This window comes from Rattus rattus, chromosome 17 (assembly GCF_011064425.1).
Source record: "Rattus rattus isolate New Zealand chromosome 17, Rrattus_CSIRO_v1, whole genome shotgun sequence".
NCBI lineage: Eukaryota > Metazoa > Chordata > Mammalia > Rodentia > Muridae > Rattus > Rattus rattus.
Genome location: NC_046170.1, coordinates 31040935 through 31112305, shown reverse-complemented (window position 1 = coordinate 31112305; position 71371 = coordinate 31040935). Strand labels below are relative to the sequence as shown.

The 71371-nt window shown below is 47.9% G+C and overlaps 1 protein-coding gene and 1 non-coding gene across 2 annotated transcripts; one reads left to right on the top strand and one right to left on the bottom strand.

Annotated features, from left to right (window-relative positions):
* Window positions 1–6807: 6807 nt before the first annotated feature.
* On the bottom strand, window positions 6808–6936 carry LOC116886731. The gene has a single exon (XR_004386141.1). It is a non-coding gene; the product is annotated as a small nucleolar RNA SNORA17 (small nucleolar RNA).
* Window positions 6937–18632: 11696 nt separating this feature from the next.
* Window positions 18633–69099, top strand: Fa2h (fatty acid 2-hydroxylase). Its single transcript, XM_032887777.1, has 7 exons — window positions 18633–18982; window positions 48787–48879; window positions 58333–58475; window positions 59018–59124; window positions 65055–65227; window positions 66133–66385; window positions 67719–69099. The coding sequence occupies exons 1-7, from the start codon at window positions 18713–18715 to the stop codon at window positions 67796–67798; spliced, it is 1119 nt and encodes a 372-aa protein (XP_032743668.1). The 5' UTR covers window positions 18633–18712; the 3' UTR covers window positions 67799–69099.
* The last annotated feature ends 2272 nt before the right edge of the window (window positions 69100–71371 follow it).

Genomic DNA, 71371 nt, shown 5'->3' with positions numbered 1-71371 from the left:
TAAATACTGTTGGGGCCGTAAAGTTCTTTGCAATAAAAAAAAAATGTCCTTACTAAGTCGAACCTGTCACCCGTGAGCTGGCAGCGAGACAGGAATACCTCTAGCTGTTTTGGATGGTGTTTGTGCAACTCGGTTCTTCAATAATTTCATATGATGTGCTTTGGTCACAATCACCCTTCCCCCAATTCCTCCCGGGTCTACCACCCCCCTATCCCAATTTTGTGACCTTTTTTTTTGGTTCTTTTTTTCGGAGCTGGGGACCGAACCCAGGGCCTTGCGCTTCCTAGGCAAGCACTCTACCACTGAGCTAAATCCCCAACCCCCCCCCTTTTTTTTAAACCCATAGAGTTTAATTTCTGTTGCCCAGATACTTTTGGATGTGTGGCTTTCCACTGGAGTATGGTGGTCTTCCGAGGGGCTACACGGTCAGAGAAAACTGCCTCTCTCTTCCAGTCATGACTGATTGCTAATCAGTCCTTGGCTAGAGGTGAGACTTCATACCCACCTCTCTCCGTGACAGGATTGGGTCCGGCGTGAGCCTGCACAGATTCAGTGCATGCTGTCCTAACTGCCATTCATTCTTCTGTGAAGTTACCTCCCTGGACCTGGAAGATGGCTATTCCCTTGTAGCCGTCCTCCCACTCAGGCTCTTACACCCTCTCTGCCCTCTCCTCAGCAATGATCCCTGGGTGTTGGGAAGAACAGGTGGCCTTAGTGTTCTTTGTTTTTTAAGCAGGATCTCTGTGGGAGAGGCTGGCCCCAAACTCCCGATTTTCCGGGCCCCTGGAAACCACATCCGGGCACGCACCACCACATCCACTTTTGCATCCTGTTTCCTACTCATCCATACAAGTGGCTTAGAGTATAAAATCTTGCTGTCATAATCATCGTAATACCCCTCGTGAAGCAAACTCAGTAGGCTCCGGTTGCTACTTCATCCCATTGCACCCCACATTGCAATAACTTCTTGCTCAAGCCACCTGAAGCAAGACGTGCTTTAAGTTAAGTGAAGCAATCTCATTGCTTACAGATCAGCGGAAAGTGGGAGCAGGAGCCTAAGACTCAAGGCCAGCCAAATCCCCAGTGCTCAGGCAAGCTGCTCAGGGCAGGTAGAATCTTGCCCCTCCGTTTGCCCTGCAGCTGAGGCCTTGAAAAGCAGCCCACCCTTGGTTTTATGCCCTGTCTGTCCAAACACCTACAGAATGGTCACATATTTTCCTCATCCAGTGGCTGTGTTGCCTTATCTGCAAAAATAGATGTTACAGATGCGATTGTGTTAAGAAGGTATCTAAAGGGCTGGAGAGATATCTGGCTGCTCTTCCAGAGGTCCTGGGTTCAATTCCCAGCAACCACATGGTTGCTCATAACCATCTGTAATGGGACCCGATGCCCTCTTCTGGTGTGTCTGAAGAGAGAGAGTGTATTCACATAAAATGAATAAATAAATCTATTAAAACAAAAGAAGACTCAAGAAGGATGACCAAAATGTGAATGCTTCACTCCTTCTTTAAAAGGGGAACAAGAATACCTTTGGGAGGGAATAGGGAGGCAAAGTTTAGAACAGAGGCAGAAGGAACACCCATTCAGAGCCTGCCCCACATGTGGCCCATACACATACAGCCACCAAACTAGATAAGATGGATGAAGCAAAGAGGTGCAGGCTGACAGGAACCGGATGTAGATCTCTCCTGAGAGACACAACCAGAATATGGCAAATACATAGGTGAATGCCATCATTAAATCACTGAACTGAGAACGGGATCCCTGTTGAAGGAATCAGAGAAAGGACTGAAAGAGCTTGAAGGGGCTTTAGACCCCATATGAACAACAATGCCAAGCAACCAGAGCTTCCAGGGACTAAGCCACTACCTAAAGACTATACTTGGACTGACCCTGGGCTCCAACCTCATAGGTAGCAATGAATAGCCTAGTAAGAGCACCAGTGGAAGGGGAAGCCCTTGGTCCTGACAAGACTGAACCCCCAGTGAACTAGATTGTTAGGGGGAGGGCAATAATGTGGGGAAGATGGGGAGGGGAACATCCATAGAGAAGGGGAGAGGGAGGGATTAGGGGGATGTTGGCCCGGAAACCGGGAAAGGGAATAACAATCGAAATGTAAATAAGAAATACTCAAGTTAATAAAGATGAGGGAAAAAAAACAAAAGAAGGTATCTAAGCTGGGCACAGTGGCAGATTCTTGGTATTGTGAAGGTGGGTGTCCCTGTGGAAGGTGTGTGTCATTGTGGTTGCCCAAGGTAAACAGTGTTCTTTCTTGTGGGTCAAATAATGCCTTGGTCTAACCTCATGGGCTCAGGCTTGTCCAAAAACCCCTTTCCCCACTGAACCACCTTTTCGGCTCTCTCTGATTCTCTGTATGGTACACCCAAGCGCTTTTGGAAGCCAACAAGTTAATCTAAGTAAAAAAAAAAAAATTAAGTCAGTCTACTGTATAAAACCATAAATGTACGTATATGCAATCCTGTGTGATTAAGGACAAACCCTAACACCATTCTCAGTGTGGAAGCAAACGGCTTCCATAGGGATAATTCAAATTAGCCACTTTGTTAGGCTGTACTTTATAGTGTGTGTGTGTGTGTGTGTGTGTGTGTGTGTGTGTGTGTGTGTGTGTGTGTGTGTGCTGGAGCACATAAATGGTGGCCAGAGGACAAGGTACAGGAATCAGTTCCAACCTTGTCTCAAGGAAGAAAAAAAAAAATCAGGAGAGGAAGGCAGGGAAAAGCTAGGGAAGAGTGGGGAGTGTGGCTAAGGCTTGTCCTACAGGTACATGAAAACGCTTTTGGGGAACGATGCACAACAAGTGTACGCTAAGAAGCTCACTTTATAAAAGAAGGTTTTGGCCGGTGAGATGACTCAGAGGCAAAGGTGCTGGCTACCAAGCCTGACAACTGAGTGGGAGGAGGAAGATCCTATGGGGTGGCGGTGCTCCTCCATAATCTCAGTACTCGGGAACTGAAGGCGGCTTAAGCCGGAGACATCATCTGTCTTTTGGAGCTTCTTTCCAACTCCTCTAGGGGGTCTCTTTTCACAACCACTTCAAGCATGGTGACCGTGTTGTCTCGCGGATTCCACTTATCCAGCTTGCAGGGCAATAGACTGGTAGGAACTTGCCCCCTGCGGTGGGCGCTTTGATGGAAGCCAAGGACTTAAGGAGCTTCGGCGTTTATGAAATCAGAAGAGGATCCAGGTTGGTCCATGTTGTCAGCAAGAAGCATTTTATAAACTTAAGCCTTGTAGACTCAGCTCTGTCACACGCAGCTATAGCAGCCTTCCCAGTGGAGAGCCCCTGCAAATACATGGGAAAGCCCTTTACAACCGGATGCCTTGTGGGCGGTTCAAGAGCCTCAGGTGATCTCCAGTCAGTTTTTGACCAGGAGTAGTGGCACCTGATTTTAATTCCAGTACCTGAGAGGCAGAGGCAAATGGATCTCTGTGAGTTCCAGGCCAGAGATACTTAGTGGAATTCTGCCTCAGAGAGAGAGAGAGAGAGAGAGAGAGAGAGAGAGAGAGAGAGAGAGAGAGAGAGAGAGAGAGAGAGGTCAGACATGGATGGCTATCCATGAGAGAAGACACACACGAGAGAGAGAGAGGGGGGAGGGGAAGAGGGAGAGGGAGGGAGAGGGAGAGGGAAAGACACAGAGACACAGAGACAGAGACACAGAGACAGAGACAGGGAGAGCACAGAACACTTGTGCCCTTGGACTAGATTCTGAACTTTCTACAACAGCTTACATGACTTTGTGTAAGCGCATTAGCTCCATGCCTATCAGCTCCCGTTTCATCCTCTCGGGTGGTTACACCACCGTCTGCCTCAAGAGTCCCTACAGTTTACTTCTTTTCAAACATGGCTCCCCCCACCATTGATGGCTTCATCTCTGTTAGGTAAATATTTTTTAAGATGTCCTTTAATTCTTCTGTCACTTGAATGTACATTTTAGTTGTTTTAGAGATTGTCCGGAGAATTACAAACAACGTCTTAGGAGATTGAGGTCTAATTAGCGTAGCCCAGTCTCAGGCTTGTGGAGGAACTTTCTTCTACATAACCTTCCCACCTTCCTCTCTGCTCTTATTCATAGATTGTATCTGCATGCACATTCAGGTTGATTTCTTTCTTATTGTGCATCTGTCTTTTAAATCATATGAGACATAAAAGAGAGTTACAAAATAACCCTCACACCCGTCTTGTATGCTAACCGGGATGCTTGCCCTTTGTAAATGTTCTCCGTCTCTTTATGAAGATTTAAGCTACAAGCTAGCACATTTTCATCCCGGGTCAAAGTGCTGTCTGTGGTTTGCATTGCTGTCAGTTTGCTGCCTATAGTGCTCGGGTTTTGTCTTCTCTAAGAACATCACATTTCTGTTTCTTCATCTTCTTTTTGAATGAAGGAGTGAAGCTAGGGCGTCACCCATGCTAAGCAAACACTCCGCAAACACTCCACCTCTCACCTGTGTTCTTGGTACTCTTTCCCTCCCTGCCTTCCTTTCTCTCCTTCCCTCCCCCTTCCCCCCCCCCTCCCCCTCCTCTCTTATGCCCTTTCCTCCCCCTTCCCTTCCCTTCCCTTCCTTCCCTTCCCTTCCCTTCCTTCCCTTCCTTCCCTTCCTTCCTTCCCTTTCCCTTCTCTCTTTTTTTCTTTATTCTGAAACAGTGACTTGCTATGCATCCCAGGCTGAAATGGTACTTGCCACATAACCTAGGCTGGTCTTGAACTTAAGATCTTTCTTCCTCAGCCCCCTGCCTAGCCTAATTTCTTTTTCCACTGTTTATTATTAGTATATAGTAACTATACTGAATAATGAATTTGATCACAACATTTTCCTAAAAGTATATTAATGCGTGCTTATGGCTGCTCATGTGTGTGTGTGTGTGTGTGTCTGTGTGTGTGTGTGTGTGCTCATAAACACACAGGAACACATGCAAGATCACACACACATATGTGCATATGTGTGCGTGTGCTCACAATCACTCAAGGAACCCCACCCCCACCCCCACACATAGAAACATAGCAAAATTAAAAATCAAAAAACATATTTAAAAAAAGAACAATTTATTTATTATATATGAGTACACCGTTGCTGTCCTCAGACTCACTAGAAAAGGACATCGGATCCCATTACAGATGGTTGTGAGCCACTATAGGGTTGCTGGGAATTGAACTCAGGATCTCTCTCCAGCTCCCCAAAGCATACTTTAATCCTCACTACTATTATCTTCCTCTCCTCTAAGCCCCCCTCTCTACCTTTGTGGTCATTATCCTACCTTTGTGGTCTCTGACATCACCACCACCCCCTTCCCTCCATAGTTTCACATATGAGAGAAAGCACTAGACATTTTCCTTTTTAACACTGGCTCCTTCTATTAGTGTATCTTTAGCTTCATCCATTTTCCTACAATGGCTTGATTTTGTTCCTCTTTATGGCTGAGTAATACTTCTTTGTGTGTATGTATACACACACACACACACACACACACACACACACACACACACATATATATATATATACATATATATATATTTCTTTCTTTATTCATTGGCCAGTCTCTATGCTGGTTTCCTAACTTAGCTACTTGGAGAGTGGAAAGTTTTGACAGATTTGGAATTCTTGGTTGGCCATATTTTTCATTCCACTCCTTGAATTTACTATTACACTGTCTTTCTGGCCCCATGGCTTCTGGTGGGAAATCAGCTGTTGTCTTACCGAGATGTCTTTGAAAGTGGCTAGTCTTTATTTTTGAGATCACCACTGTCATTCAACAGCTTGATTATCTGTCTTGCTATGGGTTACCTTCTGTTTATTCCACTTGTAATTCGTTGGGTTCTCTCTCTCTCTCTCTCTCTCTCTCTCTCTCTCTCTCTCTCTCTCTTTTCTTTTAAAGCAGAGTGAACTGATAGTAAGAGAGAGTGTGTGTGCACACATGTATATGTGTGTATATATGTGTGTACATGCATGGGTGTGTGTGCATGTGCACGTGTGTGTGCATGTACACATGTGTGTATGTATCTCTATGTATCTGTGTGCATGACCCCACACACATTACACATCACACATAGGGGTGTGACTGATAGCCAGAGGATAACCTTCAGAAGTTAATTCTCTCCTCATCTGTGACACCTCAGGGGAGACAAGTGTCTGGGCCAGTTCTCCCACACTCTACCCTAGAGGCTGGCTTGCCCTCTCCCCTGCTTCCAGAGTCATCTCTACTGTACTGCCCAGGCAAGGTGCAGGGCCTGCTCTCCCGAGTGCTGCAGCTGGCTAGGGTGAGGTCATCTCTCCTGTTCTCATGTCCCTGTGGCCAGATCTCTCATGATGCCCAGGCAAGGGATGAGGCTAGTTCTACACATCACTCAGACATCAACATATCCAAGATCAGAAACCCAGGCCAAGGATGTCCCCCTGGCCTTTGGTAGTAACAGACCCCTGTTGCTGCAGGGCCATGGACCCAGATGCGACACTCCCCCCCACCCCAGTGGCAGCACAGGCCAGGACCCTGCCATGGTTCCAGGTGGCATCCCCCGCTACTCAGACTGTTCCTCACTACCCTGAGTCTCCTGCTCTGTGCCTCTTCATGGTGCCCACATCCTTCTGTTTCTCTTTCTCTTCCATTTCTCCACCACTTACTTGCTCCTCTTAGCAGTGCCCGGGGCTCTGAGCATCTAGGTCTTCTCAGAAGTGGTCTCAGCAGTGTTATGACTCATCCATGCACTATAGACTGGGCAGGGGTCACCTCAAGCATGGAGTGCACCCTCCAGCCCGCACGGCACTGGACTGGAGGTCGCCTCAGGCTCACGATTTTCAAGGAATGTCATTCAGATGTTCACAGGTCAGAACACTGAGCACAGACCTAGCCTTTCTCCTCTCTGCCACCTACTGACGGAAATACGACACAGAAGCCACACCTGCGATGCCTGTAGGGGCAGACCTAGCTCATACTTTTTGATCAAAAGTTTGATGGTGTGTCTCATGAATATTAGGTAATATTTGGCCATTGTGGGTGGACGTTTTAAGAAATATGGCACTTAGAAGATCCTTATCCATCTTCCTCCGCCCCCAGATTTTGTTGCTGCTGTTTGTGGTAACTTGGCTTAGTGACACTTATGGGCTAATTCTATTAACATCTGCATTCCCTGGCTGCATTGGTCTGGTTTGTGGAGTAGCCAACTCGCGATTAAATGGCTACAAGGAATATCTCTTTGTCAGAGGGCCCGTGCACATAGTACGGCAACCAGCATGGTAGTTGAGAATTTGGCCTTACCCTCCTTTTTTCCCTTGTTTGGAGCCTTGAGGTGTGACCCACACCCATGCATATACATAAAAATAAAAATTAGGGGGAGATCACGATGGCAGTTTTTGTTACCAAGATTTGGTGACTTTTCTTGAATAAGTGTTTCCTGGGTCACGTCAACTGGTTAATTTCTAGAATTCTAAAAAAAAAAAAAAAGTTGATTCTAATGATTTTTGGTTTTTTGTTTGTTTTGTTTTGTTGAAACAGAGACTCACCATATAGTTCTGGCTGTCCTGAAACTCACTTTGGAGACCAGGCTGGCCTCAAACCTGCCTCTGCCTCTGAAGTGCTGGGCTTAAAGGCTAGGCCACTAGACCTAGCTGATTTTTTAAAATAGTTTTTTCATTGAATAATAAAAGGGAAAATATTTCCGGAATACCTGTAGTTTTCCAGGGCACACCCCAGTAGTTTTAAGGCTGCATCTTAAAGAACTAGACTAAGAGTCTGCATTTGTATGTGTCATAGGTAATTTTTGCTCAGCTCTGAAGAACTGTGAAATGGTTATTTCCCCATCCCGTTCTAAAGTCAGCCTTACTGGGCGGTCAAACCAGTGGGGTGTCTATGAAACCTCAGTGTTTATGGATGTGTAGCAAGCATTATAGCAATCTCTCTTGCTTCTACCACCCCTCTCCTGAGGCAAATAAGAAGCAACCTTGGTCTTAAAAATGCCACCGCCAGATAGTGTAGAAATTGAGATGCTTAATTCCTAACTACAGTTCTGAATGGCAGTCAGTCCCACAAGCTACTGGAGATTAAAAGGCAAGGGTAATGCAGAGTCTAGCCTTTGGGAGAACTATTTAAATCACACTGCAAAAACGTGCATAGAAGTCCCAACAGCCATTTCTTGTTCTGCTTGATCTCTGCCTGACAATTAGCAACCTGTATAGCCGGAAACCACAAGCAGCATAAGTGATGACGTAAATGGTGGCCTTTGACTTCTGAGGAGAGCTGGATGGATGGAGGGTCCGTCGCTCACACCCATTGTTTAATATTCGAAGCAGCTCTTCCTAGGTGGCACCTTGTAGATGGTTGGTTGAGCCAAGGTGAAGCTGAATTTCTCCTTCCCACCCACTGCTGTCAGAAACTCATTGATGTGGACAGTGAAGGCGGGCCTTGTACTTTCTGTGAGAAGCTTGTGGCAAGGTGCAACTGACATTGAGTGAGGGGGCGTTCTTGTTACAGACCAAGGAGAACTGGAAAAAGAGAGAAAGCAGTATACTCAATGATGCATTGTGGATGTCAACTTGAGTGTTCTCAACTTGGTTCTTGTTTTTTCCTGTTTTGTTTTTGCTTTTTAGATTCGTTTATTTATTTTATGTATGCGAGTACATTGCAACTGTCTTCAGACACACCGAAAGATCGCATGAGCCACCATGACCGTGAGCCACCATGTGGTTGCTGGGAATTGAACTCAGGACGTCTGAGTCAGTGCTCTTAACTGCTGAGCCATCTCTCCAGGCCTCCTCCCTGCTTTTTAAAGTGCTACAGAAGGATATTCCTGGACAGACAAATACTACAGTGTCTTGGCAGCTGATGCTCAAAAGAGCTGGCAGAATCTACGAGCTTTTTAATTACCCTAAAGATGCTCTCCACCCAGAGATGCTTGCGGGCAGGAAGAACGGAGCACATCCAGAAGGCTGGCGAGTACCACTACAAGGAGTAAGTATGTTGTGGAGAGATGGGAGAGAAAAACAAGCGGAAAGGTTTTTGCACTATGAAGAGAGGCAGAACTAGAAAGTCGAAGGTTGTTAAGGACCAGCCTGGTGTGAGTAGCCTGTTCTGCCACCCAAGGCCACGGTGATATCCAGCTCATGCTACCACCAAGGGCCATGTCTAGGTTTATGGCCCTGCAGCAGTGGGTGTCTGTGCCATGTCCATGGCCCGTGTTACCACCAATAGCCACGTGGATGTCCCTGCCTGAGGCTGTTGCCTAGGGCCATGTTGATGTCTAAGGGTTGCCCAGAACTGGCCCCACCCCTTGCCCGGGGAACATAATAGAGTTGGTCCTGGTCACATAGGTGGGGGAGTCCTGGCCCCAACCCCTTGCTGGGGTGGTGTGGGAGAGATGGCCCTGAGGGCTTGAGATGGGAGCATTGGCCCTACTCCTGGCTGGCTGCAACACTGGGGAGAGTGGATCATACCTTGCCTGGATGCATGGGCACAGGTGAGCTGGCCCTGAGGGTGTGAGGGAGAGCTGGGCCTGCTCCTCAGCCAGGCAGCATGGGAGAGTTGACCCTGCTGGCGTGGGTGCAGGAGAGCTGGTCTCACCCACGCCACCAGGGTTGTCAGGTCTGGGTGCCATGCACTTTTACCCACTGACTGAACCATCTTACTGTATTTGCAGTAGCTACCTCTCTATAGCTGCGATAAAACGCCATGACCAACAGCAAGTTGTGGAAGAGTTTTTTAGGGCTTACCGTTTCAGAGGGGGAGAGTCTTTTTTTTTTTTTTTTCCGGAGCTGGGGACCGAACCCAGGGTCTTGCGCTTGCTAGGCAAGCGCTCTACCAGGGGGAGAGTCTCTTAAGGCAGGTGAGGTGTGGCAGTGGGTGCAGGAAGTTGAAAGATCACATCTTCAACCACAAACAGGAACCAGAAAAGGGAACTAACTGTAAGTGGAGCAAGGCAATAAACTCTCAAGGACCGCCCACAGTGACATACTTCCAGTAAGTAGCCTACTAGCCGAGGACCAACTGTTAGCGTGCCCAAGCCTGTCAGGGACATTCTCATCCAAGCCATCACAGTTCCCCGTGGTTACTGCAGCTCTCAAACCTCACCAGAGGAGTGTCTCTGTGTAGTGGACAGCAGTTAGCACAGAAACTTACAACTGGCCATAGTCTAGGGATTAAGCGTTTGTGAAATGTTTGGCTGTAAGTGGGACATCTATATCATACCTCTTCCCTTCAAGATGCAGAGAGCATTGTAGAAGAGGGACCATACACATTATTAAGACCATGAGGCTGGGGAGGTTTCTGGATATATTAGGATGGATGATCTCAGAGCGGCTGGAGTTGTCTGCACAGGATCAAGTTAGTCAACAACATTCTAGCATAGCCCAGGACTAGGGTGATGAACCCACACCTACCTGAGGAGCCATTGACAGTTGATGGTGACTGTTAGGGAGAGAAGAGTCCGTTTTCTTTAGGTGTGTGGTCGCTGGTAGGTAAACCAGTGGCTGCCCCCCACACCCATGCATATTTGAGCAGCACAGATCAACTTCAGCGACTTACAATCTTTCTTTTATATGCCAAAGCTGTAAAGCTGTTAGGGTGGATCTGGGAGACGTTAGGGGGCAAATATGACCAAAAGGCATTGTATGTGTATGTCTGAAGTTCTCCGATTGTGAATGATAAAAATGGTTTTAACTTTTAAAAAAGAACCTGCGGGGTTGGGGATTTAGCTCAATGGTAGAGCGCTTGCCTAGGAAGCGCAAGGCCCTGGGTTCGGTCCCCAGCTCCGAAAAAAAGAACAACAAAAAAAATAAATAAATAAAAATAAAAAGAACCTGCTTTGCAATGGTTTCAGTGGGAGGTGGACTGTGCTGTGGAAGGCTGCTTCTAGGATCAGTTTCCATCCAAGGATCCCTGGATTGGCCCATTTGCTTAGTAGTTGTGTGACTGTTGGCTGGTTTCCTAAGATTTCTAATACTCTGTTGCCTCATGGGGACAGTAAGCATAATAATAGCGCCACGTCCACGGGGCTGTTAGAGTAGTAAACGCGGCAATCACATAAAGCCCCAGCATGTCACCCGATGTAACATAAGCAGGAAACATCCAATGCAAGCTGACAATTATGTACAGCAGGGTGGGGAGAAAGTGTTGAGTCTAGAGGCTGCTTACTGTACAGGACTGTCCTCTGGGCCAAACAACCCCCAAGCTTCCAGAGTTCAGCTGTGTCCCCTGCAAATCTCATCCCAGCTAGGATTGTTGACAGTTGACATCCCCTCATAGAAAGAAGATGGGAAAGGATCCTAGGACCCTGGGTGAGCCTGGGGGCATACCTCCCATACCTTCTGTTGTATCCAGTTCTGCCTTAATTGCATGTGGTGCTTCTCAAACTGGGTTTCCACCCTTTGCCTAAGACCATCTGTGTCAGATATATACATCATGATGTGTAACAGTAGCAAAATCACAGTTATAAGTAGCAACAAAAATAATTTTATGGTTGGGGGACACCACAACATGAAGAACTATATTAAAGGGTTGCAGCATTGGGAAGGTTGAGAGCCACTGGGGTAGCATACATAGGCAGAAAATAGTGGAGTAGGCGCCTGTCTGTGCATCTATGGGAAAGTCTGTGTTGGCTCAAGACTTTCTAGTGTATTCTGTTCTGGGCACAGCACCCACACTCTTTCTTGTATGTAACCTCTCACCTCTTCTCTGTAAGCGAACCCAGTAAAGTCACTGGTGCTCCAGGGTGAGCTCTGGTGGCAATGTACCTTGTTTTCCTATTGGAAAAGACTTTAGCAACACTTGGCATACCGGAAGAATTCAACCAAAATGTTGATGAGTTTGGGGAATTGACTCCAAGTTGTGTGGGGTTGCAGGGGAAATCTTGACACAGTGGTTTGTCCCCATAGGTCTTATGCGGATAATGGCAAGACCTTTGCAGAGAGTAGTGGGACATGCGGCTAAGGTGAGGTCACTTGGGGGTGTCTGTGGGTAAATTCCAGCCTTCTGGGTGGAAGGAGCGGCACACCTGTTTGATGGGTGGGGTCTGCTCTGGAAGTGTGGGGGTGCGTTGTTGAGAATGGCTGACATCAGGACTATCAATCATTGATGGGAGGGGTTATCAGTGAGCAGCTGCAGAGGCAGCCTGGCCACTGCTGTGGGTAAGAAAGGATCTATTTGAAGCTGAAAGGGGCAGCTGGGAGAGAGGTTGTGGTATAAGAAAAGAATTTTAGATAGATAGATAGATAGATAGATAGATAGATAGATAGATAGATAGATAGATAGCTTTGCTATTGGTCTCTGACTTAGTAAATTCTATAAAAGAAAAAGAGATATGGAGATATTGGCAAGCCAGTTTTTATGGTTAGGAGCCAAAAGAAGAGAATCTAAAAGAAGATTGCTAACATAGAGAGAGTACCTCTTGGGACCCCAAAACCTGGATCCCATGGAAGGAGTCAAATAGCAATTCAGGGCTGACCTAGATGTTACAGAAGATTCTTAGGTTCGATCTTTAATATAAAGAAAGGGGAGATCTGTGGTCCAGATTGTTGCTGGGGAGGTCTTAACAAGGCCCATACCAGAGACTGTTATCCTCCAATTACCATGTGTTTAACACCAGAGAAGACTTTCAAACAAGCGATGCAGGAGTCCTTCAACTCCGGACTGGTGGTGCTGGGGGACACTGAGGCAGATGGGTCAGCCTGAGCACTGTCAAAGTAGAGAAACTGAGCAAGATGGCCAGGCACCAATCCTTGAGACCAAGGCTTCACCATCTAAGACAATCTCCACTGAGCTTAAGAATCTGTCCTTGATGGATTGTCTCATAGGAGCCACTAGGGAAATGTGGTTAACTCCAGCTGATGTCCCCATGAATATCAGGGACTGGAAAACAATAGAAGAGCAGGCCCTATTAAGGGGATTTGGGGTGCAGGAAGTGGCATTGGACGCCCAGCTCACAGGCCCAGACAGGCTTGTGTTTTAGGAGACCTAAGAAAGAAACTGACTCAGCATGGACAAGACTGGTGTGGGGCTTTGACAGCAGTGCTGAGCTCCAGGGTAGGGAGGGATCTGTATAAACCAGGAGAGGCTTTGGCTGCCCTAAATGATTTGGGTCCCTAAACCAGGAAAGATGCTAAAGTCAGTAGGAGCAAATGAGCGGTATGAGTCAGGCAAGAACACACATGTGGTGGGACCTGCGCCTACCTGGAGTCCCTAGGGACAAAATGAAAGCGTCAACAAGCACCGTTTTACTGAGCAAGCCTATGGAGGACTCTTAGGTCACAGCAGGACTAAGCACATCTCTCCCACTGAAGCCAGATAAGGTAGCCCAGCTAGGGAAAAGGGATCCAAAGGCAGACAACAGAGTCAGAGACAGCTTCTGCTCCAACTTTTAGGGGACCCACATGAAGACCAAGCTGTACATCTGCTAATATGTGTAAGGGGGCTAGGTCCATGCCACGTGTGCTCTTTGGTTGGTTGGCCAGTCTGTGAGCTCCCATGGGCCCAGGTTAGTTGACTCTGTAGGTCTTCTTGTGTTGTCCTTGACCCCTCCCTCAATCCTTCCCCCTACTCTTGCACAAGACTCTCCAAGCTCTCAGTCTAATGTTTGGCTGAAGGTCTCTGCATCTGTTTCCATCAACTGCTGGATGACTCCTCTCAGAAGACAGTTGTGCTGGGCTCCTGTCTGTAATCATAGCAGAGTATCATTATTAGTGTCAGGGGTTGGCTCTCTCCTATGGGATGGGTCTTAAGTTGGGCCAGTCATTGGTTGGCCATTCCCTCAATCTCTGATCCACCTTTATCCTTGCCCATCTTGTAGACAGAGCAAATTTGGGGTCAAAGGTTTTGTGGGTGGGATGGTGTCACTCTCTCGCCATCAGAAGCTGTAACTCACTTTTTAAAGACCAAGTAAATACATGAAAAGAAAACCAAACCCAATGTCATCGTGGCTCAGACCTCTAATCCTAGTTATTATTCCGGAGGCTGAGGTTGGAGGGCCTCAAATTCAAGGCCAGCCTGGACAATCTCACGAGACCTGTATCAAAACACATGGGGAAGAGGAAGAAGAGGAGAGAAAGAAAAGAATTTTACATCACTATTAGAAATGGAAAACCCAGTTGTCCTTGCCATGTGTCTAAGGCAGCTATAACAATAAATGTAACGAAGAAGATAGGATTGTATGATTGCTAAGGAAATCTCACTAGGAATTGCCCAAGTAGCAAAAGCTCATGTCTTTGGCAAAGAGTGAAAGACCAGCGTCAAACAACGGCTTTCTCGTCCGCATAATCAATAAGACCAAGGGTGAGGATGCCATACAAAGTAAATGGCTTTCTTGCTGCATGCTGTGGGGTACCACTACCCTCAGAGCTTTCCCATCCTTGGAAAACACTGAGGGAGGAAAGGCTCTGGGCACCTCAGCACTAAACACCCTGAGAGGTGAGGGATGCACGAGTCTTGAATTAGGGATTCTGAGTCATTCTAGAATTTTGTGTTCCTTTTGATTTTTATTTTTGTCTTTTTAAAGACAGAGTGGCTCTGTGGCTCTGGCTGGTCTGGAACTCATTTTGTAGACCAGGCTGGTCTTGTACTTACAATAATCCTCCGTTCTCTCCCTCCCGAGTACAAGGATTACAGGCACGTGTCATTGTAGATTAAAGGCTCTACCGTTGATGAGCATTTTGGAAGACTTGCTTTCCTCCTGGTAGATCTGCAGAGATCCATTTTGGGGCTCTGTCTGAGAAGCCACAAGATACATTATTTGCACATGGGGTGATTTTTTCTGGGTAGTAAGACATGAGTGTGCAAACAGGTAGGAGAAGCTAGACTGTGGGCAGGTGGCTCACGACTTCACTCGCAGCCAATATACTCCCTCAACAAGTTCATGGCCTCGGGTTTGTGCGAGGACCCATTGCTTCATGGAGTACTTACCCAGAGTGTTTCCAAAGAAGAAGAAGAGAGAGAAAGAACTGAGTAAGTATCCAAAGGAGCTGAAAGTGAACTGATTGGTGTGTGCATGTGTGCATGTGTGTATGCATACATATGTGTGTGCATGTGTGCATGTGTGTATGCATACATATGTGTGTGCATGTGTGCATGTGTGCATGTGTGTATGCATACATATGTGTGCATATGTGCATGTGTGTATGTGTGCATGTGTGCATGTGTGTATGTGTGTATGTGTGCATATGTGCATGTGTGCATGTGTGCATGTGTGCATGTGTGCATGTGTGTATGTGTGTGATGAGAGCTATGGACCCCTCAGAACAGAATTGCATTAAATCTGAGAATCAAATAAGGAAGAACTGATGTCTTAGAACACTACTAAGTATTCTAGTTTATTATTACTTAAGCAGGGTCTTATGTAGCCCAGGCTAGCCTCAAACTCATTGCATAGTCAAGGATGACCTTAAAAAAAAAAAATGACGTGTCAATCTTTAGAATTCTTTCTAAATTTCTCACCAATGTTTTCTTATTATTCATATCATCACTGACTGACTTTGATCAGACATATTTTTTAACATTTAGTTATTTATTTTAGTTATATGAGTACACTATTGCTTTCTTCAGACACACCAGAAGAGGGCATCAGATACCATTACAGATGGTTGTGAGCCACCATGTGGTTGCAGGGAATTGAACTCAGGACCTCTGGAAGAGCAGTCAGTGCTCTTATCCACTGAGCCATCTCTCCAGTCTGTCAGACATATTCTTATTTCATACTTATATTTTATTTTTGCATGGTGGGTGTGCGTGTGCATGTGGATATTCACATGGGTGGCTGCATGTGGATGCTCACACTATGGAGGCCAGAGGTTGCTGTCTGACATCTTCCTTCATCAGTCTCCAGCTTGTACATTGAGGCAGGGTCTCTCATCACCAACTAAGTTGGGTGTGTACTGGGGAATCGTCCAGTGCTCAGGTTTGTACGCCCAGGATTTTATCCGCCACCCAGCTCCTCTAGTTCACTTTTTTTTATTTTTTTAAAAAAGATTTATTCATTTATTAAATATAAGTACACTGTAGCTGTCTTCAGACACACCAGAAGAGGGCATCAGATCTCATTACAGATGGTTGTGAGCCACCATGTGGTTGCTGGGAATTGAACTCAGGACCTCTGGAAGAGCAGTCAGTGCCCTTAACCACTGAGCCATCTCTCCAGCCCCCTGGTTCACATTTTTAATGCTCTATTAAATAGGTGTTTAAAAGAAATTTTCAACTTCTGACCATTTGTTTCTAGTATATGGAGCTATAATTGATTTCTGTAAATTGACCTTGAAGCCATATCCTTGCTAACCTCATTTACCCTATCTCCAATGTCTGTGTGCATGTGCGTGTGTGTGGTGTGTGTGTCAATTTTTATTGGATTTTCTACATAGACGGTTGTGTCACCTCCCAATAAGGACGATTCAACTCCTTTCCTCTGAGCCTGAGGAGACGCCTTTTCTTTTTGTTGACCTTTACACCAGCCAGATCTTTACTACAACACCTTACATTTGTAATCCTGGTCTGTGGGAGTGGAAGCAGAAAGATCAGGAGTTTGAGATCACCCTCGGGCACATAGAGAACCAGAGGCCAGCCTGAGGACACTTGAGATCCAGGCCCCCCAAAATAAAACAAAAGCCAGGTGTGCCTTTAATTCCAGCACTCTGGAGGCAAAGGCAGGTGGATCTTTGTGAGTTCAAGGCCATCCTGGTCTAGTGGGTTCTAGGACAATCCAAGGCTATACACAGAGAGAACCCTTGATGTCCTCAGAGATCTTGGGAGGGCATCAGATCTCCTGGCACTGTAGTTACAGACGGTCGTGAGCTTCTATGCTTGTGCTGGGAATTGAAGCTAGGTCCTTTGCAAGAGCAGCTGGTGCGCTTAACTGCTTAACCATCTCTGCAGCCAAACTTGTCACTTTTTAAGTATTTGCTGTATTACCAGTAGAGCCAATGCTTCGCAGAATTAACCACTGAAGTCCTGTGAGTCTATAATTTCCTTTGAAAGTTTAAAAGTATGTGTGGAGTTTTATTAACAAATATGGGACTATCCTGTGCACCCATTTCTTCTTGAATGGGTTTTTAACAACTTGTATATGTGAAAGTTATTAGTTCACTTAGGGTAATTAGCAAATTTGTTGGCCAAAATTACTCAAAATTGACATGGATTAACTTTTTGAGGGGGAGGGTAAAATGGGCTGGTCTTAAACTTGGGTTCCTCCTGCCTCTGTTGTCTGAGTGCCATCTTCACGTGGAGGACAAAACTTGTAATATTTTCAAGGAGGAAAAACATATTTTTGCTGGGTCTAGAGAAATAACTGCTAAGACCCTTCACTGTTCCCCCAGATCACCAGAGTTCAGTTTCCAGCAGGCAGCTCACAGCCACATATAACTGACTCCAAAGAATCCCGTACCCACTCTGACCTCCCTGGTGGCTTTATTCAGCAATCAATAATCCAATTATCAGTCAGAATAACAGGTCTCACAAAGGAGAAGATGTGTGCACACACCCATCAATTGCCAGGCAGGCTAGCAGTTCACCTCTACCTCAGAAGGGTTCCAAAGCCACTGCCCTTCCCAAACAAGAGGAAAAGAGGAGGAGGCTGGGGGGAGGGGGCACTGGATGAGCCATGTCTTTATTACAAGGTTGTGAGGTGACAGATTTGCTGATAGGTGGATAGATACATAATGAATTCGTAAGTCAATAAAGTAAATAGTAATTCCCAAGATAAATACTTTAAGTCTCCCACAACTCAGAACAAATGCAAAAGGTCCATAGTGAACAAAATAGAAAACACAGTCTAGCTGTGCGGCTTCCCAATGCTGTCTTACTAATACTGACTTTTGTTTCAATAAAATATGATTTATAAAAACCACTAGAGAGTTGGCTCCGTGGTTAAGAGCACTGGCTGCTCTCGCAGAGGACCAGGATTGGGCTGTCAGCATACACATGGCTCCTCAAAAACCTCCGAATCTCCAGTTCCAGAGAATTGACACTCTCTTCTGTCCTCCACAGGCATTGCATACCGTATACATATACACACTCACGCATAAAGTAAAATAAATCTTTTTTAAAGTCGTCTGTCCACTCACCCAACCCACCCAGTAAAATTCGTTTATTTTTCATTTTTATTTAAAATTGTAATAAAATGTGTATAATATAAATTTACAGCACTTCGAGAATAAATATTCAGCATTTAGACGCGCATTCGCATGGTGCGACGATATAAGTTTTTAAATATTACATCATTATATGTTGTAGCTGAGTTTCTGATGAGTTTTACATACCCCCCTTTCCAACCCCCGGGATTAGATTAGACTTCTGCCCTGGTGCCACTTGTCCTCGGCGCCTCTTGAAACAGCCGAATTGAATACAGTTAAGTTTCCCCTTTGAAGATGTGGTCCCTTGAAGATGTTAGTGCCCGCCCGCCGAGGAGGTGGTCCCTTCGGTCCCTTCAGTCGGCTCGCAGCCACCCGCATCGCGGCACACCTGGTGGGCACGCCCTCTACCTGCCCAGGGCCACCTGGCGGGCCACGCTCCGCGCCTTGCGCTCCGGGCTCGGGTCCCTGCGGGCCAATGGGGAGGCGGCTCCGGCACCAGCCGCGTCCCCCCGAGTGACCAATGAGAGCACGGCATGCAAATGAGCAGGTGCGGTGGCGGCCGGCCCGTTGCGGCTGCCCCGGCTCCCGAGATGTTAGAGGCGCGCTGGGCGGCCGCGGAGCAGACTGCCGGGCTCCGAGATCCGAGCTCCGCTCTCCCGCCATGGCCCCCGCTCCGCCCCCCGCCGCCTCCTTCACGTCCGCCGAGGTCCAGCGGCGCCTGGCGGCCGGTGCCTGCTGGGTCCGTCGCGGGGCCAGTCTCTACGACCTCACCGGCTTCGTGCGGCATCATCCGGGGGGCGAGCAGCTGCTGCTGGCGCGGGCTGGCCAGGACATCAGTGCCGACCTGGATGGGCCACCTCATAAACACTCGGACAACGCTCGCCGCTGGCTGGAGCAGTACTATGTGGGCGAACTGCGAGCGGACCCGCAGGTACCAGGCGGCCCCCAGGCACACCCCGCTCCTTGCCTTCTACCCCTCCCCCAGTCCGCCACTTCAGAGAGCCTAGATCACCTGCCCTCTAGGAGAACGCAAGGTGACAGCCGCCGCCCTCACTTCCCTCCGTTTTCCCAGTTTCTCTCCAGGTAACAGGTCACTGCCCTCCCTAGGACCCCATTCCGCGTTCCTATCCCCAGGAGCTTGATCTTCCTCTTTCCAGCACTACCCTCTGACCCGGCTGCATCCTCCCTCCAACATGTCCCTTCTATGGCCCCCTGCCTCCTGACAACTTCAATTCCTGTTTCTGGCTCCAACCACTACCACCCTCCTTTTCTCTCTTCTCTTTCTTTCTCCGTATCAACCCTTCTGGTTTCCTTTCTTGTTTCAATAATAGGTCCCTAGGCTCACCTGGCCTCAGTTCCCCATCCCCACCGCTCTCTTGGTTCAAGGAGGCACAAATCCAAAACTCTGCTCCGCTAACTCCAGGGGCTCCTGTGGGTGGGTGGGGGACTAGACCTAGTTTTATTTCCGTCCTAAACAGTGTTGTGGGTATGAAAGAGTGAAATAAAATACATGAGCCAGCTTGCTAAGGAGAAGTCGATACTTCCAACCCAGACTATAAGCCCGGTACTGCCGTGTGGTACAGACTCATCTCAGATTTTGCCTTCGACCCACCGTGGGTGTCATTCTCCTTTCAGGATGTGAAAACAAAGGTTCAGTGAAGTTCTATAAACATTTGAGGTCAAACAACTAGGTAGTACAAAAATCAAGTGTTTCTTCCTCCAGAATCAAAGTCGTCTCCATCCTAAGCTTCAAGGGCTGGGGATCCAGTCCTTCTCCACAGAGCTCTTCTTGGTAGACTCAGGTTGGAGCCAAGCTAATTCCTTGTTCCCAAACCGGGCAGTAGGACTGGTAACAGTAAGGACATCGTGATGAGGTGCGAAGCAATGGTTGTTCCTTGTTGCTCCCTTTCTTTCGAGTGCTTTTAGATCTTTAGATGAAAGGACGTGCCATTCACTGTTCCAGGAGAACCTCTTACCCACCTTGCCTCATCTTTATCTCTTACTCAGTTACTTACTTGGTTCTTAAACTGGTTGACAAGACCATGCTAGACACCAACAGACATTGAGCAGAACAAACACGGTTACCATTTTCACGGAGTGAACACGTTAATGGGGAGGGAAGGGACCATGCTACTGACATGATAATCGTTTAATGACATTCATTAATATTTATAATACTTGCCTACTGAGTCCAGGTGAGGGTTTCAGGAGAGCAGGTTCGGGAAGGGCTACCTCGAAGAAAGTGACATTTTCACCAAGAGCTAATTGAAGACAGAGCTTAGCCAGACAAAGTGGTAAGAAGAACATTCCAGACAGAGGAATAGCATGTATTTAAAAAAAAAAAAAAAAAAAAGCATGACACAGTCAAGAGACAGAAATGAAAGTATGGTGACCAACAGGCTGGCAGGTGAAGGGAAGAGGTAGGAGCTAGAAGTCACCAGGGCTTGATCTCGTGAGCCTCAAAGGCTGTGGTTGGGGGTTTGACTTGTGAGGCTAAGGACGTAAGCTGGAGAGTGGCGCAGAAAGATTTGCATCTTTGGAAGAGTATCCTTGCTCCAGTGACAAGAAGGAGTGGAGGGGACTCCAGTGGATGTAAGGAGACCAGAGAAAAGGCGGCCGTATAGCTCAACTGCCAATGCCCAGAAGGGAAAGGAGATTTCATAATAAGTGTCCAGACTTTGCATAATAAATGTCCACAGTGGGAGTCCAGAACGGTAGAGGAAGCTGGAGTTTAGTGTCAGGTCTTGCTGAAGGAACTGTGAGAAAAATCCTACAGAAATCAGCAAGCAGTTAGGATCAGAACACTGGAGACGGCCAGGCCTGTGAGGGTGCATGGGCCTGCTCTGTATAGTAACTGTTTTCAACAGAAGGGAGCCTGAGGGTGTGGCCTCTCTACTCAGTATCATTCTGAATGTCACTCCCTCCTGTGCGCTGGATGGCCCCACCTTCCTGCTTTGCCAACCAGCCTGCGTTAGGATTTGGTTTTGTTTCACCTTGCTCTGCCTGACCTCTAGGGTCAGAGAGGACTCAGAGGCAAAGCTAGTTCACCTTTGTTTTCTATGTCTGCTCTTAACCTGTCCCATCCACCAGTACCAGTGTGGTCACGTTGCAAACATCCAGATTTCTGGGCCCCAACTGGAGGGGATAGAGGAAATTAAAAATCTAAGAGTACACCTCCAATCCCACAGACCAGATCTCGCTAGCAGCCAGGCCAGTCACCCAACGTTCCAGTTTCCTGTCACTCTGTTGGCAGAGTTCAAATGTAGATAGTACAAGAGTCTCCTTAATTTAGCTTATGGTTTTGTTTTGTTTTGTTTTGTTTTGTTTTGTTTTGTGTGGTACCTCACTATATAGGTCAGGCAGTCAGGCTGGTCTCAAACTTGAGATCCCTCTGCCTGGGCCTCACAAGTGATGGGATTAGAGGCATGCACTATGATACCAGGCAAGGGTCTCTTTTAAATTGAAGGAGACAGATAGTCAAAGGAGAAATTGGGGGGTGGAGTGTCCATTCGAAGAAGTGACTAGGTAAGTCCTTTAACAACCTCCATGTTCCCTTCTCTACCTCCCTCCTCTTCTGCTGAGCCAGGGGCGCTGATACCCCCGGAGGTTGAGAGCCTTCTCCTGATGCGTGAGGAGCAGAAAGAAAATGCTAAGAAGGGGTTGGGGATTTAGCTCAGTGGTAGAGCGCTTGCCTAGCAAGCGCAAGGCCCTGGGTTCGGTCCCCAGCTCTGTAAAAAAGAAAAAAGAAAAAAAGAAAATGCTAAGAAGTAGCCCCCCAGGGACCCTTCTCCAGCCTAATCGTTAAGTGGGGGACACTCTCTATCTTCTTCCATAAAGAAGGCCCACCCCACTTTTTCCCCAGTTCCCTACTTTGCCACACCCCTATGTACACGCTTACACACACATTCACACTCACACAAAGGCACACACAGAGAACAAGTCAGACTTGTTTGAGCTAACATACTGTGGGGTAGGGGAGATAAAAGATCCGTGGCTGATCGGGGAGGTTATCTCACTATGCCTGTCTGCCAACGGTCAGTGGGGTCAAGCTTCTTAGCCTAGGCACGGACAGACATGTTCTCCCACCTGTGGACATGACGCCCTGTTGTGAACACCACTTCAAAAAAAAAAAAAAGTAGGGCCGGCGAACGGCTCGGTGGGTAAGGACACTTGCCACCAAACATAATGACCTATCCCGAGGTGGATCCCTGGAATCCGTAGAGGAAGGAGAGAACTGACCCCTGCCTCTGACCTACCCCTGTGGACTCTGCACAATAAAGTAAATAAGGTATAGAGAGAAACCAGCAAGGAAGGGATTTTGTGTCTAAACCTCCTTCCAAGACCACAGATGTTATGTTCCCTAGACTTTGGACACCCATGAGTCACTGACACCACTTGAGTTGGATAAACCTCTCTAAATAGACTCACCTTTTATTTTAGCATTTACTGACCCTAGGTGATAATACCAATGGAATCATGGGTCTTTTCGTTTAGTATTTGTGAGTTGCTTTTTGTTGGTTTTGTTTTGTTTTGTTTGACACCAGGTCATCCTGGCTGTCCTGGAACTCAATGGGCAAAACAGGTCGGCCTCAGGTTCACAGAGATCCACCTGCCTTTGCCTCCAGGGTTCTGGTATTAAAGACAAGCTCCGTCACACCCAGCCTTAAATATATTTTAAAATAAATATAAATTTGGGGTGGGGGTGGAGACAGGTATCCTGTGGCCCGGCCTGGCCTCAGATTCACTACGTATCAGAAGGTGACAGTGACCTTCTGTTCTTCCACCACCCAGGTGCTGAAATTACAGACATGTGCCACCATGCTCAGTTTACGCGGGCCTGGGGACCAGCCTTGTGCATGCAGTGCGCCAACTGACCCAGATTCGCCGCCCCAAACTTAAAATGAGAAAAAGTGTCTCTTGTATCTCCCAAAACCATCATGGGTACCACTTGGATCACTCTATAGGAAGCGCTGAAACAAAACTTTTTGAACCTAGTATTCTGTGGGACGTCAGCTGAGACTAGTGAAAGAGATAAAATTATGTATAGAAAAAAAATATGTGTTTTTCTGGTGCCAGTTAGGGCTTACATCACAGTCCAAATGGGGTCCTTTGCAAACCACAAATCTAACACCAAGGGGGATCCTAGCTGTCAGAAAGAGACCTGTGTTTCGCCTACGTTGTATCACAGACCTGGAGAGTTCTTGGTCAGGAACTGGTGAGATCTGGGCCATCTGCCTGGGAATACTCCAGGCAGGATAAACCTGGACTGTAGCATTGAGGTAAGCATATGTCTGAAGGACTGGGGGCCATATCCCAGTCACATGGGACGTGTCTCTGAGTAGTTAAGAACTCCACAGTCGGGGTTGGGGATTTAGCTCAGTGGTAGAGCGCTTGCCTAGCGCAAGGCCCTGAGTTCGGTCTCCAACTCCGGGGGCGGGGGGGGGGAGGAAAAAAAAAGAGAACTCACAGTCCCTGCCACCTGTGGTGCTGCTAGGCTTTGTAATACAGGCTCAGAGTCTTAGGGTCTGAGTGATTAAATGGAAAGAGAATCCAAGATGCAGGAAGCCTTGGGGTCCTCTTCCTTCTGTAACGCCTTGGAACACCTCCAGTGCAGTCCTACTTGGAGATCTGAACTGAAACCTTGGAGAGCTGGTAATCCATCTCCACTTGCACCCTGGAGGACAGATGAGAGTCGGTTTGTTGAAATCCACTGTCAAGAGCTTCCCAGGAGGGCCTGCCCGGCCCAGTAAAGGTCACCACCCTTTCCTAACTACTCTGACCTGCTGACACACCAGCAAATCTTACCTGGAGGATGAAACCAGGGCCAGCTAGTAGCACATCTGTAGACCCAGCCGCCATAAGAACCAGATCCCAAGAGTGCTTGCTGCTGCTGTCACTTCAGATTGGATCTGAGAGCAAGAATGGAGGAATCTCAGAAATGGGCCTGTTGGGCACAGTTATTTCCTTTGGAAACATGGTCAGGTAATAGCCCCAAAGCAGTGCCTGAGTAACACCTGTCTTCCTTGCTAGTTTTGCTGTTTGGAGCCTCGCCTCCCTAGTATGACACATAGTGTTAACCCACATGTAGTTTTTGTTTAGACAATTAACGTGTTCCCCCATTGTCTGGACAACCTACCTTGCTGTTGAAGCAGCCTTTGCCAGGGTCTTCTGACCTTAGCTTCCCTACCTCTGACAGTTGGTTCTCACCCTCTCTTTGCTGGCCTGGCTGCATTCTTGAGGCTCACCCCTGCTGGGGCCTCTCTACTACTCTTCCTCCCTCTGATACCTGATCCTTTTGGTTTTCTGCCTGAATTCATTTTCTTTTGCAACTGTAACAAAATGCCACAGGCGAAGATTTAAAGCAACACGGGTATCCTCTTACCTTTCTGGAGGTCAGAGGTGGGGCATGAGTAGACAGGGAAGCATTCTTTCTAGAGTTTCTAGACGTCTTGCCTTTTCAGCCTTCCAGGGACAACCTGTGTTCCCCAAGTGACCACCAGCCAGTGTCTGACTACTGTAGCTTCAGTTCCATCATCACGTCTCCAACTCTGGCTTATCTGTCTCACTCTACCACTTCGAAATGCTTTTAGGGTTATAGTGGGCACACCCAGATAATCCCAGATCCTTAACTGACATCTGCAAAGTCTTTTTGACAAGTAAAGTAGCATAATCACAGGCTTCAGGCCCTGGGACATGGACCCGGACCCTGGGAGGAGAAGGCATCATTCTGCCTACCGTGCCCCGTGTCACTACCTCTGAGTCTCCATTGCTGTGTTCTCTTGCTTTACCTCTGCCAGCAAAGTGGAAAAGGCTGAAGACCCCCACCCAGGTCTTCAACCCACTGGGTTTCAGCAAACCAGCTTCTTATCCCCACTCCACAGTGGAAGTGGAGTTACCAGCTATCCAAGGTTTCCACTCAGACCTCCACGTTCTGTTGTGCTGGAGATGTTCCAGACTTTACAGTACAGAGGGGACCCCAAAACTTTCTGCAAGCACCTCCTAACCCAGGCAAACCCTTCTGTAGCTATGGCCCAGAGGAAGATGTAGGACTCCTCCAAAGCCTGCAATGAGCTCTTGCCTCCTCCCAGCCGACAGCACCTTTCAGAGGTGTCTCTGTCCTAACCTCTGTCACTACCAGATGCTTTTTTTCCCCTGCCTCTGAGTTTCCCCTGGAAGGCACCTTGCTCTCTGCAGGGTGGCTTCCTTCACTAAGTGTCCCCCCTGGGGTTACTCAGTGTTCCCATCTCTACCCACAGCTAATCTCTGGTGCTTGCCCTGACCTAGAGGATCCAAGTTGAAGGGGAAATGGTGAGCGATTGGAAACAGAAGAGTAGGAGATGTGACGGATGACATGCTGGTCCTCAGTGTTCTTTCTAGACAATCTCTCCTACTAATACCCTACTTTAGCTGGTTCCCACCATGCTCAGTACTGCAGCGGGCTCCTGGGCAGGTCCCTTCAGTGACCCCCATTGCCTGTGACACTTTCAAATGAGAGCTTATGCTGAGGCAGCCTTCACTGGCTTCCCGTGGATAACTCAAAAGTTTCGTCTTGCATAGATTCTCTTATCTCTTTCTCTACAACATCCCTTTTTCCATTCTGTCAAATGCTCACAGTGTTTTACCTAGACTAGACTACTTCACAGCATTCTTCTCTCAAGGTTTCTTCACTACCCACCTTGTCTCTTGTCTGTGAGACTGCGAGCTCTCTGAGGCTGACACTTGTCTAACTCACCTGGGTTTCATTAGGACGCACCGGTTCTTGCCAACAGGGACTAAGAGAGAATTTGAACAAGCCTCTGAATGGGCTGCTTGGGAAACTGGGCTGTGCACATCGTTGAAAAGATAATTCAAAATTTAAAATGTCTGAAAAATATCTCCTGTTTATTAGCTAATCTGGTTGGAGATAGGAGGCGGGGTTAGTAAGTTCCTTGTTTCTGCCTTTGCCCTCCATTAGTTTCAGCCATAACTACTGGAACATATTCCTCTCCCAGACACTGCTGTGCCCCTCTCCATGGTCTCGCAAGGGATAAAAGTGAAGTTGACCATAGGAAATAGTAAAGTCAATGTGGTGCACACCTGCCTGGTGCTTGGGAAACTAACCAGGAGGACAGAGTTCAAGGCCAGCATTGGTTATGTAGATTGACCGTATTTCAATGAGAAGAGAAAAAAAAAAAGCTCCCAACAACAATCAGTTGATTCTGGATGTAGTGTTATGTCCCATAATCCCAGCACTTTGGAAGCAGAAGCAGAAAGTCTGCCACAAGTTCAAGGCCAGGGAAAGCAACTGGGATACCACTTTGCTCATGGAGTGTGACTGGTCCCCCAGTGGCTCTTAGTGCTATCCTCCAGCCACCAAGTAGTGTCGCTCAATCTTCTCTGACTGGTACCCATCTAAGGTGGGCAGACAACTTTATCACTCTCCCTACCTGTTCTTCTCTGCAACAGAGAAAGTACTCTGTCGATAATAGAAAGGGGTGTAGACAACAGGCCCACAATACTCAATGCACTTGAAAAGCTTATGACTGAAAACTATGAAGCCCAGACTTGGATATGTAGACTAAGCCAGACAATCGACAACATATCTGGTTGAAAATTACCTATGTGAATTAGTTGTAATTTCTTCTTGCACAGGAAAAAGAGATAGGATTCTGTTTTCTGTATCCTTCTCTGTCTGGTAGGCTTCCTCAGTATTGCTCAACATTGCATGATATGGAGATTTCCTAATGGAAAATGAGTCAGAGTTTGGGGGGGGGTGTATTTCTCTAAATGTCTGGCTTTAGTTTATGGATTCAAATACTACAGCCCCCTTACTTGTTCTCTGGTGGTCCTTGTGCATATGTAATTGTGAGAATATAGGACTGGGATGTGTCTCAGTTTGTAGAGTACTTTGCCTAGCATGCAGGAGGGACTAGGTTTGATTATTGGCACCCATAAGCCCAGCATGGTAGTGCATACCTAGAATTCTAGCACTGCAACACTGGGGAGGTAGAGGCAGGAATCTCTCTCTCTCTCTCTCTCTCTCTCTCTCTCTCTCTCTCTCTCTCTCTCTCTCTCTCTCTCTCTCTCTCTCACACACACACACACACACACACACACACACACACACACACGAATTTGAAGTTAGCCTCAAACATGATCTACATAAGATTCTGCCCAAATAGGAAGAAAGAACGAAAAGAAAATAAGAAAAGGAGGAAAGGGTCTATGATCTAGGCCATTCTTATGAATGTCAAAGAAAAGACTTTGGGGTTTTTGTCATTGTAGTTGGTGTTTGTTTCTGTCTTAGGGTTTTACTGCTGTGAACAGACACTGTGACCAAGGCAACTCTTATAAGGAGAACGTTTAACTGGGGCTGGCTGGCAGGTTCAGAGGTTCAGTCCATTATCATCAAGGCGGGAACATGGCAGCATCCAGGCAGGCTTGGTGCAGGAGGAGCTGAGAGTTCTGCATCTTCATCTGAAGGCTGCTAGCAGAAGACTGACTTCCAGACAGCTAGGATGAGGGTCTTAAACCCTACACCCACAGTGACGTACCTACTCTTAACAAGGTCACGTCTACTCCAACAGGACCACACCTTCTAATAATGACACTCCCTGGGCCAAGCATATACAAGCCATCACAGGTTTTAATTATTTTTTCTGAGGCAGGGTTCGTATTGCTAAATATCACCTTGAACTTCTGACCCTCTGGCTTTCACCTGCCAAGCGCTGGCACTGCAGTTGTGCTAAGTTTCCTGTACATGGGTCCACTGTTTATATTGTTGCTGTGTTTTGGACAGAGTCTTGCCATATGGCTCAAAGTAAGCTCAAACTCCAAATCCTCCTGCCTCAGCCTCTCATGGGTTGGGTTTACAAAAGCACATGATGCCACCTTCTGATTATTAAATTACAAGGCCTGCACTCTGAAACTCCCTACATTGGAATAATTGTGGCTTCTATGACCCCATTATTGCCGCAGGTCAGGGTGAAAGCCAGATCACTCTGGCTTCTTGAATGCTCTCTTTGACCCTGGCAAGTCCTTGGCAGTGCCAAGTTTAACTGTGATATGATACAAGGTGCCATTACAAAACAAACAAAACCTCAGCTGGTGTTTGGCTCTAAGTAGAAGAGACTTTGAGTTCAAGGATAAAAAGGTCAAAGTGGGTGTTCTTTAAATGAAAACCAGTATTTTACAGACAGTAGAGTGAGGGATCCGAACCAGCTATCCTTTAAAACAGGGAAATGACACCGGAATCAACATAGGTAATTTCTCAGGAACGCAGTAGCAAGCAATGGGTCAATAGTCCATCCCTAACTCTGTTCTGAGCACTTCCCAGCAGGGCTAGCTCTCAAGTACATCTGAGCACCAAGGGCCTCTCCTGGTCTTCTGATGAACAGGTTAGGGTGTTTCAGAGGTCTCAGCTTCCAATTAGCTCTCACTATTAATAAGGCTGGGTATGCCAGGTACTTATATGCACTGGACTTGGGAGTTCTCTTTACCCTCACTGACATAGTGAAACATCCTCTATTTTGACACTGATTTTTTTTTTTCAACCTCACTTTGCATTGTCTTACATCACCTATAGTCAGATAATAGCAACCTCCAACCTTTAGAGATGGGACACTTTGCCCACGGCCTGGGAAAAGCTAGAGAAGGAAATGGTCAGTGATCGAGCAGAACCTGAGTTAGTGTTGATCACAGCTTGATGAGATCTGAACCGAGCGAGGAGATAAGCCTCCAAGAACGCATGTGCGGGATTGTTTAGATTAGGTTAGCTTCTGGACATAACTGAAATGGATTATCTTGATTAGACTGACAGAGACGCTCCACCCTGAAAGGGAGACGTGCTGTTCTCTGGGCTTGGATCCAAGGCTGCACAGAAAGAGGAAGCTGGCTGACAGTGGGATCTGATCAGTCTCTAATCCTGCCCGTGGAGGCAGTTTCACCGGTTATTTCAACTCCTTGATTTCCCGGCCATGATGGGCTGTACCCTCAAACTGAGCCAGAATAAAGCCTCCCCCATTCCTTGTGTTCATCCGAGTATTTTCTCACAGCAACAGAACAGCAAGTAGTACAGAGGCTAAATCTCTGTCCTCAGCTAGCGGGTCTTTGCATCCTGAGATGGTTTTGCTTCACTTTGTGACTGGAGTCTGTCGGACTTAGAATACCTGGATGTCGCTAAACCTTACAGAACTAACAGTAAGGTGGCTTAAGTTTGTTTGGCAATATGCATCTTAAAAAATAGTTATTGTAGATTTTCATTTTAATTTTTTTTGGAGGGAGAGAGGAGAGAGGAGAGAGAAGAGAGAGAGAGAGAGAGAGAGAGAGAGAGAGAGAGAGAGAGAGAGAGAGAGAATGAGGTAATATGTACCACATGCATGCAGGAGCCCTCAGAGGCCAGAGGAGGGCATCAGATGGCCTGGAACTGGACTTACTGATGATTGCCACACTGTGGGTTCTGGGAACTGAATCCTGGTCATCTGCAAGAGCAGCCAGTACTCTTCCCACTGGACCATCTCCCCAGTCTAATCAGTCTTTTCCTTCCCTCCATCCTTTCTTCCTTCCTTCCTTCCTTCCTTCCTTCCTTCCTTCCTTCCTTCCTTCCTTCCTTTTTTCCTTTTCTTTGAGACAGGGTTTCTCTGTGTATCCCTGGCTGTCCTGGAACTCATTCTTTCGAGAAGGCTGACAGAGGTCCACCTACCCGTCTCCTGAGTGTTGGGATTAAGGAGGTGTGACACCACACCTGGCTCTAATTTCGTTTGAACCCTTTTTTTTTTTTTTTTTTTTTTTTTTTTTTTTTTTCGGAGCTGGGGACCGAACCCAGGGTCTTGCGCGTGCTAGGCAAGCGCTCTACCGCTGAGCTAAATCCCCAACCCCTCCGTTTGAACCCTTAAAGTAGATAGATGACAGCTCAGAGAGATCCAAAGTCGAGGGTCCGTGAGTGGTGCTAACCACTGGGGACAGCCGTGCAATGGGGAGCCAACGGGTAACACTCCGTTTCTTTTGGAGTAAAATGGGATGGTTTAGGGTCACTCTTGTCCTTCTGCCTGGGCTTCTCAGTCTTCTAGAGACAGGAAGAGGGCTCTTAGATTGATTCTGTTTACTTTCTGGACCTCATAAACAGCCTCTGCCTCTGGGACGTGCCCTGTGTGAGGGAGATCTCTAGCCCAGAGCAGGTACTCCTTCCCCTGACATATGCCCCACTCTCTGTATGTTCGGTTACTGATTAATCAGCAGGTTGGACACTCCAGTCCCCTGACAGCTGTGCCTCTATAGAATGGGGGCTTGGAGGTCAAATGCAGTGTGGGGAGATGTGTTGGATCAAAAGGTGCATCTGGAGTCACAGGGACTGGAGGACCCTCTTTTGTTTCAGTCGTAGCCTGGATTCTGTGATTTAGATCACTAGGCTGGCAAGGTTCTTTTTTTTTTTTTCCTTTATTCTCTTCTTTCTGAGGAATCACATGTAGCCCAGGATACCCTCAAACTCTCTTACATAGCCGAGGCTCTAGTCCTGATCTCCCAGCCTCCATCTCCCAGGTGCTAGGACTGTAGGCACCTATGACCAACTCCTGATGGTAGAACTTGCTTTGTGGACATAATAGGCTGTGAAACATCCCCAGACTGTGGGGGCATGAAATAGTGGTGATTTATGGCCCCCCAGAATGCTGTCTAAGGCAGCATGCTCAACCTGTGGACGGTAACCCCTTTGGGAGGCGCATATCAGCTATCCTGCATATGATTCATGAGTCATGACAGTGGCAAAATTACAGCTATAAAGTACCAATGAGAACAGTTTTATGGTTGGGGGTCACCGGAACATGAGGAACTGTACTAAAGGGTTTCAACATTAGGAAGGTTGAGAACCACTGCTCTAGGGGCCTGATGTCTGACAGCCCATTCAATGCTCTTGAAGGTCCCTGGGGTGTGGCCTAAGCTGCGAAAGAGGAGGGGCACCCAGAGGATTGGACAGTTCTCGCCTCTGTTGAGTGTGGGAAGGAGGCTGCTAGGCTAAGGAGGTAGCTGATAAGTTACAGCTGCTTTGTCACGTACGTCTCCGGAGGACCATACAGGGTCAGATGACTTTCCAGGGCCTTGTCTCCTTCCCAGAGGTTTACCACAGGGTCCAAACACATTGTGTTCTCACCTGCCCTGGGTGAGAATGCTACTTAGACCTGAGAACCATGGGGTAAACCTTGGCTTTGGGCTGTGCCCTTTGATCATGTAAGGTCAGTGTGGAGTGTCTCAGCGAGTGCTAGCCTACCCTGGGGTTATCTCTGGAATGCCAAGGTGTCACAAGGAATCCTATGAGTCTCTTCAGAGTTTTCCTTGTCTGCCGTATGCTCTAGGAACATTGCCGAAGTCTCTATTGATGAGACACTGGAGTTCAAGCAGGCTTAAGAGCAAAGCCATTAGCAGGAAGGGCCTTCTTCCACCATGCCTGAACTCAGCCCCGTGAGAAGTTCAGTAACATCGATTGGAGCTGATCCCAGTTAGCCAACCTGGAAGTACATCTCAGCAGTCAGACTCAATCTGTCAGGATTTGACCTGGGGAGAGGGCAAGAGACATGTGTCATGCATGTAGCACATGGAGTAGATGTGTGTGCCCTTAGAGAGGAAAGACTGGTGGAAACTAATGAGGTCTGGGGATATGGCTCAGCTGGTAGAGTGCTTGCCGAGCACGCACAAGGCGCTGGGTTTTATCCCCAGTACTGAATGAATTTGGTGGCTCCTCAGAGTATAGAAGCAGGAGAGTTGGAAGAAGTTCAAGGTTATCCTCAGCTCAAAACAAAAGGAAGAGGGAGAAAGAGGGGGAAGAAAGAAGGAAGTGAGGAGGGAGAGAGGGAGGGAGGGGAACAGAAAGAGGGAGACAGAGGGGAAGGAGGAGGGGAAGGGGAAGGGGAAGGGGGAGAGGGAGAAGAAAGTTCTGATCCCACTTTTTCTGAGTGACTTTTTATGCCAAAATATGGGTATAGTAGATACCTAGGGCCTGGAGATGGATCAAGAGAGAACCTTCCAGGTGCAGGGTGCAGGGTGCAGGGTGCAGGGAAGAGGAACATAGTTTGATGGGTTAAAAAAAAAACAGACAGACATGAACTTGTGTTCAGAGGCAGGCAGCCTTAGTAACTGCAGCATTTGCCACCTCACTTTGAGCCTTACATGTAGCCAACATTTGTGGACTTCAAGAAGGCTCCCACGGAATGTTCTAGGTGCAGGACATTGGACCTGTTAAAATGACAGTGAAGGACCTTGGTCCCTGGATGCACCAAGTCCACCATATTCCAGACACTCTGGTTTCACGTTTCAACAGATAGTAATCAAAGCTCACTAAATGCATTTTATTAGAGAAACGGTTCTCAAGGTTTATCATGTTTGGAAACGTTCGGTTTGCTCAAAGGTGACATAGTACCTTTTAAAAATTAAAATTATACCTTATTTTTAATCTCTCAATTCATTTTTTATTTTATGTGTATGAGTGTTTTGTTTATGTGTGTTTGGGCACCATGTGTGTGCCTGAAACCAATGAAGACCAGAAGAGGGCATCGGTTCCCCTGAGACTGGAGTTTCAGACAGCAATGAGCCTCCATGTGGGTGCTGGGAATCGAACCTGAGTCCTCTGGAAGAGCAACCAGTGTTCTCAACTGCTGAACAGTCCCTACAGCCCCTACATTTATGTGAGTGTGTGTGTGTGTGTGTGTGTGTGTGTGTGTGTGTGTGTGTGTGTGTGTACCATCATACTTATGTAGAGAGCAACTTGTGAGAGTCAGTTCCCTCCTTCACTGTGAGGATCCTGAGAATTAAACTCAAGTTTTCAGACTTGATGACAAGTATGCCTGCCCGCCATGCCATCTCACCAGCCCCCACACTATTGTTGCTGTTACATTTATTATTATTATTATTATTATTATTATTATTATCATTATTATCATTATTATTATTATTTCATGTGGTTTCCCTTTTGACACAATCTCTCTACATCATCTCCTCAAACCTACCTTTTATGTCACCATAATTACATATTAATATACTTTCAACCCTTAAATAATTGAAAGGAATATTCAGAAAAGTGAATGTCCCTTTTACCCTCAGGCCTTTTATGTGGCCCTACGGAAACCCTTTACACATGAACCCCTGCGTGGTCTTCTCTGTTTCCCACAGGGAGAATTCATGCAGGGCACATTGCCAAGATGCCTGCTGTGTTCTTTACCTCTGATACATTTTGTACCTCTTCCCACATAGTAGGATAGGAACATTTATCTGTCTTCATCTCCCATAGCTGTTCCTCTTAACATTCCTCTCTAAAACATGCATGCCTGCACGGTAGTTCTCAAACACATGTAAGTAAGTTTGTAACATCAATGCGATAATGTGCATTCTGTATTTGAATGGATATTGCCAAATTCCCATCTAAAATGATTATATCATTTTTTTCTTTTCTTTAAAAATTTTTCTGGAACTAGTTTATTGTTTCCTTTTTGAGACAGGTTCTTACTACGTAGCCCAGGCTGGCATCAAAACCATGGTGATTTCTGCCTCAGTGCTGGAATTGCAGACCCAGGCCACCAGTTGTGTGTGTGTGTGTGTGTGTGTGTGTGTGTGTGTGTACACATACATGCATGGGTATGTGTGTGTTCAAATAAATGGCCTTGTGTGCACACTAAACAGACATTCTATCTCTGAGCTGCATCCCCAAACTTTACGTCAATGTAACTGCTGTCCAAAAATCTGCAGCAATGCCAGTTTCCTCATGTTCCTGCCAATTTTTTTTTTAAATTCTGAACTAATAGCTGAAGAAAAGCATTGCTTATTTTTTGGTTTATAGAAAATATGAGGAGTTCAAAATATTTTCATGTTATGCACCTGTTTATAATACTCAGAAAAAAATGCCTTTTATAACCTTTCCCTATCCTTTATTAAATAGTTGCTCTTTTTCTTTTAAAAATCCCACTCGTTTCTTCAGTGTGTGAGTGTGTGTCGGTCAGAGAACAACTCCTGGGACTTAGTTCTCTCCTTCCATGTGAGCCCCAGGAATCAAACTCAGATGGTCGGTCAGGTTTGGTAGCAAGTGCTTCGCTCACTGACACATCTCCCTGTTGATCTGTTCTTCTTAGATCGATTAGCACTCCTTAGAAACAAAAGATGTCAGTGCAGTTGCAGCCATCTCTGCTACAGTTCACATTCTGCTTTTCATTTGTGTTCTGTTAATTTAGTGGGTTTCCCTTTTTTTTTTTTTCCCTTCTTTTTTTCGGAGCTGGGAACCGAACCCAGGGCCTTTCGCTTGCTAGGCAAGCGCTCTACCACTGAGCTAAATCCCCAACCCCTGGGTTTCCCTTTCTATAAGAAGTTTTGAAATGTTCCTGAATGAATGAAAGTTATCAGGGGCTAGAGAGATGGCTCAGCCAAAAAAAGGGCTAGGCTCATACCAAAAAGTTATCAATTTGGTCTAACTTAGAAAGGATTCTTCCTTTAAGATTTTATTCAATTGTTTAAGAGCTGCATCCTATGAATAAGCTATGCTCAGTGGTTTTTTATTTCTTAGGTATTTTACTGCCCTACATGTAATTTGCTGGTGTAAAAATTATACTTTTTAATTGGTCATTGCAATACACTTATGTTTTAATGTTTTTGAATTGATCTTTTAAAATTCACATTTATCACATGTATGTGTGATAAACATAAATATATTACATGTATATTTATATATTAACATATATTTAGATAAAATATATAAATATGTTACATATACATTTAATACTACTTGGGAGCTCAATTTTGTACTAAGGAAATGAAAGGGCAGGAAGTATACGGCAATGGTAGACTACTTGCCATGCCCTGGGTTCAATCCCCCTCACTCCAAAGAAAAACCACCACCAATAAAACACATTAATATCAGTGTATGCTCACATATGCCCATAATCCTAGTGTTGGGAAGGCTAAGGCAGGAGATCTGCTCTCAGTACTAGCCTAGGCTAAATAGTAAGACCACGTCTTTAAAAAAAGAACAAAAATGTGTCTTTCTTTCCATTCCAAACAAGAGGCTGCTCCACTCTACAGAGCCAAGGGCAGGGCAGGAGCTGAGGGTCGTGCTAGCCTGGAGGACATAACAGTTGAATCTAACTTTCAGAGATGGGGCAGCTCAGCCCTGTGGTCAGAACCGAGGCGGAAGCCAGCTCATATGAACCTATGCAGGCTGCAGACCGTAGTCTTCAAGTTCATGCTATGGGTTGGAGAGGTCAAAAGTGGGGGTCATCTTTGTGGGATGAATGGCTGTGAAATTCTGGAGAATGCAGGAAAGGGGAAAGTTAGAGAGGGAAAATGTAAAGCAACTTTGCCCTTGAATTCAGCCCCGGAGCAGGTCCCACGCACTGCCTGGCTCTGTGCTGGCAGCCTGGGGCTGGAGGCACTGCCTACAGGTCAGAGGGTACATGTGGGTGCCCAGGAGCGGAGAGAGCCAAGAGGCTGTCGTATTTACTAGTAGTATGCCTTGTGTCTTTCCTGCAAAGCACTGTGTAACTCAGACTTCTTATCCCTCTGGTCAAGGGGTCTGGACACTCATTCTCTCTCCTTGACCTGTTGTTTTTGTCCCACGAGGAGCTTACTTATGCTCTCTGAGGGGCAGGAGAGGCAGCTCGGTGTTAAGAGTTGAGTCCCATATACACACACACACCTGCTGGGCATCTCACAATTGCCTGTAACTCTAGCTATTGGGGGATCTGACATCTCTGGCCTCTATGAGCACCTGTACTCATGTACACACACACACACACACACACACACACACACACACACACACACACACACAGGATAAAAATAAATCTTAAAAAGAATGGCCTCTGGGGTTGGGGATTTAGCTCAGTGGTAGAGCGCTTGCCTAGCAAGCACAAGGCCCTGGGTTCGGTCCCCAGCTCGAAAAAAAAAAAAAAAAAAAAAAAAAGAATGGCCTCCCGGTGTAAAGGAAACAGTCTATATCTTGATTACAGCATCGCTTACACCCTTAAGATGTGTGCTCCAGGGACAAAGAGCCAGGGCAGAGGTCCTGGGGTATGAAGAAAAGGAAGGAATTTCATGAATGAGGACAAGTGTGGTGGGAGAGGAAGTGAGAAATGATCACGGAAACTTTTCAAACAGTAATTGCACACATGAGACACAGCTTGCTGTCAGCATGGTAGCCAGTAATCCTACATAGCTATTAGGTCTGGCTAGTTTATGTCAGCTTGACACAAGTGTGACTCATTTGGGCCAAGGGTACGCCAACTGAGAAAATGCCTCCATACAATTTACCTGCAGTGCGTTTTCTTAACGTGTGGTTGATGTGAGAGGGCCCGACTCACTGTGGGTAGTGCTACCCCTGGACAGATGGGCCGGGGGCGTACAGGAAAGCAAGCTGAGCAAGCCACGAGGAGCAAGCCAGTGAGCAGTATTCCTCCATGGCTTCTCATTCAGATCCTGCCCTGACTTCCCCAGTGGAGGACTGTGATGTGGAACTGTAGGCTCAGATAAACCCTTTTCTCCTCAAGTTGTTTCTGGCCATGGTGTTTTGTCACAGCAATAAAAATCTTAAGACTCTGTTTAAAATAAAATGTAAGAAGGTAATTCCTCTCAGTATCTGTTTTGACAGATGTCTGGTTTTGTTTGGTTTTTAAGTCTTCAGACAGGGAGGGTCTCATTACGTACACCAGGCTAACCCCTAACTCACACAGGTCCACTAGCCTCTGCCTCCCAAGTGCTGGGATTACTAGCCTGCACCAGCACACCTGGCTTACTATAATACAGAAGGTAGCTCAGACCCAGAGCATTTCCACCAGTACAGACGGTTCTGTTGGACAGTACTGGTCGAGAGCTGTGGCCTCTCTGGGATGACAGTTCCCAAATCAGGGGAGATTGTGTCCTTGGGTGCCCTGTGAACACAAATAGCTGCTCCTCGTCCCTTCTGCCTGACATGCTGCAGCATGTGCTCACCCTGGCCCTGTCAGACAGACCATCCAGCAGGACAGCCTTCTCCCAGGGTTGTTCAAGGAACCCATCCCCTCGGGTTAAAACACTGTGTGACCACCAAGTATAAAATGGGGCATGTAGCCATATAAAGTTCTGAGTACAAGCTCCCCAGGAACCACCTCCCATCGCCAGTTAGAAGGTCCCCTTCCTATGCAGCCAAACTTCAGCAGTGTAGAGGGAGTCGGTCCAGAAGCTGTCGGGTTAAATGTGAGGGAAAGAGACACAGGCTTATAGGAGGACACAGGACAGCCTGTGTTTCAGAACCAACCATGGCACCAAAGGCAGGGACACCAATCTCTGTAAGCAAAATCATCCTCCATCATAATAAAATAAAAAAATAATTTAAAAAAAGGCTACAGAGTCAAGATCGGGGAGTTGTCTGAATCAATCAGGCAAAGTGTTTAGGTTTAAGGCAAGCCATTGTTGTTGGCTGTGGGTTTTTTTTTTTATTGTTGTTGTTTAAAAAAAAAAACAGTTCAGAGACTATTTTTTGTTCTTACAATATGGTTTTGCATAGGCATAAATAATGACAGGACAAATATTTTTTTAAATAGACTGAAAGAGAAATGAAGGGATATCGCTTCTGGGGTGGTCATATTTGAGGTTATTTATAAATCTCTTTTAAAAATTAGCCAAGATCTCCCTATGTAGCCCAATTGGTAGAGGACTTGCTTACCACACACCCTGGGTTTGATCCCCTGCATTGCATAGATGCACAAACTGGTCGTGGTGGTGTATTTCTATAGTCCAGTACCAGCAAGGTAGAGGCAAGACAATCAGGAGTTCAAGACCATCCTGTGCTATGGACCAAGTTCCTGGCTAGGTTATGCTACATGAGCCCTTCTCTATCTCAAAAATGAAATAAAATTAACTAAATAAAATAAAATGGCGGTGAGGTGGCTCAACAGGCAAAGGCAGTCACCACCAAGCCTAAGACCTGAGTTTAATCCCTGGGACCCAGATTGGGGAAGGAGAGAACCAACTGTGAGGAGTTTTCCTCTGTCCTCCACACATGTGCCACAGCGCGCATACCTCCACATGTGTGTGAGGGCACACACAGTAATTAAAAGGTATCAATAAGTTTAAAATAATCAGATGCAGTATCCAGTTCAGAGAGGACAATCCCTGAGGCTCAGGGCATCACATAAGGAATCCGAAGTTTGTTTTGTATGTGTGTTGGGTCAATGAGGGAGGCGACATAGATTTTAATGGCTTCCTGGTGTTTTCCTTGTGGTAACGCATCCTACAGAGATGCCTGAGAAGCCAGGAGAGAAAGGCTGAGAGGCTGTACTTTGCGACACTGTATCTGTTTTGTGAAGGAATGTTTCAAAGCATTGACACCCCGAAGCTGCCGATGTTCTCGTGTGAACCTAAGCTCTGTTCCTTTGTACCCCACTCCGGCAACAGAGGATGGATCTTGTTCAGAAAGATCCAGAAGCCTCAGAGAGTGCCACTTGTTCACTCTCCCTAAGCCCAGGCCATACCTCCAGGAGGAGAATCACCTGCACAGATCCCTCTGAGTCCTTAAATAAGACATCCCTTGGGCAAATGCAGCTGTCTGCTTGACTACTTCATTGGAAGTGATTCCCTAAAGGAAGTCAGAGGTCAGAGAGGACCCGTGCGGGTTCGAACAGTCCATGGCCAGACTTGGTAGAGAATCAAATGAATAACATGATTCAGCACAGTGGTACATCCTGTAACCTGAGCACTTAGGCTGAGGGAGGGTGATGGCTATGAGTTCAAGGCTAGCCCAAGCTACAAAGTTAGCCCTAAGTCAGAACCCCTGTCCCCAGAACAGTTCCTAGGAGCTGACAAGATCTAATAGGGGTGTTCTGGCAATGCTTTTCATACATAATGTTTTTATTTATCCTTTGAGAATTTCATACATGTATATAGTGTGTTTTTATCATACCTACCTCCAACGTCTTGCTCCAACACCCCTCCAGACTTCCCCTAACACATCCCCCTCCCAATCCATAAAGTCCTATTGTCCTTTGTCTTCCCCAATAAGGCGTTGAGTCCAACCTGTTGTCTATGTGCACATGTGGGGGTGGAGAGACATCCACTGGCAACCTATCAGTGGCCACACTCACTTGGCGAGGTTTAAATGGTGATTTAATATTATCAAGCCACCGGTCCCCTTTCTGATGTCCTATATCAAGCATCTGCTTCCAGGAACAAGGTTGCAGGTACTGGCATCAAAAGGACCCCATTTTGTGGCCAGAAGAAATGCCACACTCACGGTAAAATGACGTCAAGAGCCTCGGTGCCCAGCCATCACTCTGTCCTTTCCACGAGTCTTGAGCAGTAGCTGGTGGTCAGACCTCGACACAAGCTTCCTGTCAATTTCTTCCTGCTTTCCTTCTTTTCTAAATAATTTATTTGTTTTCAGAGCACCGATTGGTGTTTTGCCTACACGTGTGTCAGTGTGAGGGTGTCAGATCCTCTGGAATTGGGGTTACACACAGTTGTGAGTTGCCATGTATTTGCTGGGACTTGAACCTGGGATCTCTGGAGAGCAGCCAATGCCCTTAACTGCTGAGCCATCTCTCCAGCCTACTCTGTTTTTCTTCTTTACATGGACACTGGGGTAGTGTCCTGGGACTTACACTGCCATGACTATACAGATGGTCATTATGGCCCCACTTTGGGGATTCGTGGCTTGTTGGTAGTCAGATGTGGCCCTTAAGGTCCACACAACATGAGCCAGAACTGAGCCCAGCAAGCCCTGGCTTCTGATTTAGACCTAGGGAGGCAGAAGCAGATTTTTAGAAGTGGAAACTACCAGGCTTTGCTGCCTTCTTTGCAGCTAAAGTTCCCAGCCCTCTAAACAGCCAACTCCCAGGAGGCTGTTCCTGGGGGCCCCTGAGGGTGCACTTGTCAACCCACAGAGCCCTCCTAGCAAAGAATGCTCTTTCTATGGCTCCAGATGGACCTGTCACCATCATCTCCCTCTTGAGGCCCTGCATCTTGCACCTCTCCCTGGACAGTGCACTACCAGGTGTGTGGAACCACCGCCCCCCTCAGTGCCTCCAGGGGGTGGGGGCAGCTGGACACAGGGCCAGGGGCACCAGTTTCATTTCACAGAAAGGGTTTTCAAGCAGAACCCAGGCCGAGGGATAAAAGGACATCTGTCCATCCCTTGGTGCCCAGCCCCGGCTTTCTCGAACAACATTCCTTTATGCGGTTCCCCCTCCCTCTGCAGCCCCCGCCCGCCATACACTGCCTCCTTTCAGATGGCCTGTATGCTGGACTTGTTTGTTTGTGCTGCACCACGCAGGCTTTCTGTTGTTCTTCACTGTTCTCTCCCCATGAACCCTCCGAGCACACCCTCTCTGGGGAAGACAGGGCCCAGGGACTGAAAGAGTGCTTGGAGGAGGAGACAGGGACCCTGGCTGGGGGTTTGGAGATATCCCAGTGAGTCCCTCCCAGAGCAGAATCTTGTCCGAGAAGCCCTGGAAGAGGACATCTCTCTAGCCTTCCCAGAGACTACTCATCTGAGAGGTCTCATGGTTGCATGGGTTACCTGGTCCTCCTGGTCCTCAGTTTCCTCCGACTATCCTGCCAGTCCCTCAGGGAGACATATGTTGATACTACTGATATGCTAGCTCTCCATGGAGATGTCATGGCTGTCCCCAGAGCTATGCATTAGGGGAGGAAATGGGAGGTACAAAGGACAAGGTTCGGGTTAAAGAAACCACCAGTTAATTATCACCCCCCCCACACACACCCAAGCATAGCCTGCCTCTGATGCACAATCCTTCTAAGTGGAGAAAACTGGGGAGTGACCTCTTGTGCCTTAAAGAAGGGGGTCAGGCCTCTTCTGAGCCAGAAAGGGAAACAATTGAACATCCCTTCTAAGAGGTATGCATGGGTTACCACCGTGGGCCAGGGAGGAGGGCTGTGTTGACCAGGAACTCAGCTTTCTGACATCTTGGCATAGGATGAGATGAAGACCCTGGCTCCATATCAACATTGATCTCCCCTTCAGTATGTTTCTATCTCCATTGAGTCCCTCTTCCCCCAAGGCCTCGTATGGATCCCAGGAGACACCGATTAAGACTTTAATGACGTCCCACTAGCTTCCATGACAAATTATTATAGACTAGGCGTATTAGACAACAGGAACATATAACCTCAGAGTTCTGGAGGCCAGAAGACGGAGGCCAAGGTGTCCTAAGGTTCTTGTTTCATCCCTGCTACTGTGATAAAACACTCTGGCCAAAAGCAACTTAGGGGAGGAAAGGGTTAGTTTCATCTTACAGATTATAGTCTGCTATCGAGGGACGTCAGAGTGAGAACTCAAATAGGACCATGGAGCAGAATCCATGGAGAAATGCTGCTTGCTGGTTTGCTTGCCTATGTTTAGTTAGCTTTTTTTAAAATACGGGCCTATTACCTACCTAGGGAATGATACCGCCCACTGTGGCTGGGTCCTCCTATACTAATTAACAATTAAGACAGTCCCACATAGACATGCTCACAGGCCATTGTGATTTAGGCAGTTCCTCAATCCAGGCTTTCCTCTCAGATGACTGTAGACTATAGCGAGTTAACAATTAAAGGTATCCACAACCCCTTCTGAGGGCTGTAAGAAGCCCTCAGGCAGCACCCCAGCCTCTGGTAGATCTCTGTCAGAGTGATTTCCCCTGGCTTCTTGATGCATCTTCCTTGTCTGCGCCTTCATCGTCACAGTACCCAACCTACACTGATGTTTCCCTGTTATATAAGAACATGTTACATCAGAACATATTCTAATCCCCTCTTCTGTATTTCCAAATAAGGTCCGATTCTGAAGTGCTGGGGGGTTAGAAGGATCATGAGTGTGGAAGGGTGTGCTCTCCTGTGAAGTGACACTCTGAAGATGACATTCTTGGTGTGTGGCCTGTGGCTCCTTGCCAGAGACAAGGGAAGGAAGGAGCACAAGTATAAATGAACGTCTACCAACATGCCAAGCCCCTACCTTCCGCTTCCCCTTGAAGCTGACCCTCGTTATCTTGTATTGGAGGGAGGAGGAGGCTGGGGGTCTCCCTTCATGTATCTTTTTTTTTTTTTTTTTTTTTTGGTTCTTTTTTTCGGAGCTGGGGACCGAACCCAGGGCCTTGCGCTTCCTAGGCAAGCGCTCTACCACTGAGCTAAATCCCCAACCCCTCCCTTCATGTATCTTAAAACCCTGGTTCCTCAGATGCCAGCGTATTACCCAACTCACTCAGGGCCTTGCTTGGTACAGGGTTCCCTGAATACCTATTCCCTGTAGGTGCCGCCCAGCCTCCCCATCTAGATTCCTTGTTCTGGGAATCTGGGGAAGAACAAAATCCCTGTTCATGGCTATTCCTGCCCCTCCTTCTCAGCGAGTGGGGCACCCACACTTAGCAGCTCGCCAGGAGTTTTCTAACAGTCACACTGAAGACTATTTATATTCATGTGTGTCAGTTTGGACTGCAGAACTTGTTTAAAATTCAAGTCCCTGGGCTGGGGCTGGAATTCAGTAGAGCATTTTCTAAGCATCTACAAGAAGTGGGGGAAAGAGAGAAAAAATTCTAGAAATTTCATATAAAAATCTAGTTTTCTGGATCTTTTTAGAAAGCATTAAGTTTGATGAAATAGGCCCCCATCTCCCATGGTCTGAACCTATGTCAGAGCTGCCCCTTCATCACAGGACATTCTCTAGAGTCTACCCATTCCTGTCATTCTCCCAGAGCCCAAGATCATGTGACATCAAGCATCGACTTACTGCCTCACATGGGGTGTTGATTAGTATCTCCTTATTGCTTTGCATCGAGCCTTGATTAGTATTCCCTTACTGCCTGCCTGCCCTCCTTCTGTGCCAATGCTTGTAGCAAAAGGTTTCTCATGCTTTTATCTGAAAGTGATGCTTAATCTTCTTTATCAACTTGACGGGATTTCAAGTCACCATGGAAACACACCTCTGGGGGAGATATCCCCAGAAAGGTTTAACTAATGAGAGAAGACCTTCCCTGAATGTTGGTGTCACTGAATACAAAGGAGAAGGCTGAAGAGTAGCATCCATCTCTTTCTGCTCCCTGACTATGTATCCTGGGTAACCAGCTACCTCACACCTCTGCCATCACGGCCTCCTTACCATGAAATGCTGTATCCTCAAGCCAAGGGTCAAAGTAAACCTGGATTTGTGTCTGGTATCTTGGAAAGCAATGAGAAAAGTAACCTGTGCACTGAGTCGTTCTTGGTGGCTCTAGTTTGAGGGAAAATCCATGCAAGCATTTCTCAGTTTATTGAGGCAAAGACTCCTCCTGCTTGGACATTGTCTGTGACCAAAAGGGGTGTGAGCCATGAGCCACACCGTGGCTACTCCACTTGTCACTGTCACCTATTCAGCTTCTGAAGATAGAAGCAAGGCGTTGGGGTGCCCTTACCAGAGAGAACTGACATCCTGCTCCACGAGGAAGATGAGGCAGTCACAGCAGGGCGGTGGTACTGGAACTAAACTAAACCCCTCCTTCTAGAACTGACGGGTAGAGCGAAGTAAAGGCTGCCTTGAATTCTTCTCCTGCCCTGGGCGGTCCCCAGAAATAAATGTATTGATGGAGCTATTGGAAACCTCAGGGGCTGCCAGCGAAGGCCCGGCAAATACTCTGTGTATTTGGGGCTAATGGGGCTGAGCTTGATGTGGGAAAGCTGGCTGGGAAGGAAGGCCAAGAGATGTAAGCAGGACTGTTGCCGCAAGACAAGAGAACGTGACACCTTGTGACCAGCCACTGACTGGCATTGAGTCTGGAGAAGCTGGGGCAGGTGCTGCTGTCTGTATGCTTCTCTCCAACATGGCCGCAGACTGTGGCTGGAAGGATTTAAGGAGGCCAAAATGCCCACCTCACTCTTCACAGAGGACTGCCCAGCAGGTCCAGTGACTCTTAGCTGGGAAAGTACAGTGCCAGCCTACGTCACCTCCTTGGTAAATTGCATTGATGATTCCTTGTGTTGATTCTCTTTCTGAAGAAAAGCAGCCCATGGAAGGCACTGGAGCAGTCTTCTCCTGCCACCCTGCCCACATATCAACCCTCCTCGTATCCTTAAACCTAAACTGGCCGTTCATCTGCTGATACATGACTGTACCCTCTCATTCAATAAGTATCTGAGTGCCATCCCAGGGCCCGTGCCTTAGAATAGGCAAGGCCAGCAGGACTCCACCTCAAGGAGTTCATGATCTTGCTGGAGAGGCAATCAACAGGCAAAGAAAAAAAAGAAAGAAAAAAAAAGAAAGAAAGAAAGAGGAAAAAGAATGGAGGAAGGGAGAAAAAGAAAGAAGGAAGGAAGAAAAAGAAAGGAGGAAGAAAGAGAAAGAAGGAAAGAAAGAACGAATGAACAAAAGAAAGAAAGAAAGGAAGGAAGGAAGGAAGAAAGAAAGGCAAGCAAGCCAGCTTGCAGCCCCGAGCACCTGTATGTCTTCCCACAGTAAAGAATCTGGAAGAAACCCAGACACATAGGACTGTCTGGTCTCCCTCAGGTGGATCCTATGAGAACATGGTCGCTTGTCAGGCATTGTAGTAAAGCCTGCAATTTCAGCAACCAGGAGGCCGAGGCAGAAAGATGGTGAATTCAAGTCCGCTTGGACTTCATAGCAAGACCCTGTCTCAGTCACCTTTCCCCTAAAGAACAAAGCTGTCACTAGGCATAGGTAGAAAGGATGCCCACAGTCCAGTCACACTGGTTAGCTCTTGTGGTAATCAGTCTTGTGAAAGCCAATACAAGTGTGATTACAGACTTACTCATCTTCCTCCCCAATACTGAAGCTGGCCCGCTCTACAGGCAGCAACCACAGCATTTTCTTAGCTCTGGGATTCTTTGTTGGTTTATAAAGCTCCCTTTGGCTTCCTTCCAGGATCAAGAGAATCTTTTAAATGCCTTGTGGAAGTTTCCAAAAAAAATTTTTTTTAAGTTAGGGCTGTACCCTATTTCCCTGGGGTGACCTTTGCAGACTTCTGATTCATGGATGGTGTTTGCCTGTGGAATGCAGAGCTGAGCCCAACCTGAATACAAAATAAACACCAGCCTGGAAAACAAGGTCCAGACCTATGTGTGTGGCGTGTGTGACAGCCGCTGCTGGCAGGTCTCAGTCCCCAGAACCCCTCAGGAATGGCACCAGGACACCCTCACTCAGAGGGTCTTCTATCCCCATGCAGAGAAGGCTTTCTAGACCCTCTGGGATCTCACAGCCAATCTTGAGGAAATTAGTGATAAAAGACATGTGGGGTGAACATGCCCAATCCAGAATATTCCTGCTAGAGGTGATGTGAGTGTGGGACTGGCTCTAGCTCTCCTTGGAGTCTCTTTCCATGTCGGATGCCTGTTAAGTCTTGTGACACTACGTCAGGCCTCTGAAAGAAGGGTGCTGTCCCATACAGCCACCCAGAGAGTACTTTGTTCATGTGGTCACTCCAGGAATTATTGGAAGCATACCACTCATGACACTTTCCGCCTGATGGCGTTCAGGCCTCGAGGTCTGATTAGGCTGGGGCAGCAGAAGAGAAGAAAAAAAAGACAGGAAGGGATTGGGCCTACACCTTCCCTGCATCCCTCTTCTCCTCATCCTTCATGGATGTCAGCTCTCACTCTGGGTTGGTCCATGACTCAAAAGAACTCTCTGGAAAGAACCACCGGCCACTCCATACTTGCGTGTGAGGGGCTGAGTCACACTTGCCTCCTGGTTCTTAGGAGCTGTCCCTCAACTTCTCTCAATTAAAAGAGAGTACTTTCTGGACTGAATGGAAAGTTTTGTTTCCATTCGTAGCTGTCACCTCTGTAAAACTGAACTTTCAATAACTTCTCAAGTAGAGAATTGGTCAGAAGTGAATAATTGGTCTATTTCCTCTTATAGCTTCTATCTAGAGTCCCACATCAATAACTTTGTAATCTTCCTTCATTGATAAATATTTTAAAAATATTTTGTTTCTACTGTAAATATAAAGTGGCCAACTGCCCTTCTCTAGAGGAGGCCTTTTGTGCTGTAAGCCTGTATTTCCTAGATAGTTGGTATACTTTTATGTGTGTGGGGAAAAAATGCTGGTCTTCAATACATGTGAGAATCCGAAAGAAGTAGGCTCTAATGTCAGTGAAGACTTGTTAGCAAGAGAGAGAGAGCAAAAAAGGCAGAGAGAGAGAGAGAGAGAGAGAGAGAGAGAGAGAGAGACAGAGACAGAGACAGAGACAGAGAGACAGAGACAGACAGAGACAGACAGACAGACAGAGAGCTTCCTACTCCCATGACCTTAATATAGGCGTCCATCAGAAGTTGTGGCCCAGATTATAAAGGTATATCTTCCCGCATCAAAAGACCTGGATCATGGGGTATCTCTACAGAGTTCCTGATTAGAAGTGGGGTTTCCTCCTCGAGATGAGTTTTTCGCTCTCCCCTCTTCCCTTTTGTTTGCACTTTTTGTCTAGTGATTTATTGTTTCCTGCCATCACCAGCAGCATCGGGGAGTGGCGCTTGGGCTCCACCTTCGCCGCTCCATCCCTGCTAACTTTCCTCTTGGGCACCAAGGCGGTGCCAAGTGCCATAACGAACCTGTCACACAGCTGCCACCACCGCACAAACTGCTGTGACCTGCCAAGGGAGCGGTGGGAGAACTGGATCTCAAATGATTTACTTAAGAAGAAAAAAAAATCCCTCACAGTCGTGCCTGTTCGTTTGGGTTAGTTCCAGATGTAGTCTAGTTGACAACCAAGAGCAGCCGTCACAGGGGAAGGCAGAAGAAAATAGCCATCCAGGAAAGAGGGGGCTAAAGCCCTCAGGAATATGTAGGAGACTAAAACAGAACTGTAAGGCCATGTGCAGTGGCTCACACCTGCAATCCCAGTGGTAATATAGGGGGAGCACCAACAGTTTTAGGATAGCCTGGGCTACCAAGTAAGTTCCAGGCCAGCCTGGGCTACAATGAGACCCCGAAGGGAAAGAAACAGCAAACCAACCAACCAACCAACCTGAAAGGAACAAGAAAGATCCATGAACTGCTGACACAGCAGAAGAAAGAAGCTTACCAGGAATCCTTAGGGAGTGTCCATGTATAGTGTGCTATAAAAATCTCCCTTCCTGGTCCTCAAGAGAGTGTAAGATGCTTTGTTTAAAAAAAAACAAACAAACAAACAAACAAATACAAAGGGCTGGAGAGGTGGCTCAATGGTTAAGAGTGTAAACAACTCTCGAAGAGGCCAGGGGTTTGGTTCCCAGAACTGACATCGGACAGCTCACAACTGCCTGTGACTCCAGCTCCAGAGAATCTGAGGCCCTCTCCCGGCCCTGGGCACACGTGCACACACACACACACACACACACACACACACACACACACGCACACACATAGTTAAAAATAAGACAGCCTTACTGAGGTGGTGGTGGAGCATGCCTTTAATCCTAGCACTCGGGAGGCAGTGACAGGTAGATCTGGGCGTTCCAGGCCTACCTACCTAGTCTACACAGTGAGTTCCAGAACAGCCAGGGCTACATAGAGAAACCTTATCTCAAAAAAGAAAACACTCCCCAAATAATGATGATGATAATGGCGATGGTGGTGGTGGTGATGATGACGATGACGATGACAATGACAATGACGATGACCATACCTTTTAAATGCAGGTCTGGAGGCTGTGTGTAGTGGTACATATCTATAATCCCAGCACAGGTGAGGCCGAGATAGGAAGATGGTAGTTTTGAGACCAGCCTGGCTGAGAACCCAAAGATTTGAAACTGCAGAAACGTCGTGTTGTATCTGGGTTTTCCCCTAGAAAATGCTAACACGATCATCATCACCATCAAGCTCCCTTAGGCTTGATGAAAATTGTAAGGGTAGTAGCAAGTCCCGATGCTACTAGGCCTGGTTGGTGCACAACCGTGACCCCAGTTCTGGAGAGGCTGACACAGAGGATGAGTCTGAGGTCAGTCTGGGCCGCATAGAGAGTTTAAGGGCCATCTGGGCTAATACTCTGCCTCAGGGACAGTAAAGAGACACCCCTGCTGTCTGCTCGGAGCTCCTATGCCTCTTGCTAATATCTGGCTTCCCAGAGCCGCTAGGCTTGTGGTTTTTTTGGGGGCACAGAGGCTCATGGAAGTCCTCGTGGCAAGGTCCATCCCTGCCCTTCCTATAGGGATGCCTGAGTTTTACTTCTGGTACAAGTCTGCTTTCCCCAGCTCCACCCCATGTGATGTCAAAGCTAGCTGAAGCCGTGCGATTTTCCCAGCACATTCCATTTCGTTCTGGCTTTACCACTTTGCTAGTTTAACTTAACCTTGAGCCCAGTTGGGCACACCTCAGCTAGTTCTGTCCCACATGTGACCCCTGACTAACTGGGATTGCTGGAGGACCTGGCTCCCAGCTGCCTTACTTTCCTGAGCTCACAGGGACCAGCCCGTGACCCACATGATCTACTGAGTAACCAAGCAGGAAGGAAGGGAAGGAGGGTGCCCTCGGAGCCTCTCTGCAACTTGGTTTGCCTAACACCTGTCAGGCCTGCCAGCTACCCCTCGCCTCCCTCACGTCCTTGTAGCTTGCTTGCTTTCCCTGAGCTTTCTGCATCTTTCATTTTTGTTTTGTAAGGGAGAAACACAAAGAATAATGACACCCACACCATGTCTCTGATTGCAAAAGCACTTGATGTCCTTGATTTCCACCCACCCCAGTCCCACCCGTGGGGTTTTTTTTCCCCATTCCCTGCTCCTTCGCCTGAGGCACCTGGGGACTCCCTTCTCTCCCTTCATCCTGTGAGTGATTCTGTGTCTTCTCTTTCCAGGATCCCACAGAGAACGGTGCTGGAGCCCCTGCAGAGACTCAGAAGACAGACGCTGCTATTGAGCCACAGTTCAAAGTGGTAGACTGGGACAAGGTAGCTGGCACAGGGCATTGGGGATGACTGGGGTTACAGGGGATGGGGATAGAAGCCATGATGTGTGCCCAGGGAAGATGAAGAAGAGACGCTGGTGCTCACAATGCCCAGGTGTGACCTGGGGTGGCAAACCTAGCTGCCTCTGTTGGGGCTGGGGCCGGGGAGAGGGGTTGCTGGTGGGAAGCTGGGGGAAACAGTACATGAGATGGCAAGAAACTCCCCCTAAGTAACCTGGAATAAGACAGGTCTCCTGTCAGGAGACCTGAAGCTAGAAAGGGGGCAATAACAGGGTTGATATGCCCACTCTGGCCAGTGTACATGGCAAATCTGCTCCTGGCACCTATGCTCACTCAGGAGAGTCCCTCGTGGATAAAGAATCCCGGTATCTGCAAATATTATGTGGCAGAAAGGGCCAAGGAAAGCTGAAGGCATATACAGAGTCTTACACTCCGTTTAGAGTAGAGACCACACGGATGCTAGCTGTTGTGAGGCGAGCTCTGGAAGCATGAGCAGAGGCTCCCTATAGAGAAAAGCAGCATCGCCCGGAGGGTCTTGGATGAGGATCAAGCTGGGTGTTAGAAATAACGCCCCTCCATCTGGGATCACAGCACTGCCCCCAGTTGTTATCTCTTGGAATAGACATGAGTGTGCCTGTCTCCAAGGGCCTGGCCTGTGTGCTCTCTGCCTGCAGTGGGCATCGAGGCACAGAAGCACACAGAACAGCTACCCCTCTCTCCTCAACCCAGTCATGACAGCATGAGGAGGTGCGGGAAGCACTCCAGGTTGCACAGGCGATCAGAGAAGGGATGTGGATCTCAAAGGAGCTTCTGACAGCCGGGCCCCTTTGACTAGAAGTCTCCAGTCTGTGGCTCCAGGACTTAGGGATCCCCTGTCTGTAAGGACCACCCCTGGAGAGCTCCCATGATAAAAAGATGGCGATTCCAGCTTGAGACGCTGGGAGATTATTCCATGCCTCTATCCCCTCCAGAGAACCATGGAACCAAGAAGAAAATGGGCCACCAAGAGGAAGGAAAGGCTTGCTCACGTCACATGGAGAGCCTTTTGTGTTTCCAAAAAGAACCCACTTCTGCTCCCATTCCTGGAGGGGCCGTAATTACTCTCCTCACTGCGGAGACTAGAGGAGATGGGTGCTTAGTACGCGGGGGCTTCTCTAGTAATGTGGGGGCTTTAGGATTGCTCTGCATATGGCTTGAACATATGAGGAGCCAAGGACTAGAAATGGGACTTTGCCCTGGAACAGAAGGGGCTTTAATGTGGACAAGGGTTTGGGACAAGCCAGTGTGTCCTCATTCAGGGCTGTGACTAGCCAGTGGAAGGTACTATAGGCCAGCACCAGCGAGATTAACTAAGGGCTTGACTGTTGGGAAGAACAAACTGTAAGAGAGCTCACTGGGACAGTGTGGCAGCCTATGCAATATTTCACTAACAAGTTGCTGTGGTTTGCAAGTTGGGGACAGGACACACACACACACACACACACACACTTCACCCCCTGCTCTGGAGAGGCCCCTCTGCCTACCATGGTTTTTCAGAACTCTGGTTCAAGGCTGACCCTCAGTCAACATTATGTGAGGCAAGAGGAAGATCTAGTTCACCAGGGCTTTATTCCACCATTACTAGCAAAATGAGGGAGAAGGGGAACTCTACAAAGGGGAAGCAGGAACACTATACAGAGCAGAAGAGGGTGCCATCCCCTAGCTCACTCCCAGCCTAGCTCCTGGCAAATTGGGAAATCAATTTCCCCACCTCTTTCACATTGTGTGTTCTCTCTCTCTCTCTCTCTCTCTCTCTCTCTCTCTCTCTTCTCTCTCTCTCTCTCTCTCTCTCTCTCTCTCTCTCTCTCTCTCTCTCTCTCTCTCTCTCTCTCTCCTCCTTCCTGTGATCCTGGACTGAGAGAAAGGAATAAGAAGGGGTCCATACTACTCTGGAAGGAACACCTTCCACCTGAGTCCTCTAGTGCTGTCCCCACCCCAGCCCATGCACCTGAGCAAAGCCATCAGAGTGCCAGCTTCCTAGTGGAGTAAAGAGTGTTCTCTCCTCCCCTCTCCTCCTTTTCTGCCCTCCCTCTCCATTTTTTTTTGTTTTTGTTTATTTTTTTCTCCTCTCAAAAGAGTCCCCCTGCTGTCCCACCACCAAGTCCCCCCCCCCCGCTGTCTCACCACCCCAGCCCTCCCCAGCTCTTTGGGAAGAAAGAGACTGCGAGCTATCAGCTCTGTTTGTTTCTGACCTGGTCAGGGTGGGTCAGAGTTAAGCAGCTGTGGAAAGACACCAACAAGGCAGTGGCTTTGTCTCCCCCACAGAGGGTCTGCAGCCTAGGGGTGAGTTTGCCGCATATTCAAGGGGAACCCTCTGCATGCTGCCCAGGAAGAGAGCCATGAGCTGCTAGGGTCTAGCTTCTCTGGCCCTAAAAGTGGGGGAGCCAAGTGGGTCAGGCGGGAAGGAGTGAAGAGAAGCTGGGCTGACTGCTGGGTTAGGGGTGGAAGAATCTGAAAAGGCTGCAGAGAGGAGCAAGAGACGCTGGTGCCACACTGTAGGAGGCAAGGTTCAGGCTCCGTGTGGAATTTTACCAGAATGATCTAGATTACCTCTTAAATCTCTCAGTTGAGTAGGACGCAGGTTTCCTTAGGAGGCGGAAAAACAAGGCTGCAACTTCTTCCCACACCCAGATCTTCCCACGCCCAAATGTCTTCAAGACCCCAGCTGACCTGGTACCATAGTCCCCTTCACTCTTGACTCCTGGACACGCCTCCCTTCAGCCTGCCTCGCTTTAGGCTCCCTACTGTGTTCTTTTCAGAGACCTCCCTGGTTGGCCTTCTGTACCCATTGCATTTTGGAAGGCAGGAGAGTGCCAGCCTCCCAGGAAGCAGGTAGAGCAGATGGGATTTAAAGGGTCTGCTGAAGCATCTGCCCTGGGAACCTCTAGACAACAGATGAGCATCCGACTAGCATAGCTTCAGGTGGTTTTTCTTTTTGAGACATACTCTCTCTATGTAGCCTTAGCTGGCCCAGAGCTTTCTACATAGCCCAGGCTAACCTTGAACTCACATAGATCCACCTGCTGCTGCTTCCACCTCCCTGAGTGCTTGGATTAAAGGTGTACACCATTGTGCCTGACTGAATAACAATTTTGCTGTTGAGTTTGTACTTGAGCCAAGCATTTTTCATGAATCATTTGTAATTTAACTTGCTCTTAGTAACAATGTCAGGGGCCAGCCAGGAGTGGTGGCATGTGTGTCTTGGGAGGCAGAAGGAGTTAGATCTCTGAGTTCAAGGCCAGCCTAGCCTAACAATTGAATTCCAGAAGAGCCAACATTACACAGAGATACCCTGCCACCAAAACAAAGGAAACCAGCTAACCAAATAACAAACAAACAAATAAAATGCTAGGGGCCAAAGCATGTAATTTATGAAGTGGGGCCAAAGTCTCCTGCCAGGGTTACGTGGCCAGCAGCTAAGCACCCTTACTGACATGTTAACCGCAGATGGGCCACAGATAAGCAACCCAGACAGCAGGCTAGCCACAGGTGAGCCCCTTCTCTGTACGGCCGTGCGCATATCTTGAAATCCTTTCACCTCTACTCTGGCCCACAGTGAGTCTCCCTGAGCCCTATAACTGGGAGAGGGGAATTACAGAAAGGAAGGACAAAAGCAAACAGCATCCGGAGGTATCTATGAAGTGGCCACCTCTTCTTTCTTATCCTGCCTCAAGTTAAGCCAAATTCCAGCAGCATCAGCTTCCTTACTGTGTCGAGACTCTCAGTAGACATAGGCTACCCTCCCCCCTCAAGAGACAGGTAGAAAAGCATCCAGCCAGACGTATCGCCAATCAAAATGCGTCCATGCAGCTGGGGAGCTAGCTCGTCTGAAGTATGAAGAACTGAGTTCAAGTGCCAGCATCTACATATATGCATCTGTAATCTCAGTGCTTGAGAGAGGTAGACAGCCAATCCTTGTGAGCCAGCCAGTCTAGCCAATCAGTAGACTCCAAGTTCAGTGAGAGACTGTCTCAAAACAGACAAGTAAATAAATGAATGAATTAATAACATGAAGATGCCTAAGGTCTACCTCTGGCTTCCACACATGCATACACATAGGTGCATTGGTACTCATACACATGTTCACGCACAGACACATACAAGCACACATGAACATCTATCTTCACACTACCTAGACGGTGTAGTGGTCAGTGCCTCCAAGTCCCTCCCCTGACCCCGATACCATATACACAACCTTTAACATCAGGAGTTCCAGGGCCTACAGAGCTGCCAATGTGCTGATGTTGTCCAGATGGGCTCTATTCTTTGCAGGTTCTAACGTAAGTCAACAAGAACTTGGGTCAGAACAAGGGTACCATGGCAAACCCATACCCATGAAATGATAAAAGACTGTGAGCTCTAGCTTGGCTCACATCTGGTTATTCTGCCAACTCCCCAGACTCCATGTATCCTGAGTGGAGAGACTCTGAGTACCAGAGGAGAAGTCAGGTGATCCAGAGCTACCCCAGGGGTCTTGAGTTTGTCCCTCCTCTTCTGCTCTGGAGAGGTCTGCACCAATCCTGGCAGGACCACAGCCAACCAGCCTGATGCTCCAGCTAACAGGAGACACTGCTGCAGAATCCTCACAGCTCTGTGCTGGGGGACTCACAGCTGAGAGCCCCTGACTTCCCTGATTGGCGGTCTGGGTCTCCAGGTGCTAAGAACTCAGGCTGTGAGCTCCGTGCTCAGAGTCGGGTCCAATCCTAGCATCAGCGCTGAGCAGTCACCCTTCACTGCTATCACCTGTAATGGGAGGTTATCACAGTCCCCAACCATCTGTAGATTAAGGCTTAGGGCAGATAATGAATATGCAGCGAGGCCCCAGGGTTGCTCATCACTAGGATGTAGAAAAGGCAGCCAGGAACTCCTAGGGAGCTTTCTGTCCCTTGGGGTCTCTCCCCACTGGCCCATGGCTTCCTCTGCCTCCTTGGTTCAGAAAGCTGCCCTAGAATGGATGCTCTGGGCTTCACTTGACTTCCCCTTAAATGATTGCTTGAGCTCATGGCAGTGGGAGGATCTACTGGCACCAGGCAGCTGGCACCTCTTGCTCTTGCTCCCCTGGGGAGAAGCAGCCCCTAAGCACTTGCTGGTAGATTGAGGCAGCCCCACCGGAGTGTCCTGTGCTGCCCAGGGGAAAGGGAATCTAGGGAATGAGAAGGAAAGCAGAGGCAGCCCCTCCTCACCCTGGCAGCAGGCCCTCTGCCCACTCTCTGGGTAGCAGGCTGCCCTTTTCTCCCGCTGCACGCTGCTGCCAGCTGCATTCCTGGCATAGCCAGGAGCAGCCTCCCCCTTTCTGGCTGTGCAGGGGCAGAGCTGTGTTGGGGGAAGGGCTCAGGTACACACGATGCTGGGCCTAAACACTCACAGACTTGCATCTGCATCCCAGGCCCAGACTGTTGCTCAGATCTGTGGACCACTGAGGAAGACCCCAAGCCCAGCAAGCAGAGTCTCTGAGCTTACCCTCATTTCCATCCACACAGCCCTGCACTGAGCACTAGACTCGCCTGTTATGCATATCGGGTCCCACGGGCTCAAAGTGAGGGGAGCCATGGAAGTCTCCAGATGCCTGGGAGCCGGAGGCATGACCTGTGTCCTATTTTTCTCTCCTTTCCCCCACCAACCTCCTACTGTGGCCCTAGACCTCTACAGTGTCTTCCGTCTGTGCCCCAAGCCTTAGACAACATGGAGTGGGAGAACTAGCCCAAGGGGCCAGCTCCGTGGAGAAAGCCACTTGCATGGGAGGGCAGAGGGCCAAGGAAGTGTGCACCCGGTAAAGAAGGGATTAGCTCCTTTCTCCCTCATTAGATTCTACCTAGGCAGTCGGCCAGCATTACCCAAAATCAGCTTTCTGCCAGCAAGTGAGAACCTGTTCCCATGTGGGGAAGATGCTGTCCTTCAGTAACAAGGACTAGAAGAAAGGTGGGGGAAAAAAGACAGAATGCATGTAGCAGCTAAACCAGGGCCTAGCACTGGGTGAAGGGAGGGGCTAGCACCAGGCGAAGGGCTCGGCTCTTGGGAAACTGTTTTGAGGCTACTACAAGCACATACGGTAGCACATGCCTGTAATTTCATCACTTGAGAGGCAGAGGCAGGAAAAAAATGTCTCAAGTTTGAGGACAGCATTGTCCACATAGTGAGATCCAGGTCATCCAGGGCTATATAACATAACAACACAACATCCTGAATACGCCACCAAGAACCTGTGAGTCAGCTCAGCGAGTGGGGCATTTGGTGCCAAACCTAGCAACCTGAGCTCAATCTCCAGGACCAATGTGGTGTAGGGATAAAACCAACTCCTGGAGACTGTCTTTGACCTGCTAGCACCCTGTGACACACTCTCACAAGAGCTTGTACACATGCATATGCACACACACAAATAAAGGAAATATAATTTTAAAAAAAATTGAACAAGCTAAGGGGGGAGATAAGGAGGTTTCTACCCTAGAATCAACCAACCAGGCTCTTCGAATGCTAGCCTTCTGGGCCTCCATATAGTTACTCCAAGCATAGGAGAAAGTCAGTGGGCTTGCACTTCTGCGCCTGTATGGACATGTCACCTTATACCCCTGTAATTACAGGACAAAGACCCTATTGTAGAATTATTTGCTCTTGGTCCTTAATGATGAGAGGGATGTTTATGGGGGTGCAAGCAAGGCCTTCAGCCTCCAGAGTCAAGTGACCCTTTCTGGTTACCAAGGACGACTATATCAGCAGTGAGGGGCAAAAAGACTACCTCAGCATTGAGGGGTTAAAAAATGGGCAGATAACAGGCAGCCTTGGCACTAACTGTAGAAAGCAACCTGTGTAGAAGGTGTCAGGGCCTTCTGGTCTACCTAGACAGGTCAAATGGGCAACAGGACATCAAAGGGCAGACCACCACACAGAGAGACCCTGTTTAAAAACAAAACAAAGCAAAACAAAAAATTGCTCACACCTTTGCTGGGTAGAGAGGAGGCCCACCTGGCCACACCTCTGAGTAATAATTATGTTTTTAAGATTTATTTATTATGTATACAGCATTCTGCCTGCGTGTGCACTTGTATGTCAAAAGAGGGCCTCAGATCTCATTACAGATGGTTGTGAGTCACCATGTGGTTACTGGAATTTAACTCAGGACCTCTGGAAGAACGGCCAGTGCCCTTAACTGCTGAGTCATCTCTCCAGCCCAGTGTTTTGGTTTTTTTTAATTGCATGCATTTATTGGGGTGCATATGTGCACCGCAGCACTTGTGTGAAGGTCAAAGACAACTTGGGGGAGTCAGTTCTCTCCTTCTACCGTGTCCATCCCAGGGACTCAGCTCGGGTCATCAGTGCCTGAACCCACCGAGCCATCTCACTGACCCTAAAGAGTTGTTCTCTTAAATACCTAAGGCCAAATTAAATGCACAAATGAAACTTAGGCATATGGGTGTCACGTGGATCATAGAAGATCCAGGGCTCTGATCCAAGACAGGTAGTTATAAAATAAAAGATGGAGGGATCACCCTGAGGCAACAACTGGGAGGGAAATCCAAAGACATCACTAAATATCAGTGGTGGTGTTGATGTAAAGGGTTTTGAAGTAGTTATTGGGCTACCGGCCTTACATAAGAAACTGAGCGGCTCTGAGAGGTACAGACAGATGCTTGCTCAGAGTCTCACAGCAGATGAGCAACAAGGCCACAATTTTAATATGGGCCCCTGACGTTAACGTCATTGCTGTCTACTGTCTGGACTCCAGAAGAATCTTACTCAATACCCTAAATCATGAGAAATCTCCAAGTACTTCTCCTTTCCCACAAGTAAGGCCTCTGATGGACTCTGGCTCTGTGATCCTATGAGTAAAACTTTGGACACATTTCCTTCACTATATGTCCATATTAACCTATATATAATTTGCATATCGTACTCTGTGAATCAGAACACAGATAAAGCTGTGTGTGAGAGGTGAGTGTGTGTGTGTGTGTGTGTGTGTGTGTGTGTGTGTGTGTGTGTGTGTGTGTGTGACAAATACAAATAGGATTTCTGGGGACTGGAGAGATGGCTCAGGACCCAGATTTAGTTCCCTGCACTCACAGCAGGCAGTTCATAGCCACCTGTAACTTCAGTTTTGGGAGTCTGGTGCCTTTTTCTGACCTCCATGTTCTCTCTCTCTCTCTCTCTCTCTCTCTCTCTCTCTCTCTCTCTCTCTCTCTCTCTCTCTCTCTCACGCACGTGTGTGCGCACACACACACACACACACTGAAACACTAACATGCATAAAATAAATCTTTAAATTTAAAAAATAAATAGTGCCTCCGATCTTTTAGGTTTGTATCATGCGTGTCTGAGGAACTGCTGGTCGGCAGATGACCAAGTCCTAGCTCTGAATGGAGTGTCCTGTTAAGTCCTCAGCAGGTTTCTGTCTGCAGTCCACAGAGCAGAGTCAAGGAACTTGTCTGTCATGTGGACCACAGTTGTTCTCAACTCCAGACCTGTACCTGTTCTCTCTGCCGCTACCCTCCCTGCCTAGCCAAATCTTCATGTCACAAACAAATCCCAGATCATGTTCCAAGTCTCCCTTGCTTACCGCTTACCCTAAATGTGGGCATTTGTGCCAGTCCTCTGGCCTCTGAATCGTGGCCTCTTTGAATCAGCACTAAACTGTCTGGCTTCATCCTGCTGATGCCTTCTACTGGTACCCTTATTATTCTGTTTTGTAGCTGAAGGAACTGGGTTCCGGAAAGCTCGTATAATTTTCTCAGAGTCACACACTGAGGGGTAGAGCCAGGGTTTGAACCCAGGATTGACTCCAGAGTCTTCATGCTAAGCACCAAGCTGTGTGAAACAAAGGTGGTCTCTTACATGCATGTTGACTCTTCCCAGCACATGCCACACCCATGTGTACACTCACAAAAACCAAGTGCTAAGCAACTGATCGAGTGAGTGATTACTTCAATGAATGGGTGAGTGTGTTCAGGGCAACGTCAAGAAGAAAGTCTGCACTGGAGGGGAAAGGGTCCCGTTCGTTTATGATACAGGCAAGGGCCTCTTTCGTTTATGTGTAGGCCCTAGCAATGCAGAATATACTGGGTTCTGTATGTATGGAGTCCAGCATGAGCTCTTAGACATCAGCACCAGGTTTCAACCTGTCTAACTCTTGACACTGTCTGAGTCATTAGCTGAGCTCGGATGGCAGCTCCAGACTCACCATACCAACTTAGCAACTCCAGTGGGAGGAGCCGGCATTAATGGTTCTTGGCCTAAGCTCGCTTGGTCTGATCTGGATGCCACATCCTGGGGCTGGAAGGGGCAGTGTGGTTAGGTATGGATTTCCCTCTCCCAAAGCCACTGTGTGGGTGGTGCTAAGGAACAGGATGCTGTAACCCAGATGCGGAAATGAATATCAGAATCCCAAGGTTTCCTTTGTTTCTCGCAGGACCTGGTGGACTGGCAGAAACCTCTCCTGTGGCAGGTGGGCCACTTGGGGGAAAAGTATGATGAGTGGGTTCACCAACCTGTGGCCAGGCCCATTCGCCTCTTCCACTCAGACCTCATCGAGGCCTTCTCCAAGACTGTCTGGTGAGCCATGCAGGGTGTGAAACGGGCTACCCCCTCCTCTGATAATACCAGCAGTTAGGTCCCTCCTTATAATACAGAATATTCTGTAAAGTCCTGTGGATGGTGGGGCAGGCTATATCCATAATTAATTCCTGCACATGCTTTTATCTCCTAGCGAGTAGCATCCTTCCAATGTGCCTGCACCCACTCATTTCCAAACTCCTTAAAGGAGTTAGAATTAGAAGCCTTTAATGCCCATGGAAACAATTTTCCCTGCAATTAGTCCCTCCTACCACAAGAGGTCAGTGTCTATATAACTGCCCAGAGTCAGTAACCATAGCAGCCCATAATTCTTTTCTGCTCAAGATTCATCTCAAGAGGCAGGGGCAGACGGACTCACAGCTTCCCTTCTCTTTTCCTCTGCTCTTCACACCATTGTCCCTTTTGGCCACAGCTCTTCACAGTACCTTCCTCCCTCCATAGTTAAAATGTACACTTCAGGAAGCTGTTTTGTGTCGTCTCCCCCTATGTATATCTCTCTCACCCTGATGACCCTCCTGCAGGTATAGTGTCCCCATCATCTGGGTGCCCCTGGTGCTGTACCTCAGCTGGTCCTACTACCGAACCCTCACCCAGGACAACATCCGGCTTTTTGCATCATTCACAAGAGGTAACCCTACAACCGGCTTCCCCTGACTTGTTCCTATGGGTCCTGAGGGCATGAAACCATGCTCTCCATGATCTTGAGTTTCTATGGGCACAGAAAGCCACGTCGCAACACTCCAAAGTGGGGCCTACCATGGAAACGAGTCGTCCTCCCCAACCCATGGATACAAAACCGAGCATCACGTTAGCAGAACCTAAACAAAATGGCATCATCAAATGTCACAACAGTAAAGAGACAACAGGAAGGGAACTTCTCACTGAGATTAAGAACAGAGACTATGCTGGGTGTGGTGGGGACACCCCCGCTCACTCATCGCAGCCCCAGGAGGTGGAGGCAGGAGTACCATTACACAGGGAGGCTATTCTTATATACAGTAGCAGACCAGGGCAGCCAGAGCTGCAGTGAGATTCTGTCTCAACTCAGATAACAGAGAATGAACAGCCTAGAATTCCTCATTGAGAGGCTAAGTGAGGACCAGGCATGGTGATGCACTCCTGTAACCCTAGCGCTTCAAGAACAAACACAAAGGAATTACTTGCTGTAAGCTGAAGGCCAGCCTCATCTACCATAGCATATCCAAGGCTAGCCAGGATTATATAACGAGTCTCTGTCTCAAAAGGCAATAGATGACAGACAGACAGACAGACAGACAGACAGACAGACAGGAAAGCCGTATATGAGGTGGCACAGCTGAAGTCAGACGAGTCCATGCTCATATCAGATTGGAGGAGAATATGGGAGAGAGATAAGCAAGCGCTACAGACTGTCCTCAGAGCTAAGGGCCTCACAGCAGAAGCTGAGCCTGCGGAGACACCCAGTCCCTTCTACTTACTGTGGAGCCTGTGCCGGACCACGTACTTTCCTGGGGCTCCTCTATTGTTTTGTCCTCTCAGAGCTGAGGGAACATAGTTATTCCGGAATGTATACATGTGTCAAAACATCACATAGTACATGGTTATGTGCATGGAATATTATCTCCCAGGGTTTTCTAAAATTAATTGAAAGTACAGTTGAGGAAGGGACCGTGGAGATAACCCAGTTGGTAAAGTGTTAGTTGCACAAACACAGGTACCTGAGTTTGATCGCAGACTCCGTATAAACAGCCAGGCTTGGCAGTGAGCACGTGTGATCCCAGAGCTCAGGAGACAGAGACACATGGAATCCTGGGGTTCACTGACCAGCCAGGCTAGCCTAATTATTCACCTTCAAGTTCTAGTGAGAAACAATGTGGATGGCTCTTTTTTTTTTTCTTTTCTTTCTTTTTTTCGGAGCTGGGGACTGAACCCAGGGCCTTGCGCTTGCTAGGCAAGCGCTTTACCACTGAGCTAAATCCCCAACCCCAAGTGGATGGCTCTTAAGGAGGAGAAACACCCATGGTTGTCCGTCTCTGGCCACATACCTGTAGACACATGTGTGTTCTCACTCACAGATGAGCACATAGACACTGAAAAAGTTAAATGAGTGACTGGGGTCGATGTGACCTAGGATGTGGAGACCAGCTATCCCCCAGCCTCTGGTGAGGGGGTAGAGGACAGAGAGAGTTTGACATAGGCTATTATCCAAAGAGCACATAGAACTGAGTTTCTCAGAGTGGCTCTTCTGCCACCTTGGTTTACCTCAGCCTCCAGTCACAGTGCATGCCTCCTGGCCAGCTAATCTGCCTGGCACCTCAGGGGCATTACTTTCCCTCGCCTGATCACAGTTTTGTCCCTGACACACACCAGACAGTTTCCTTCCTCCACACACAGAGGCTTCTCTTCATCCCACATCTCCTGAGGGCAGCAAGTCAAGGGCCTCTCACAGCCTTGAGACCCTCAGTTTATCTGCCTCACCCAAGACAGGGTGGGGGATGAGCAAGCTGTGGAAAGTGGCCCCACGACCCAGCCCAGAGCCCAGAGGGTTACGGTGCACATCCCACTAGCCACCGTTACCCTTTCGGCCCACGCTGAATAGCTCAGGCACAGCACAGGGCTTGTTACTCAGAGGCCTGCTCGCTGAATCGCCCACTGTCTGCCCAGCACTCCCCTAACAATCACCAACAGTGGCAGGGCAGTCAGGGCTGGTGGCCAGAGGGGGAAGGGGACCCTAAAGCTTTGGCCCAGGTCCCTCTGCTGGATTTCTCCAGAGATGCCACTCAGTACCAGCTCCATCCGGATGGGCAGACTGGGTGATGCTGGGGTGAGGAGGCGGGTGGAGGCTTGACCTATGGGAAAGGGCAGTTCTGCACAGCCGGGACAGTGATTTGAGGGCTCTGCGGCACCACAGGCCTCTGCAGACAGCTAAAATGTGCCTGTGTAATAAAGGTCCAGTGTGGCAGGCTAGTAAGCCTGGGGCCACCATGCCAGCAGCAGTGGTGTGAGAGACGCACGGCCACGTGCATTCCTCAGCCTTGCAAGGCACAAGTCACAGGCAGGGCAAATAAGACCTCTCAAAGCAAGGTAGAGGGACACTCAGTGGGGTCCCATTGCAGCTGCTGGACAAATGACATCTTCAAAGAAATAAAGAGAGGCTAGAGTGTCAGGAAATACTACAAGCTCAAGGGAGACACAAGCTTCAGAGAGGAGGGGACCTAGGGGACCTAGGGGAGCCACATCTCGTGTCCATTCCCAGGAGAAGGGTAATTCCCAAGCACCTGGGGATTCACTTGGAGCCATTTGGGGCCGCTAAAGTAACTAAGAACAGCTGGACCCTAGGAAAAGGCTGGTGGTCAGTCCTGCTTCCCATCTACCCAGGCGTTCACCCTTCCCTCAACCACCCTCTGGCCGCTGGGCCTGGGCCTGCCTACAGTGTACAGACAACTGGGTCCTTCAGAGGGACCTCTCAATGCTGTCTCCCTCTGAGCCCGGTCTGCTCATAGTGTGGCCCAGATCAAAGTTCATCCAGACACAAACCTACAGTGATCTTTCTCTACCCCCTTTCTCTCCTGACAAGTCTCTGTGAAGCTGCTGTGTTAAGCACTGGACACACAGAGAAGAACTCACTCATAAAAAAAAACTTATCACCACTTTGGGGGCAAAGTTCCAAATGGCAGTACAGAACCTAGTGCTTAGAGTGGTACCCAAGGGCAGAGCAGGATGCACAAGCCAGCCGGAAGTGGGTGAAGACATCTGCATGGGCCATGTGGACTGATCCCCAGGGAATAAAACAGGCAAGGGGACACCAGGGAAGAGAGCATCAGCAAAATCAGGTGTGCAGGAGAAAATGACATGGCACATCTAAGGGATCACTAGTGCTTTGATTTGGTGGCGCGACAGGACTTGAGGGACATGGAATGTTGTGTTTGGGGGACTAGACTTTGGTTAAAGGCTATGAGGTATCACAGAATGACTTACTAAGTTGTAGAAGCAGGAGTGGAGGTCTGACTCTGCCCTGGGAGCCAATAGGTGGTAAGGTAGTGGGATTCAGAACTGTGACGTAGGGTTGAAGAGATGGCACAGTGGACGAAGAGTGTATCCTGCTCTAGCAGGGGACTTGAGGTCGGTCCCAGCACCCATGTCAGGCAGCTGATAACCCTTCTGTAATTCTAGCTCCACGAGATCAGACACCTCTGGTTTTCTTGTATGCACACACACAGACACACAGACACACACGCACACACACACACACACACACACAAAATAAATATCTAGAAAGAAAATTAGTGAACTAAGCTGGATGAGTGGGTAGCCAGATAGATTTAAATTACAGATTGGGCATGGTGGTGCATGACTGTAATTTTAGCACTGAAGAGGCTGTCAGGAAAAACAACGATCTACTCTTCCCCCACAAGCCATATGTTTATACGGAGACTATCTCGATAATAAATAAGGAAACAGACAAATGCCAATGGAGTCGAGATTCACATATCGTGAAACTGCTTTAATTTGAACAGCTCAGTGGCCTTCAGTCAGGCACTATCTAGTTCCAAGTATCCTAACGCCTCAGAAGGAAACTCAGTTGCTCCCTATTCTCCACCCTCCTCCCCATGGTAGCCATCACTCTTTCTGTGTCCACGAATGTACTTGGTCTGGACTTTCACATAAATGGAAGCAGGCACTCTGTGGCCCCTGCCTGTGGCTTCTTTCACTCTGCCAAGAAGATCCAAAGTGGGTGGGGTGGCAGGTCCTGGTCACTGCTAGAAGTAGGGAGGAAGATAACTTAAGGCTTTGGTAACGTGTGGGTATCCCCAGAGGAGGACACACCAATGACTAGCCTGGAGGGGTGAGGGCCAAAGAAAGAGGAAGATAGTCAGCTTCATTTGGGAAGGGTTAGTTCTGGGGTCCTGTGTACAACATGTGGAGATACACAGCGACAAGTGTCCGACCAGAGGTGGGGTGGAAGCACAGATCTGGGGGTTACCAGTCTGTGAGAGTTTGGAGGATGAAGGCTTCAATCCAAGGTTCAGTAGTTTCCACAGTAGAAGCCTGAGAGAAGACATCATCCCCATCACTTGACTGATGGTGGCACAGAACTCAAAATCTGCTTAAAAACAAACAAACAAACAACGGAAAACCCGCTGAACTATCTCTTTATGGATGAGATGTGTGCTACGAGGATATTTTTTTGAGACAGGTTCTCGTTGTGAAGCCCAAATTGGTTTTAAACTAATGATCCTTCTGCCTCAGCGCCCCGGTTATTGGAATTACAGGTGTGCACCACTATGTTTGCTTAAGATTATATATAATGATTTATTTATTTAATGTATGTGAGTACACTGTAGTTATCCTCAGGCGCACCAGAAGAGGGCATCAGATCCCATTATAGATGGTTCTGAGCCACCATGTGTGTACTGGGAATTGAACTCAGGACCTCGGGAAGAGCAGAGTCCCTTAAGATTATATCTTATTATATCTTATAAGAAGGGTATTTTAAGAGAGAGAGAGACAGAGACAGAAAGGAGAGAGAGAGAGAGAGAGAGAGAGAGAGAGAGAGAGAGAGAGAGAGAATGAATATGTAGCTAAATCAGTAGTGAGGAAGAGGGATGTATAATTTCCTAATTGCTCTGACACAACGCCTGACAAGAGCTATTTCAAGGGAAGGATTGGGTTGGCTCCCAGTTTGAGGCTAGCACATCAAGGCTGGGAGGTCTTGGAGCAGGGGCGTGGATCCTCTGGTCATTCATCCCCACAGTCAGGGAGCGGAGAGACGAGAGCTGCTCACCTCACTTCTCTTCACTCGCGTCCAGGAGACTGCGTGGCCCACACTCGGGATAGCTCTTCCCCGCGCAGTATAAATGTTTCTGGAAACACCCTCACAGAAGCACACAGAGGTGTGTTTCCATGGGGATGTTAAATCCAGTCAGGTGGACAGTGAAAACGAACCGTCACAAAGGGTAAGCCAAGAAGGTGAGGCAGACGAGAGGGAGCCTTAGACAAGAGCAGAAAGGGCTAGAGTTGAAGTCTCCCAGAGATCAAGGACCAGAGCCAGAAGAGCTGCAGGATGTCATCAGAGCGCTGGATCTTGAGGACTCCAGCCCTGAAGACACCTGTATATCCTCTCCACATCCATTCAAGCTCATCTTTCCCCTCAGACACTGTGGTATCAAGTCTATTGACATGTCTGCATTTAGGTTTTCCTGTCCTTCCTGCCCATGTGACCCTACATCCGTCAGCGACTGCTGCCTGTGGCGACTCTTTCAAGATGGTCTCCTTTCCTTCCCCTGGGCCACTGAGTCACCCTTGTAGGTAGAGATCTGGCATTCAGCCAGAGCTGTGCCTCCTGCAGTCCTCACTGGAAAACGTTGGCTCTCTCACCAATAACTATCTCTCTAGTAAGGAACCCTTCCCAAGCCCTCTACAGATCCTCACGGCCTTCTTCCCACCTTACCACAGGGCTTTTTTTGGTGGGGCCTGCCACAGCTACTAGGCACCCAAGGTAGCCTGGGACTCTGGAGCCACCAGGCACAGGTGTGCATGCACCCATTCATCGACCCTGACCACCTCTCTCCCCTGCAGATTATTCACTTGTGGTGCCAGAGTCGGTGTTCATAGGCCTCTTTGTGTTGGGCATGCTTATCTGGACTCTTGTGGAGTACCTCATCCACCGCTTCCTGTTCCACATGAAGCCCCCCAGCAACAGCCATTACCTCATCATGCTGCATTTTGTCATGCACGGACAGCACCACAAGGTGAGCCTCATTGGTCCCACCCCAGGCCCCAGCAAGTGCAGCCGGATAGCCTCAAAGCCCCGAGGCTATCACCAGTTCCCAGGAGCCTTCCCGAGAGTCCAGCTCTGGGCTGGAAGTGATGGAAACCAAGAATGCTTGAGGTTTCTCAGAGGAGTGTCTGGGTTGGACACTCTGATCCGAGCCAGGTAGGGACGAAGTGTGTCAGGGGTGCACATGCTCTAGTGTTGTGCACACTTGTATCACCCAGATCCGTCATCATCTTTAAAGTTCACAACTCGTTCACTCACCCGGCAATGTTCTTGGAACACTCAGGGTATTGAACCAGACTTCAGTGAACAAAACAGACAAAACCCCTCATGCTGGTAAAGCTATCTTCTGAAGATGGCATTCCTGTGTGCCCATTTCACAGGGGAAACTGAAGTTTGGGGACCTTGAGTAACCGAGTAGCCGGCCCTCTGGCTCCCCGTAAACCCTCTTCGACAAAGAAGCCTCCGGTTGAGGAATGGGGTGGGGGAAGCATCACCACAGGCTGCTGATGTACGCCTCTCCCACACAGCATCAGGACTCAGTCTCCCAAAAGCCCCTGTAGCAAAGGGCTTGGTATTTGGGCGTTTGGGCTCCTTTAGTAGCTAACGAGTCCCAGAACCCCAGTGATCTTAGGAGATGGCGTGCCCTTGGGAAGCTTGCCAGGTCCCATCACGGCTACGACATAAGAAATGGTACACTTTATCTGGGTCTTTCAGGTGTGTTGACCTACGTGTCTCAAAGGAAGCACATTTGCCAAGCCTTGACAGGACAGGTCACTCCCTGTTCTTTATAAGAAGTATCACCACTTTGACACGTCATTGCCACAATAGGCCGCCAGCCTTGGGCTGCCTCTGACACCCGCACCTCTCTGCCAACAGGCACCCTTTGATGGCTCCCGTCTGGTCTTCCCCCCAGTGCCAGCCTCTGTAGTGGTTGCCTTCTTCTATGTGTTCCTGCGGCTCATTCTGCCTGAGGCCGTGGCAGGCATCCTCTTTGCTGGGGGTCTTCTGGGCTATGTCCTCTATGACATGACCCACTACTACCTGCACTTTGGCTCACCACACAAGGGCTCCTATCTGTACAACATGAAGGCCCACCATGTCAAGCATCACTTCGAATACCAGAAGTCAGGTAAGGCTGGGCCTCCCGGCCTTGATTTTTGTTTATTGACGTATTTGGCAGATTCAGCCTCAACTAAGAGCCGGGCTCCGTTCAGGGAATGGCATGTACAGAAGGGCTCATTTGTGCAGTCAGCTATACAGAGAGGGGCAAGCAAGGAACCAATACATGACAGATTATCTCAGACAGTGGTGAGTGTCATAAGGAAAGGGAAGCAAGAAAGCACTGGGCTGGGTGGTGGCGGTGGTGGCGGTGGTGGCGGTGGTGGCGGTGGTGCGACTTTAAACCCAGCACTCTGGAGGCTAATGCAGGAAGATCTCTGTGAGTTCCAGGCCAGCCTGGTTTACATAGAGAGTTCTAGGCCAACCAGATCTATATAGTGAGACTCTGTCTCAAACCAAACAGAAAAAAGAAAAAGGAGAAAATTTACCATATATTTAACTAGCATAACCCAAGTATCACAATCTTGTAATTAACATAAAGACATGAGTTAGCATACATTCTTGTATACTGTCTATTTTGTACTGAGAACACATCTCAATTCATATGCTAAATTTTCATCAGAAATACTTGATCTATAAAAATCTGTAATTAAAAAGACAGATTCATGGGGGCTGGAGAGATGCTCCGGTGGTTAAAAGCACTGCTCCTCTTCCAGAGGACCCAAGTTCAATTCCCAACACCAACCTGGCAGTTCACAATTGTCTGTGATTCCAGTTCCAGGGGATCTGATGCCCCCACACAGACATATATGGAGGAAAACCACCAATACAACAACAACAACAACAACAACAACAACAATAATAATAATAATAATACAGACTTCACCAATATAAGTTGCTTCAAACATACTTCTGAGTTATCCAGTAACTAAGTCAAATATTTGAGTTCACATTGAAACTTAAAATAATTTGAATTGAATGAATGAGTTCTTCTGAGGATCCTAGCCACACTCCCAGGATTCATTAGCCAAGTGATTCCTGTAGCTACCATACTGGCATGTAAAACCCAAAGAATAAAATTCAAGACACAGGTCTCTGCAGGTGTCACTGGAGTTGAGACCAGATGAAAAGAAGGCAGTGTCTGATGCCTGGGAAGCCGGCATTCCAGGAACAACTCCCTGAGGAAGGGAGGGGCTTGTCCCAGCAGGGGAGAGAGGGAAGCTGGAGGGGGGGAGGGGACCTGGGAACACGGGTAGGGCCAGGCAACCCAGAAACAGGACAAACAGTGTGTTTGGTCCTTGGTCCCTGGTGTTAAGTCTTTCCTAGCTCTACCTCCCCAAGTAAATTTCTTTCTTCTCCTCTGCCAGCACCTCATCTTCTGCCCTATTTGTCTCCCTCTGCAGGGTTCGGCATCAGCACTAAACTGTGGGATTACTTTTTCCACACCCTCATTCCAGAGGAAGCCCACCCGAAGATGCAGTGACAACCCCTAGACCCTCTGTTCTGTCCTCGGTCCATCCCCAGCCCCTACCCCTGTCCTACCCCCACCTCCACCCGGACCTGCTGAAGTCAGCTTGGCCAGGCAGGATGGGCTCTGTCTAGCCCTGGGGCTTGGTGGAGACCTGAAAGCAGGACCTCCCTTCTGGCTTACTGTGTGAGGATAGCATCCTCTGGATAGCCAAGTGGCCCTTGGGGACTGGCTCATTCCCAAAGAATGATGACCTCCCCATCGGCGTTCCTGCCTATGCTTCAGCCCTCAGTGCTATTTTAGGGTCCAGATAATGGTCCCAAGGGGCATGAAGGAAACTGACCCCACCTGTGCCTTAGAACCCTGGGCTCCCGGGGAGCTTCTCCAATGCAGCAGAGGGACCAATGTCACATCAGAAGCATGGTGTGCAGGCCTGTGGCCACGTCGTACTCTCCTGCCCTTTCTTGAAAGAGTTTGATGGTTCAGAAGTAAATGAAGGGCTTTTCCAAGAAGAGGCAGAATGATGCCTCCCACAGGCCATTCCCAGACCCCAGGACAGCCATTCTGGGCCTTGCCAACCCCAGATACCAGCTATACTGTCAGCTGCCTCAGCGGAAGTAATCCAGCACTCATCTACCTGGGCAGAGCATGGCGGTGGGTGGCATCCTCTACAAGGCTGACAGGAGCCCTGGCCCTTGTCTTTGGGAATCAACAGAGGCTTTCTCTGTCTCCCCTCTCCCCCAAACCACAAAACTGCTCCCCAACAGAGGCTGGAGAAGTCTGTGTTGGTAAGGGCCCCACCCTAGCCCCGGCCATATTGACCTCCACCTGCACAGGTAGAAATCTGCCCCCACTCAGGACCCTCCCAGCAGTGCCTCCTGAAGCCAAGAAGGGGCTTTTATGTGGTGCCTTATTACCCTCCCCTCCTCCTAGACTGTTCTTCCTCATAACCACAGCCCTCACTGCTCCCGAGTCTTATTTATAAACTACATAAATATTCTTAATCTGGCCCCAAATGAAGTAGCTGGTCAGATGGTCCTTTCTAATCCTATGTATTGAGCTTATGTAAAAAAAAGAAAAATCATCTTGCCTTCCTTTTTGTTCCTTTCTTACCCATAAGAGATTACTACTTGAAACTTGTCAAAAACCCAATGGGTGCAAAGACTAAAGAGAGGCAGTGTGACCAGTCTATGATTTGTACTGTTTACGGTGAAGCTATCTAGAGATTTTGGGATAAATATACAAAACTGCAGTTGTGAAATAAAGATGTAAATAAATTGTATATTTTGAAAAATAAAACATTGAGAAGAAACCAACAAAGACCCATTGGTGTTTGTTGATGGTGACTGGACTCCGTCATGATTGGGAAGGAGGGTCTAGGAGGAGGAAGATGTTACCACACCAAGCAAGTTGTACCCAGTTGCTGGGGAACGGATAATAAAAAGCTGACAGGCTGGGTGTCATGGTGCACGCCTTTAACCCAGCAGAGGCAGAAGCAGGTGGATGTTTGAGTTTAATGCCTTCCTAGTCTACAAAGTAAGTCCCAGGACAGCAAGAGCTACACAGAGAAACCCCACCTCAGACAACAATCAAAAATGAAAGACCAGGGGTTGGGGATTTAGCTCAGTGGTAGAGCGCTTGCCTAGGAAGCGCAAGGCCCTGGGTTCGGTCCCCAGCTCAAAAAAAAAAAGAACCAAAAAAAAAAAAAAAAAAAAAAAAAGACCAAAAATTCTGCCTCTCAACAACTATCCACTGCCCACAGTTCCTCAGTATAAACTTTAACTTGGCAGTCATCTCCCTCATCTATGCTGGGATTTTGGCTAACTTGATCTTGCGTAGCCCTATGCAGGTGGCCACAGCTGCTGTGAGATCGTGATTTCAAAGAACATACGCCCCAAAGACAACATCTTACAGCATTCCCCATTCTTTATGCCTCCTCTTCTGGGATGTTCCCTGAGCACGGTGATGGGAGGTTAAAACAGATATAAACATGCACTGTGACCAGTCAAGAATATGTTTCCATTGTAATTCCAGGTGTGGGATATGGGACTGCTTCGGCTCATCCACAGCAGCTGACATGATTTGCCTCTCGCTCTAGCAGGGGCTCCATTTTGACAGTAGCAGATAGTTTCGGTGACTGTGTGACCCTGGGAATTCTGGGGACTCTTCAGAGAGTATATAAATGCTAGGACCCCAAAAGTGTGCTGTTGGTTATTTTGGGGAGAGGGTAGTCCTGTGCAAAGAAGAAACAAGAACAAGAAGAAATACCCTGAAGACCAAACTTGCTCCCCAGGACCTCCCCACCCTAAGCAGCAGGAAGTAGTCTAACAATAATGTTGCTCCCTTTCCCCCCTCTATCCTTTTTTTTCTGTCCTATCTAGTGTTAGGAAACAGTGGACGAAATGGGGTGGAGAAGGGTGGAAGGAGAAAGAACCCACCAAGTAGCAAATACCAGCTACAGGGGGTAGCCAAGGACAATAGCATCTATCCAACCTCAGCAGAAATTCAAGAAAGCGTACTCAAAGGAACTTTAAATTCTGATCAGAGCAAAGCAAATACACAAGTTGTCTCTTACTGATCTAGCAATTGTCCTTGCCTGATTCGCTGTGAACACCTAGCCCCAGCCAGGTGTTAGCACTCCCCAGACTTTTGGTTCTTTGGGTGTTTCCTGGACGGCAGGTAGATCTACCCCCCTTTATTCTGCCCTAACTTTAGCTCTGGACTCTGATCTATGCTTTGAACTTTGTATCCTTTCGTCTCCTTTCTTCTTGTACCCAGAACAATAAGCTACTTGTAGCAAAACCCTCAGCCTGCCTAGAAACAGTTGCCTCTTCCTTTAGTCCCTGGACTCTGGTGCCCTCTGGTGACAGCATGCAGCCCTGCCTTGTTAGGAGAGTCCTAGGAGTTCCTGTTTGGAAACCACACTTGTGTGATTCGTTTTAAAACTTCCCGTCTTTGAACTGAGAACAGGACCCCGTTGAAGGAATCAGAGAAAGAACTGGAAGAGCTTGAAGGGGCCTGAGACCCCATATGAACAACAATGCCAAGCAACCAGAGCTTCCAGGGACTAAGCCACTACCCAAAGACTATACATGGACTGACCCTGGACTCTGACCTCATAGGTAGCAATGAATATCCTAGTAAAAGCACCAGTGGAAGGGGAAGCCCTTGGTCCTGCCAAGACTGAACCCCCAGTGAACGTGATTGTTGGCGGGAGGGCGGCAATGGGGGGAGGATGGGGAGGGGAACACCCATAAAGAAGGGGAGGGGGAGGGATTAGGGGGATGTTGGCCCGGAAACCAGGAAAGGGAATAACACTCGAAATGTAAATAAGAAATACTCAAGTTAAAAAAAATAAATAAAAAAGAAACCTCAAAAAAAAAAAAAAACCAACCCAAGGCTCTGAAATATTAAAAAAAAAAAAACAAAAACAAAAAACAAAAAACAAAAAACAAAACTTCCCGTCTTGTTCTCTTGACTGACTTTCTTGTCTCATCTACTGTTTGAGGAGGAAATGGGTCACTGTCAAATGGATTTCCAAACAGCCTCAGTGGCTGGAATTTCCTTCACAGGTATTCTGCCCAATGA

What these genes read in the sequence shown, in the direction of transcription:
- Fa2h (XM_032887777.1), top strand. Translation starts at nt 18,713, where the DNA reads ATGGCCCCCGCTCCGCCCCCCGCCGCCTCCTTCACGTCCGCCGAGGTC. An exon ending in AACTGCGAGCGGACCCGCAG is followed by an intron (nt 18,983 to 48,786) that starts GTACCAGGCGGC and finishes TTCTCTTTCCAG; the next exon opens with GATCCCACAGAGAACGGTGC. An exon ending in GCCTTCTCCAAGACTGTCTG is followed by an intron (nt 58,476 to 59,017) that starts GTGAGCCATGCA and finishes ACCCTCCTGCAG; the next exon opens with GTATAGTGTCCCCATCATCT.